The sequence below is a fragment of the Agelaius phoeniceus genome, chromosome 10 (genome assembly GCF_051311805.1).
Source record: "Agelaius phoeniceus isolate bAgePho1 chromosome 10, bAgePho1.hap1, whole genome shotgun sequence".
NCBI classification, from domain to species: Eukaryota; Metazoa; Chordata; class Aves; order Passeriformes; family Icteridae; genus Agelaius; species Agelaius phoeniceus.
Window position 1 is genome coordinate 11,905,430 of NC_135274.1, and position 72,089 is coordinate 11,977,518.

Consider the following 72,089-nt stretch of genomic DNA (forward strand, 5'->3'; position numbering starts at 1 on the left):
TATGTCTGGCAATCAAGCCTCTTGGTGGTGTCGTTCTCATGACAGACTAGAGTATGCACACTTTCAGGGAAAAAGGGAAGGTAGGATTAAGGAAAAAACAATGAGGCCAAACCCATGCTGATTGTATATAATATTTGCAGTGAAACAAAGAAACAAACAAAAAAAAGGTACTAGTCATCTTCCTCAACCTACTGTTAGATTTAAAATAGTATCATCTAGGTAGTTTTGCAATTTTGATAAAGCAAATAGCTTTATCAACTAATAGCTGTTTTCAACTAAGCTGAATTTATTTGAAAACTAGGATTTTTTTCAGATTTCTCCTACAACACTCCAACTCATTTCTGGAGAGTGTGAAAATTACCCAAGACACATCTTAAAACTTGCATTAACCCCCTGTGCTATAGGTTACATTGCTGTACAGAAAACTCAATTTTTTTCTTTGAAAATTAGTATGATTAGCTAAGATAACTGGCTGGGAAGCTCCAAGGACAAAGTGATCTCCAAAATCTAACGTAGAAAATGGGAATCATAAGGATGATCCCGAATGGAGAGAGGATGTGAGAAGGCAGAAAAGTAGAAAGGTAGCTGTTGATAAACAAATCTGAGATGAGACCCTTACTTAGATAAAAGGTCTGAACTTTGAGGACAAAGACAGCTCAGGTGAACAAAGAAGTTGTAATTACAGAAGTGAGTGTATAGAGTAATTAACAAGGGATGAAGGAAGCCCAACCAAAATGGACTTAGTCTCAAAAGCTGCAGTTGTTTCAGTATTTATGGATACTTTTTCAGGCTTATGGTGTGCTTTTTTCCTAATGATGAATAAAAATAATCTCACATTTTTCTGCTGAATATTGAAAAACTTCCAGCTGTGGACACACTCAAAGCTCAATGGTTCTGGACAGATGGTGGTTGGAAAGTTTTATAACGATGAATTATTTTCAGTTCAGTAGTTTTCTTGGTAGAGCACACTTTTTACCCTTAAAAATTCATTGTCATTGGAGATCTTAGTGACTTCCAGTGATAACATGGGGGTCTGCTTCAGAACATATCTTTTCTCTGTGGTCCTTATAATAAGCAGCCATCTGCTCCTTGCTGCAAAAGTCTTTTCATGGAGTAATTAGCACTGGCTAGACATGTATATCCTGCAAATAAATATGTGTTCTTATCTTGAGTCCTCATGATTTCAGAAGATCAGCATGAGCAGCAGGGTTAGATCCTTGAAGAATGAACTTGTTTCATATTTTAAGTAAGTTCTAATCTTTTTCCTTCAGCCAAAAATCTCTTCAATTTTAAGCTGTGCTGGATGGTTTTTGATTCAAAGAATCTTAGGAAATGTGGACATCAAAAGGAAAAGCAAACCAAAATATAACATACAAATAGAGCAGTGTTGCTTGATTAACATTTTGAAATCTTCTGTATTTTGCAGTTTTAGAAAATCCTAACCAATGGCAACTCTGAAGACTTTCTGAAGAATTTTCCTGACTAGTAGTGCCCAAATTTGTCTTCACTGTCTAGCAGGCATCAGTGCTGACCAAAGATTCTTTGAGTGTAAAGAAAGAAAATGTCAACTTACAAAAACAATTAAAAAAAAAATTAAATTCTTCATCAGAAAAGCCAAACTCCCACTCAGAAGAGCATGGTTAATTTTAAAGAAAGTAAAAAAACCGGAATTGGTTTCTCTGAACTAGAATTGCTATACAAAAAAGTTTCCTCTCTCAGGGATTTTCCTTTCCTATTAAGGACACTGGCAGTTTGTCTCCCAGTGAATGCATTAGGCCTCATGTTCCTGTGCCTCTCTTTCTTATTTTGGTGTGCAGTGAAGCTGGTGCCAGTACAGCCTGGAACTCATCCCACGGTGACTGTGCACGGATGGCAGCAGGATCAGGCACACTCTTTCCCCACACACACACACAATCCAGGCTCATCTTGGTGACTCACTCAACAAGAGATACTACCAGCTCATCTCAGGGATGGAAGATTGTAATTATGTTAAAATTTATTAAATCAAGCTCTGAAGATCCTAGAAGAGCAGCTGAACTGCATCAAGGGCTTTGGTTGAATAGTGTTCATCACGGAGTCACTGAGCTCCTCTAGCCTTGGAGTACTTGGAGCATCTGGCTCGTGTACTCAAGAACCACCTTCCATGTCTCTCCCATAAGGATCTTTACTGAGGTCTTGTGTACCTCTTTTGGCCCAGTTCAGACATGCTGCTACTGATTTATACCAGATTTATCTGACGTATAAGTGCAGCCAGGATGGAAGGAGCACTGCTGTGTGTCATATCATAGTTTTCTCTAAGGAAGGAAGTTTGTCATCTGTGTCACTGCTGTGTGTCATTTGTGTTCAAAATGTATTTTATAATGTGCTGAGATACTCAGGTGTATTTCTGAGGGTTTTCTTCCCACTAGGTTTGATGGGGCTTTTCATGTTAGGAAAGATCTCTACAGAACTGACTCTGCAGCAGCTATTAATTTTCCATCAAGGCTCCTCCTATGGCATTATCCTATCATTTTTTGGACTGGTTGTATAATTGATTGTGTTCCCCTTTGCTTACATTAAGTGCAATCTTCCCAGAAAATCTGTTACATAGGAGGCATTATCATTGGGAAATACTTGGAGATTTTATTTAGTACAGTCAAAAGTGTCAAAACAGCTAATTGAACACTTTCATCTCCATGACTAATGAAAGATTAGGTTATTGCAAAAATATGTCACAGTAATCTACAAATTTTAATGAAAAATAGCAACCTCATTAAATCTGAAGGCAGTTAAATGCTTCTGTGGGAAGTGTCTCACTGCAGAGACCTTTGCAAATGCATAAGGAGAGCACCATCACTGTACATTTTGGTGCCTTGAAATCATACACATTGTTCCTAGGTAAATTCCTCAGGGACCTGGGACCTCAGCCTGTTTGTCTGCAGGTATCCAGGTGGATTTCTGGTAGGAACAAAGAAGTGGTTAGAGAGTAAGAGGTTTTATCCAAGAAAGACAATTTAGTGCATGTCAGTGGTAGCGCAATGGTAGTGAGTGCTGTTTAAGAGGTAGCATCTACTCTGCTGTTCTACATTTCTATGTCCCTAGTATTTCTTTCTCAGAGCCCACAAGGTTTAATAAAACTCAAGCCAGACTCTGGATGTTGTAGGACTCCTTGGAGAAATTGTGCACTAATTACAAATCTGTGGTGCATTGGCAGCTATGTAAGCAAGGAAATAATCAGCCTTGCAAGCAAGCTCATTTCTTTCATCCTGTCTGGAAATCTGTCCCCTTACTACTAGTAAATCTCATCACCTTACCCTATTACACTGCTGAGCTCTTCTCTCTTTCATGTTCCTCTTTGTCTTCATTTTGCCAGCTCTTTTCCTTTGTTTCCTTTCCTATCTGTGGTGCCCAAAATTTGTAAACCCTATGTGATTCTTTCCTAGAAACATATCTCTGTCATCTTTTCTTCTTTTCCTAGTGTGTCTTGTTAAAATGCTGAAGAACCTTGATTTTTGTATCAGAACTGAGTTCCCATCCTTTACCACCAAATCACAGAATAATGAAGGTTTTTATCTTTCTTGTTTATATGGGAAAAACTGATGTGGATTGTAACATTGTTTAGCTAGGTTCAGCTTTCATGAGAATGAGTGGTGGGTTTGGAGGCAGAAGATGGTTTAGAGTTTCAAAGAGAGAATGAAACTGGTACAGATAGTGCTATGTGTACTCCTTCCAGACTGACAGAAAACACATAATTCATCCAAATGCTGTAGAAACAGAGTGGAAATTTTGAGCTTTTGAAAGAAGTGTGCCCATACATGTGATCCAAATAGAAAATCTATGGCATAAGCCTATTTTCTCTGCTTAGCTGCTGCCTTAGTCTGTGATCCTAAGCCATGCTTGAATAGAGCAATTTCCCATGGCAAGATGAAATTTGGTAAGCTGTTTATTCTTTTTAGCTGCCTCTTGGAAAGTCACATTGTGATAATCAAGACATTGGCATGGATTTTAAGTGGAATTCCATTGTTTTCAGTAGGCTTTAAATCAAGACCATTTTGAGAGGAAAACTTGAATGACATGGAAGATACAGAAAAGGGTCAGAGGTAGAGATAAAAGGGAACTTTTCTCCATTTTAAAGCTATATAACTTTTCATAAATTACAGAGGGTAGAGACTTCTGATAGATTTCCTTTGTGCTGCTCTTCCTTAGAAAAGATAAAGGGTGAAAAGTTTGAAAACAATTGTCTAAAAGTAACTCTTCTAGCTACTGTTTGCTTGCAATAAGGGTATGAGCTAAATTTTCATTTCTCAGATGTTATTTACTTAATTCTTCTTACTTTTCATCCAGGTCATTTGTTCAGCTACTGTGGGATGTATGACAAATACTTTTAATTCTTTTATCTTACAAAAATATTTTTCCCCCATGAAGTCACCTCTAATTTTAGATGTATGTTTGATTCCTTTTTATTTGTCATTCTGTGTCTAATTTAGTTGCCTGCCAGCTCAGATGTGACATTTCTGGATTATGCTAATGTATACTGATTTTCTCAAATCCACCCACAGCCAGTTTTGCTTCCTCTGATTGACAAAGATGCCTTCAGATCTGCTGATCTGGCAGAACTGAACTCAGGTCATCAAGCAGTTTGGGACCAATGTTATTCGGTCCCCACCTTACAGCAGAGATGAGTTGCAGAATGGCAATGCTGTAACTTCACCAGGTTACAAAATGGGAAGAAGAAATAAGATTAATAGTTGATCTGAGGTAACAAAAGCTTTTTGATAACCTCATTGCCTACTTGTCTAAGGACATGAGTACAATGCACTTACTCTTGTAAATGTGACTCTGAGAAGAAAATGGAAACAAGTATTTTCAGTCTTCTGTGGAGTGAGATATTTACCATCATTCATTCCAAAGTTCCTTCCTTTTTCTTAGAAGATATCTTATTTGCCAGAGTAAATTATTAAAAATATAACATATTTGTTGCCATGTAGGAAGAAACTGTTAATTTTATTCCTATATAAAACTGCAATGTGTTGGTATAATCTCTGAGAACAGATTGATAGGAATTTCTTGTGGGAATTGCTTTAATTTCTGAGTAGAAATCAGAGGTGTGATCTGTGTGCGTGCACACAAATGTGTGTGTATATATATTTCCAAAAAGCAGGTTGCTTCCTAATTTTAAATGAGCTCTGGGTTTTGGTTTGATGGGTTTTAAAGATTTAATAGATCAAAGTGTTCAGTGTTTGCTGTAAGGAAATAATCATATTTAGGTCACAGATAATAGAGGAGGGCTGTTAGATGTCCTAAAAGCCAGCAGATTTCCTGCTCCAGCGACAGCAGATCCACTGGCAGGAGCAGCAATGTGACAGCTGATGGCAGGAAAGCCTGAGAGTGAGAGGTGTCCTCCTTTCCCAGGCTCTTACATCTCTGGCCTGTGGTTTGCTAACACAGAGTTTATAAGCTGCTCTTGAAAATTAGATTTATTTCTAATTCAAGAAGAAAATCTACAGGAAATTATTGAGCGCACTTTAGATGAAATTTTGCTCAGATTTAGTTGTTTTGCAGACAAGCTTCTAAAAATCTATAATATTGTCTGTAGTCAGGAATAAATTTTGCCCTTCATAATCTCACTTGAACCAGTAGCCCATCAGCATGGCAAATTCTCCACATAGCTGTACCCTAAGGTAGAAATTAGATTTGTGCTTTCATTTGAACTAATTAGGAGTAAAGAATTTTGCTTTTGCAGAATGCAATTTTGCTTACTGCCCTGAGGTCCAAGCAAAATAAGAGCATTTGTATTAGTGCCCTTTTAATGGTATCTTACATAATACTGATTTATTTGGTCTGAACATCACTGTGCAGACAATTGACAAAAAATCATCCCTTTTTAAAATAATTTGTAATCTATGGAGAATAAGAATGAGGTCTTGAATATCACATTAAACATTTAAATGAAGAATAATCAAGAAAGAAGATTCCAAAACATAGTCTTGATGGTAGCTAGATATTTTTTGCTTCATTACTTCCATGCTGGGTTCTTATTAAACCCAAATCTCTGAGATTTCTGAGATTTTTCAGAAAATTATAATTACTGTTAATATGAGTAACTTCTTCTTCACCTATACCTTCTTCACCTAGACATAGTAGCCAAACCCGCTTGTGAGTGGCCCAAGGTTGCAAGGAATGTTGCAGTATTCCTGAAAGCCATGTGCCAGTGATACAGATCTAAGCCATCAAACAAATGGATAATGGATTAGAAAACCATGATTCCTTCTGGAAACCTTGATAATGTTTTATTTTCTTGCACTTCATTCATGCAGTCTTGTTCTACTTCTTTAATTGAGAATCACTTCTCGGTTTCCCTAGAGTTTTTGTGATGGGTATGATCAAGATTAAATTCCTCTCAAATTCTCTAGTTAAATATAAACAAGCTAATGAAAAATGGTTTAAAAACCTGATGGTTGAATTTCTGTCTTCAGGCTCTGAGTGAGGCTCTTGGGACCCTCTGTGAGTGATACAAATGTGGCTGTCCTCAGAAATGGCTTTATGGGTTTTTCTGTGTCTGCCCAGCTTCACAGGCTTCACAATGAGGTACAGAACAACATTTAGTCCAGGGGCTAACATCAGAGTAACACAAGATCTATCTGACAACTAATACCAGAATTTATTGTTTTGCTTAAAGTTTTAATTTCATTTTTAGTAGGTATTATTTTTTTTTTGTCATCTTGATATAGTAGTATCTCTGAATGGCATCCACTGAAAAAAATCATCTGCTGTTCCCAGCTGTAATCATTTGCTATAATGTAGGTGGCTTTCAGACTCACATGCCACCTCTAGCCCTCACCCAAATTTTATATACTTCTTCTACTTAAATGAAATAAAAGAAGTTACTTGAAATGTTGTCTGTTGCTGTAACCTCCTCTGTGTTGGTCCACTTTGAGCAGTGGGTCAGTCCAGACTTTTGACCCATTTTATGGTGGTTTTGTGACTTCAAGGTAACCAGTGCTCCTAAAACCCCATTTTACCATGCAACTGATTGAATTATGTTTAATTTCGCTTATTCTGACCTGTTAGTTAATTACACTCTGCTAAAAGCCCACCACATGCTACCATGAGACTCAGTTCAGCCTTGAGAAGTCCACAAAACCAGGTGTTATAGACTATGTATTTATTCTTTTATTTTATTATGTGGTTCAGAAAAGAGAGGTCAGTAGTCAAACTGCTTCTGGATCCCAATAAAAGGCATTAAAACTATTGCACAATGAAACGTTCCCACCAATAATAATTCCAACTGGAAACAGCTGCTCTCTTGCTTGCCCTCCAATTTGCTTTTTGCACCTACTAGGCACATCATTTGTTCAGTGCTTAGGGTAAATGGAAAAAATTCCAATCAATATGGTTCTGACAAGTGCTTGTGCTTTGTTAATAGAGGAGCTCTTGTGTGTGTTCTAAATGGAAATAACTTTTTATTGAAATTATAATGCATGAAATTTTCTCTGAGTGAGAAACACCCTTTAGTTTTTTCAATGCTCATCCCAATAATATAGTTTATTTCATTTGCTGTGAATGATACTTTGGGCATATGTAAGCAGTGGAACAGTACAGGCCCAAGGGAATACCATATTTCCCATCATTATGTATGGCTTGCACTTGGGCTGAACTCTGTATTTTGCTAGTTGCAAACTCCTAAGGATATAGAGATGCAAATTTTAAGATGTTTTTCTAGTATTTTATGTCAACAATCAACTCTGGGTGTGCATGCCTGTTAGGAGACTGGAATTTGTGTCTCTTGGGACTTTTGATTGTTATTTTTGGCAGTCTCCCTGGCTTGTTTTCCTTCTGCTTCTGAGACAACAGGGATTTGCACCTGCTATTGAAAGAGCATATTTATATCTTTCAGTCTGAGCTGACTACAGACCCCGTGACACCTTTGTCAGCTACCTAATGGAGCAATTCTCTTTGCAGTTTGTTCTCAGTTCAGGATACAGAGTGGTTCTCTTTGATGTCTTCACTCAGATGCTCTGGGTATTTTTGAACAGTTGTGCACTGCAGGACAAATGTGCTGAGAACACAGTGAGTGCTGTGGGAGGGGAAAGTGACTTTATTTGTATTTTTCCTGTCATTCACTCTTCTGCAGCTCTAATGTTAGACCAGTGGCAGGTAGGCCATTTGCAGACCTGGTTTCTTCCAGGGTTAATCAGGATATCCAATGGCTGCACATAAAGTTAACAGTGAACCCAAGCCATGTCTTAATCTTTCCATAAACCACTGATCAGAGGCTCTTAAAAAAGACTGTAGCATGCTGGAGAGACCATGCCTTGGGTAACATGATATAGTATCCTGATGGTGGAAGCAATGATATTTTAATTGCTAGTCTGTCACAAAGTCAATGAAAATTATCTTGGAAGCTAAGAAAAAAACCTGCTTGATGCTAACATTTTATCCAGAAAGGGTGAAAGGGGGGAGCTCCTTTACATTCATTCCTCAAAGGAGCAGTCTAAATTAAGGGCAAACACCCTGAACACCCAAAACTAGAATGTCATTGAGACTGCACACTTGGGCAGGTGCTCTTTGCTGGGCAGAGGTGAGCATCCAAGTGGAAATTGGTGAAACTGGAACAAGGTGAATGGCAGTTTGAAATAGCAGCCAGGTGGAAACAAGGCTGTGGACCTTACCAACACAGCTGCCTTGGTGAGCTCTTTGTTGTACAGAGGAGCAACCCATTTTCCAGGAGCAGCAGAGGCAGATATCATTCCAGGATGCTTAGGAGCAGAATTTTTAACATGATGAGTGTCTGTTTTGCATATGTTGTAGTTGTCAGAAGATTAGCTTATAGAGGATGGGGTCCTTAATACTTTTAACCCACATAGTTTTAAGTGTTTCTCTAATTTAAAAAAGTATTTGGATACCAATTCAATGCTATTCCCCAGGCTACAGAGAGGAAAGGACTAAGGTACTATGCTAAACACTTCCTAAAAATTAAATATGATTTAAGTGCTTTGCTCTTCTTGACTAAGGATAGATTATTCAGAAAAGCCTGCCTATATCTCAATGTCTCATAAGCTGCTTTTGCTATGAAATATTTGATAACTCTATCCATTAATGGTATGTGATTTCTGGTTGGGAGTTGTCTTGCTGTAAGAGGTTAGGATAATAATTCAGTTCATCCTTAAAAGCCATTGTTGATACCCAAGTTTGCCCTGCTTTTTGTCCTCTGGACTATTTTTACCTGAAGGGCCTAGAGGCCCAGCAGGAGCAGGATGTATTGGAAAGCTGTTGAACCTGAGGTACCTGCTCTGCAGACCCAAAGGAGGACTCATTTCCTATTGACTACTGCTAACATCTCTCTTTTTTAAGTTACAACTCTTGCTGTTATGCCTTATATTTCATGAGGCATTAAATATGCCTCGTTCTTACAAGAGGAAGTATATCTGAAATTCTAGAACAATGTAAAAAATTGAAAAAAATATATTTGAACATCACATTGTTTGCTGTATTTGAAAAAGTAAACTTCTTATATAGCACATCTTCCTGCAATGTGCTACTATTCCCTTTCCTGTTTTCCAGAAAAATTCAGAGAGAGCTCTTGAAATAAATTCAAGAGAAATGTCACAAGCATGCTTTTCACATTTCTGCTTTGTAGTTCCTGGATGTTTGTCTGGCTTTTAAATTTCCCATGGAAAAAATAATCCACCTCTTCTATAAGCACCATTTTTCTATTAATAATTAATTGGAGTTCAGGGAGGTTCACTCAGAATTTTCAATGGGATGTCTAGTCAGAGCTATAAAATCTTATAGCCAGGGGATGTAAAGCAAGCATACAATGAGAGTGGAAGATCAGAGTGACGTGATTTATTCTGATAATTTTCTTTTTTTCTGTTAAGACCTGTTAGCCTGCCATATAGGTTTACTCTAGATCTCTGTCTCTCTATATAATACTATTTAAAATACATATATATGAGGTCAGCTGATAAAAAATACTAAAACTGATGAAAGGTTTTTGTAAAGATTTTTATGGAGTTACCTTTGAAGATTGTAACCCACAGCTGCTTTTTCTTGTGTGTGCTGTTTTATATTGCTATGATTTTGGACTTTGATGACTAATGTAATGTGTGTCTTGAAAATACAGGTTTATTCTTTAAGAACATACTGCACCTCAAGCCTGAGAAGGGGTGTAAATTACCATATTTAGAAGCATTGCCATCAGCATGCAGAAGTTTTACATCTCCAAAGTAATAGCAGCCCTTTCTCCCCAGAAAGCTTTCACCTTTTTCAGAAAGAGCATTGCCATGGTGTAGTCATATAAGATGTAAGCAAAAAAACAGGGCTCTGTGGTGAGATAGATAGTATCCTCTATTATATGCAGTTGGAAAAATGAAAAAAATACAAGATTTTTGACACAATAAGTACCAAAAACATCAGAGAAATGTCTTCTATGTGATAAACAAGCTGTTTCTGAATTTCATAGATTGTCAAGTGCTTGGCTCTTTCATGATGGAAATTTTCTTCAGCACTTAATTAAAACTTTTTTCCAGACAGTTTTGAATAATAATATATTTGGGGAAGGAGTTCCAAGAACCTAATTTTTAATTCTTGCCAACCTGTAGATTGGCTGGTGACACAAGAGATCAAAATCAACTACTCAGGATCAGGGGAATGCATGAAAAGTCCCTGTCTGTAGCAGGGACCAGATGGATGGTACCAGGTGGACAAGAAAGCCAGAAAGGCACATCTGGCAATCAGTTGACTTAGAGGGCAGCTGCTAGAGCAGTTTGATGAGACATTTCCCTGGATAGGACCTTTTGTGTTCCTGCAGTCGTGTTTGAGACTCAGCATGCGTGGTGGGGCCAAGGTTTCTAATTTGAACAGAGGAGCAGACGGCACAAGTAGAAGGCAGAGTTTTTGTGTTGCTGAGTTTGTGATGTTTCATGCATTCCTCACCAAGCTTTAGCCTTTCCTCCTGCAGCATCCCAGAGCAGTAATTATTGTTCTGAAGTTGAGTTCTCAGCTCTATTTTAAATTTCTCACTGTAAACCGTTGCTAAAGGCAGGAGAAATAGCTTGGAAAAGATCCTTCTCCTACTTTTAGAAGTCTTCATGTGAGAGCATTCCCCAGCCTGTTCACTCAGGTGTTTTCTCCCTATTGCTTTGCTTTAATCTCTGCCAGCACCTTGGCTGTCAGTGAGTCACCAGAGGCCACACTGTTTACCAGGTGTCTAAATGAGTGCTTCTGACTGCCCAGAGAGTGGACCCACAGCTGTAGGCTGAAAGCACTTCCTCTTCTGTGCCAAATAAATGCAACAGGCTTTGATAAAACATGTAGGCACCTCCTTCCCATCCCCACACACTGGAGGAAACTTTGCCAAGCATCGTGCACAAAAGGCAAAGTGGAGAAATTGGTTACCAGCTAAAGAGCCCTGTATAAGGGGGTAATCTTGGTTGTGAAAAAGCTTTGGGATGAAGCAGAAATAATGGTTTCTTAGGGGCTCACTTTTCATTTGTTTCTTTGGAAAAATGAAAAGATTTTGTTCACAAAATTGTGGTTTTCTAATCCACTGGTTTTAAAATTATTCATAGGTCTTGAGTATATAGAAATCACTGAATCCAATAGCGCCTCTATCCTGATATTTGTATTAGGTTATCTGAAAATGGGCAGCAAAATGACTTGTCTAATTACAGTTAAGAATATTGTAATAAAAAGAAATGGGACCTTTTAGACAGTTGGAAATGTATCTCATTTTTCCTTTTTTTCACCAAGACAATCAGAGATATATTCAAATAATCCAGATTTCTTCTTATTAAATTTATCAGCCTTCATTTTCCTGTGCAAAACTAATTTTTTATTCTGATTAGATAACTTTCAGTTTTATGCTTGGTGTGCCAGAGCAGAGGAGCATCAATGACCAGTAATATTACAAGAACTGTGTCTCTCCCAACCAATGAAAGTCCCTGATTTCCTGCAGCTGGAAGGGATCTGCTCCTGGGACAATGCTGCACTTCTCAATAGGTTTTATTTGGTGTACTTTTCAAAGAGAACTTTGGGGATGAGTCATGCATAGATTGTGCACCGTTTATCCTTCACTAACTCATCTGGAATGCCACAGGGAGTAATTGGGATTTTAAGAGGTTTATGATACTGATATTCAGTGCAATGTGAAAAAGCTTAATTGTTTTTAATTGAGCAGTAGTATAATAACCATTTTCTTTCAATTAAAAATACTTTTGGGGCAAAGGCACTCACAAATCCAAAATGCTCTTTTATGGCTCATTTTCCTCAGTTTATTTCAGTTTTGACAGTTGTGCCTTTCTCTGATGATAGGTTCCAAACCAAAGAATTTTGTTGGTTCTCCTGTGATTTATATTTGTGAACTCAAAGAGGACCTATGGTTCTGTCATGCTGTCATGATATTTACAGAACTAAATAACTGAGGCAATACTTTCTAATATATCATTTTAAGCACATGTTGTTAAAGCTTTGCACAGTCAAATGAGCTAGCAGAAAAATCAATACAAACAGTGTAAAACCTTTTTTGCCTGTATTACAATGTTGGGTAACAGGTAAACAGCTTATAGCTCTTGTAGGAACACCAGCATAAAATCCTGAGAAGCAGAAGAGCAGTTTTATTTTTAGCAAGGTAGCCTGTGCATCAAAGACAAGTCTATATCAATCCTGAAGCTTCTGTAAAGAGCTTGCTAAAGGTGGGAAAGAGCATCAGCTTCAAAACCAAATAGTTTGCAGGTTGCCCATACAAGAACAGGATGCTGGTATTTCACATTTAAGAAGTGTACTTCTGTCTTAAGGGTCAATTTTCAAAATGAATGTTTTCTGTCTTGATTTCTATGCCTTTAGTTTCTTCTTTTAAGGAGCTTCCCCTTTATAAGTGAGAATTATCAACTTCTCTTTACACATTTCTCTTAGAAACTGAGTTTCTCTTCAGAGAAGTGCAATTGCTATCTGGTTTCAATCTAGCCATTGAAAGTGAAAAATTTATTACTAAATTGTAGTGAAAGCTGTTTGAAAAAGGAACACTGACTCAGTTGTCATTTGAACATAGCATTCAGGAGAACTTCTCATTCCTTCAATCATGTCTGACAGTTGATGTTATTTTAATACAATTACTCCTCTTTAAAGTTTGCTCATATAATGAAGACTGCTTCCAGTTTTATTGTGATGTAAATATTCCAGGACTTATACTTGGGTTTTTGAAGTCAGGTCTGTTTTGATGACTTTTTTATGCTATTCAAGAGATGTGCAGATCTGAACAATAATTCATTTTACATTTCAACACATGACAGTCATTTGAGTTAAGCCTTTTCCCATGAGCAAGGAAGGTGTTTTGTATTTTAAACTCATTTTTTTTAGAAAATGTTAATGGGTCTGACAGCAGAGAAAAATAAAAACTGCAACCAAATTAAATTTGTTTTACACTGAAGAGGAAGATGGAAGTTGTTACCATGGACACAGGTGGAGCACATGAGACAAAAGGTGGTTGTGTGCAAAAATACCTGCAAAAATATTCAGCTCTGTTCTTGGGCTTAGCATTGGGATGTCAAGGAACTGAATTAAGACAAAAACACAAGGAAGCAGAGCAAATGTCAAAGAGGCATGAGGCTGTGGACATGAACTGATCCAGCTGGAGGCTGATGGGGTGAAGAAGTTGATCTCCCCTTGGTGCCTGGTTGCTGGAGATACAGGCTCTCAGGGCATCATGCTCCCTTGTAATCCATTTTAAACAAAACTGTGGGTCTAATTCAAGCAGGCTGATTAAATTGTTTATATTGTTACACTAATTTATACTATTACACTAATTGCTGCTGGCTGCTTTGCCCGAGAGGCGCCAGGAGAGAGCACACAGCTGCTCATCTGGGCAGGCTGGTGACCTCTCACTGGAGCAGCACAGACCCATCACAGGCAGAAATGTCTCATCTCATGCCAGCACACAGCTTTAGGCAACAGGAAAAGAATCAATCACTAATATAAAATTATTAATCATTATTGTTGTAGGACGCAAAGGTGTTTTGGAAGGAGCTCCCTCTCCACTGGCCACTGATCCAAACAGAGAAGTAGCCAATTGCTCCCGTAACCTGGAAGCCTCAGAGGAAGCATGGGTACAAACAGGTATAATGAACTGCAAATAAGATATTTATCTGTAATCCTTGTTTCAGAGAGTTGTAGGTGTCTGCAGAGATCAATCTGTGTAACACACTTGCATGAGCAAGATAAGGGGCTGGGCAATTTATAAAGGGTGGTTTCTTTATGTTGATTATTGAACCTACTTCTAGTTTAATGAGGAGAACTTTGACTTTACGGGAGGTATAAAAGAGTTTATTTATGAAAATAAAAGTTACTGGTTAGGATCAGATCAAAGATTTTTGACTCCAGATAGCTTCCTCAGCATAAGCATTTTGTTCCAGGACATCCATCACATCCATCCAATGCAAAACATCCAGATATGGACCAAATGAGTGGAAGGATATACTGGCACAGACAGCTTAATGGTAGTTCTCAGTTCAGAGGGAAGACACAAAAATATTGCTTGCATTACAGTATAAATCAAATTTGCCATATTTGAAAACCAGGAAGATTAGGTATTATTTTGGATGAAGGTTATATCATTTGACAATGAAATCAGTTGGTATTAGAGGATCAGAGAAATTATAAAGGACACTATTTATGTGAACTTGTCATGGACAGTGCCATCTCCCTGGGCAAGACAGGATGATGAGGCATCAGGTGTTGTGGAGCACTTTGGCAGATGGGGTCTTCTTTCACAGCTACAAGCAGCTTTATGTTCCTTCAGTTTCTCAGCCTAAGAAGGATTGTGAGATGTGAGGTTTCCACCATGGCTTTCTCAGACTTTTTCATACCTTTGAGAGATTGTCTCAGATCTCTTATTTGTCAGACATTATCTTCACGTGCTATTGCAGTTGCCCTGGTGAAGTAGCTTCTGTAGTCAGTTTTGCTGGGCCAGACAATATGGCTTAAATTTTTTTGTCTCTTTTTCAAATAACCAAGTAAGCAAACTGTAACAGATGAGTTCATTGCTGTGTCTGAATGTTAAAGAGGACGGTGACTTTGGAAAATCCTGTTCATGGAATGTATTGGCAGGGATTTCAGAGGCAGAATATTTGGGTTTGTTGCTTCCCAGACCTTGCTATGCTCCCAGTGTTAAGAAGGCTTCAGGCTTAGGCTTTTGTGGGTTTCTGTGCAAAGGAACATGGAATAAATCAATTTAATACGATCAAATTCAAAGACAAATTTTTCAGGACAGTCTCAACCTTCTGAGTAGCTCTGATGGGCACAAACCTGGGAAGGACATTTAGGATTTCAGGTGAGAAAGTCATGCCACAGTTTCTCATAAAGTCCCTGCTGCTGCAGAGTCCCCCTTTACTGAAGGGAACCTGCCAAATCCTTTGTCTGCCCATACAGGACACAGAAAACAGAGCAGTGTTTCCTTCCCAGGTTGTTTTTGTTCATATTCTGTTTATTGTGATGGCCAAATCACAACATTTGTCCTGACAGAGTGATGTTGCTGTGCAAGCCAAGTGCCAATCCATGTTTTCAGCTTTCTCTGAAGACTAACAACAGAATGCTGTCAGGAGGGCACAGTGGGGCAGGGGGTGGCACAGGGCAATTTCATTTCATACTGCTTGTTTCTCTGAAAAACATATTTCAGCTAGAAAATGGATATATTTGATGCTCTGAGAACCATCAGAAAGGAGAAAATAGTTCGTTTTGTAAGAAAATGAGCAAAAACTGTTCTGTGCCCCATTTGTTATGGGCAGAAGTTGATGTAATATCCAATATCATCAACAACAGTGCTGTACATGCTCACAAACTGGCAATGATCAGTACTAAGCAAATAGAAAAAAATTTTGCAGGGAAAAGAAGCACAAGGAAAAAACCTTCTATTTTAACTATGCAAAATTAGTTTGAAAAATTCATCTATTTTTTAGGAGAAGCTAAATAATTTCTACACCATATAGTAGATGTCTTTCTTCCTAAAACTTGGGGAATAAAGCTTTTTTTTTTTCTCTTGAACAAATTAGCTTACCCAAGTTTCTGCATATTTTCTTCAACTGCCTTAGAACTGTATATTTTATTCACAGGAAGGACTAGAGCAGGATCTCAGGTAATTTCCTCACTAATGTAGTTAAAAGATGCTTCAGAGTTATAATAAGGAAAAGCAGGACAGAAATCTCAGGAGTCTGGCACAATCTTACACCAGCTAGGATGCAAGATTTTTCAAAAGTCAGATGCCTCATTTATTCTTCATTAATTATTCCTTCTGTTGGTAGAACCCAGAGAACTGTAGCAGGTTCTGTGCACTATTACATAAAAGCTCCACAAATGCAAATGTGTAGATGAGGAGTGAGGGAAGGCCCATGTGGGTTGATATCCATACTGGAACACAGTACAGAAGGCACTGCCTGGGCCATGTCATATATTTGCATAGAAATATCCATGGAAGAAAACAAGTAGAAGAAAAACAGTCCCAGAAAATTAATTTTCCTTTTTTCTCTCTCTCTCACTTTAGGAAGAGAGAAAGTTATAGGGCTGCAGAGAAGTTTTGGTCCAATTTCTCTACCCAGAGGTCTCTGGGTTTCCAGAAACACAGTCACTCACCTCTGTCACTTTTCCTCCAAAAGTTCCATGTTCACTTCAGCAGGATTCATATGTCAGTATGTCCATGGGTCTCCCTTTTCTCATAGAGAGGAAGGAATATATATGGATTTTAAGGCCCATATAAATTACATTACATTATTAGTGTACTAAACCCAAGTTCCCCAAAGTCAAGCCATCTGCATGAAACTGAATTGTTGCTCCTTTGTGTATAATGCATTATATTATTCATTATTATAATCAAGAAAAATTGCACTATGCTTTATAGGTCTCCTGCTTCATTAAGTCATAAAATCAACAAAGCTATTAGTACTTTATCTCTTCATTTTTCAATTTGTGGCCCATTTACAAGAAATGATTCCAATCCTAATGTGAAGGAAAAATTGCTACTAATTATCAGTCCTTCTGTAGTGCTGCTACTAGTTCTGGATACAGATTCCTTTTCAGAAACTTGGGTAACGAAGTGTTGCATGAACTTTTACAAATACAGAACCTATACAAAGAATGAGTAAAGGAAATGTGTGCTTCCATGAAATCTGAGATTTACAGGGCTCATTGCTGATTTAGGCTTTCAAATGAGTGAACTGCAGAGTACACTGATACCAGTCAGACAAGGAGGTTCAGACTTAGACAACACAAAAAACAAGATAAACTCCCTCTGTTTCAAATCAGACTTTCTGTGCCATAATGAGAAACACACAGTTAATGACTAATTAGGAAAAGAAAGTGGTTTCAGTGACTTAGCAAGTGGAATTGACCCTGTTATGAGATATGGCAGCTGCAAGACCAGTGCCCAGGGTTTTATCCACAGCAGTGGACAAAAAAACCAAATGTATAAAAGGCTCAGGGGAGCAGAGAAGGAGCTGAGATTTGTGATCCTGAGGAAGCTCTGAACCACTTCCAGATATTAATTTTGTAAGCAAGAATCATTTACATCTTATTGTCACAAAGGGTTAGAGGAGGGACTCAGACCAAGGGTAAACACTCTGGAGATGGGCCTGGGGCAGCAGTCCCCTGAAGTAACATAAGGCAGGCTGGAAAAACAGCACCCAGATAAGTACTAAAGTGCACATAACCAACAGTTTACCCTTAGATTTAAAAGGAGTGTGTTTAAAAACTGTCTTCTCTTCCTATATTTTATCATGACACCAGGCTTGCTGGACTAAGCAAGAACTCCTTTTTCCTTTCTTTGTCACAGATGACTTGGTGTGGCTGAAATGCTGTAGCGTTGCATGCAGCATCCTAACAGACTATACTGACTTGCAAAAAAAGACATATACTGTTTTTATCCTTAAGAAATTAAATTAATTAAATCTACACTCTTTGAATTTTGCTACTGAGTGTATTATTAGATTACTTTCAAATATTGAGGCTGAAACAAGCATAGAAGTCTTGAAAGATTTCAGGGTGTGTCCAGAATTTCAGGGAATTTTTCAGTCAGATTAAAGGCAACAGCTTGGTGTTTACCATTGTGAACACAATATTAATCCTTTGCCTTTTTGTGATTGTCTCTGAACTCAGTGTGTTTGAACTGTAGCAGCTCAACACTGTAATTCATGCCATTGAACAAAAAAATATGTAGTTCTTTTTTGAAAAAGAACAGTTCTCCCATCACCGGTTTTCTGGTGATGAAGTGTCTCTATTCTTTATTCTCCTTTATGTGAACTCAGCTAGAAGGTAACAGTTTTATGACTTCAGATTTATTCTCCCTTTACTTTTAGTAGTGAGACAAGGGAAGTGACTGTCTGAGTCATAACATACGAAAAGGAAGTGTAAGGGGAATTCAAAAATCCAAGATTTTTCTGTGCTGTGAATTTAATGATTTAAGTGTGAAAAAAATTGCAGCTTTTTATCAAAAAGAAATTATACTTTCCTTATGATTTTTCTTCCTATTCACCCACATTTTACTGTTCAAGTATAGACATTCTTAATTAATTATGGATTATTGTATTTACATGTTAAATTTATTGTATTACTTAAGTCTGTAGCAGTTTGCTATTAAATCGAACATGAAGTGATAAATGGACAAGCAATTCCATTAAATTTCTCCAGTGGAGATGTTATATTATGAAATGGAAATTGTTTCTTCAGTTGATGACATTAAGTCTGGTGGTACAGATGAACATAATAGACATTTCTTCATTTTCCAGATATATCTAAACTTAAATGTAAAAAAGTAATCTTATCCATGAAGAAAAACAGCAACTATACAGCATAAGGCAGCAGCAAGAAGCTAGGGAGCTGATAGGGGTATCTGGAGAAGATGAGAAGGTAGCAATATGTGCAGGATTGCATTTCCTCTAGAGAACAGTGCAGAACAGCCTCTGCTGGGCAGTGCTTTCCCAGGTGGGGCTGAGCCTGCCTTCTGCTGCAGTGAAGGAAAACTTCAGCAGCAGGTGGGTCCAGCCTCGTGTAATTCCCAGCTCCACTGATACTGCTCTTTCTTCCCTCTGCTGGTGGGTCTGGCCCCCAGAGACGGAGCTTTTCCTGGATGCACACTTGTGTAAAACCTCCGTGTGGCTCCTTTTTCAGGGTAAGTAACCCTGAACTGGTGTGGAGACAGAGGTGAGTCCCAGCAGCCTTGGCTTTGCCTGCTGCTTGATGGACACAGTTTGTATCAATATTCTGCCATACACTGGAATAATGAACTCTCTTCAGCAAACTAAATTTTAACAAAGATTTTTAAAGTTCAGTTGTTGTTTCCCAATCTTTAAAGGCACAAATATTAGTAAAGCTATTACCTAGTTTCTTGGCACCATCTTCCCTGATGATTAATGTATGCAACATTTCTGCCACAGGCCCAGCACAGCTTTCCAAGTAGCAGCAGGAGGTTGAAGCGAGATGCTAAAGAACATTTATGCATGCAGCATTTAGTGACTATTTAGAAAAAAATCCATTTTTTTTTAATGCAGCAAGTCCACTAAGGAGGAGACCAGGAAATAAATGAAAGTAAAGATCGATCAATCTTTGATTGAGCTGGAGTACAATTATTCATTCCTCTGACAGGATCTCTACTGTGCATTTACAGGACTGTGTTTTAGGATGGTAGGCATGCATTAAACATGAAAAAAACCCCACCTACTTAATTCTTTCTATAAAGCATTCCATTCAGGAAACTATTAACTGCAATGTATTTTTTTAACAAAAGAGAGGCTGCAATGTGAATGTGAGAGGGAGTGAGAGAGTTGGGAAGCAAGATGCGGCCTATAGCTGGGAAAGGGGAGACAGAAGGTCAGGGCAGCAGTTTGGGAAGAGGTAGAAAAACCCTGCTACAGCCTCAGGACAGGAGCTGGGGACTGGTCTAATCACCTAATCTCTGCTGGACTCCTCATGTTTGCATTCTTCTTGCTGAGCAAGCAGTGAACAGTAAATAAGGAGGGACTGCAGGCAGCTGCTTGTGGCAAATCCTCACTGATACAGGCATTGAGGGAGTACAGTGTGAATTTAGAACAATACACTGAAAATACTAACAGTGCATTAACAGTATTTTTTTCTGTTTCTAGACACACTACTGAAGAAATATGTGTACTCTAAAACATGGTAACAAAAAGAGCTTTCATACACAAGTACACGTGCTCCAAAACAAGGCTCTGTAATAGGTGCCTGGCTAGGTAATATAAAGGCACTCAAAGATATATTTTACTCAAGCCTTAAATGTGACATTGCAGAGGAGCAAGAGCTTCATGATGTACACAGGCCTGAGGAAATTCATTGCTATAGAACACCAACCCATAACATCACCATTTTATTTATTTGTTATTATTTACCTCCTTTCAACCTAAAAATGCAGCTCAAAAAAAACCTGCCAACAATGTGGTGGTAACAAAAACAAAAGGAATTCATAAAAATAAATCTTTAACCACATCAGGCACAGGAAGCCTGCCAGTCTGTATGACCAAGAGATGATCAAGGCAGAAAGGTCTGAGTCTCCCTGAACTCCTCCCCCCAAAATAACCCTACAGAAATGTAACCACTGAGGGTTGCTTAGTAAGAAAGGCACTGCAAGTGTAAAGCATCCTGCAGAAAAAATTAAGCTGGGAGGAGCTTTACCATAAATGTACAGTTCCTGTACTCTGGGTTAAGCATGTGTTCATAACATGCTTACAACCACACAAAAAGATTCTCATGGACAGGACCATGCTGTGGCCCAGTTTAACTGATCATAAAAGCTGTGTTAATACAAACATGCTAGGAATTAACACATCAGCTTTTTCCCTGTATGTGCATGAGTTACCAATGTAATCAAATGTTACTCAGTGGCTACCTGAACTAGCTTGGTGTCATGGTCTAAGTGTCAGGTACACAAAGTTTGCTGTTTGTGTTGTTTTTCACCTGTGATCCCTCTTCTTTCTGTGCACCCTGTTTGCAGGCTGACCTGGGGTAGAAGCCACACTCCACCTGCAAGGTGCATCCCTTGAACACATCTGCAGCACATGAGGGGCTTCAGACAGAACTGGAGATTTCTGTTAGCGTTTCATGCTTGGAGGCTTCTCTGTGCAGGTTTCTTACTTCCCTTCTAAAGCAGGAGTGTTACATTTGGGGTCAGACAGTACAAAATGAGCTGGAAGTGTTTGAAGTGAGTCAGGTCCTTGTTGGCATGTTTGGATAGCTGTGTCTCCTGCTGGAAGTGGTTTCAGCTAGGCTTGGACTAGGAAAAACGTAAAACTGCTTCAACCACTGATGAAAGCTATTCATCAGTAATTCTATGATATTTTCTCTCCAAATGGCTTCTGCTTCAGGTCAGATAAGAGTGGAGCTACAGTTCTGTGCCCCAGGAGGAGAGGGTGGTTGTGGGAGCAGTATTTTCGTGCAGGCCAGAGGCTGAGGGGTGTCCAAGGCTGCTGTCCAGCTCTGTAGGAACCTGCATTTATTGAGTGAAGAGCTGCAAGCTCCAAGCCTCCAGCACACCCATGATACAAACAAAGGGGTTTTAGCTGCCGTCACGGGGAGCTATGAGGGCATTCCACACCAACAGCGCTTTGGTTTTTATTTCTGTTTGTTCACAGCCTGTTAGAAGTGCCTGTGCTGGCAGACCTTTGGCTGCAGAGCCTTAGGGAGCTGTGAAGTGTGGCAGCAGTGCCAGCACCATGGCTCTGCCCTTGGCAGCACTGCTGCCCTGCAGCTGCCAGGACACCTGTAAAGCCCAAGGCAGCTGTGTCCAGAGGAGATGGTGCTGAAGGCTTTTGGCTCCTCTCAGTGCCACATAACAAAGAATGTGCTGGATAGAATCAGGCAGAGCTTGTTTATGTCTTCACAAGGAAAAGACAACAACGTGTCTGAAATTCAGTGCAGCTAATGCACATTTGTGGGAGAAGTTTTAAAATCATGATTCTGAGCAGTATAAAATTAAATGTATTACAATGAAATAACATATTTTACTCTTCAAATTATAGTGTTTGCCCTTAATAAGCATTTCATTAAAAGCATGTTTAAAATGAGTATTTTCATGTAAATTGCTCTGCTCCTTTAGAATTAGTCAATTGAAAATGAGTTAATAGCAGATTTTTAGTCATAAAAAATTCAGGTTTGTAAAAAGACTTGATGAATGACAAATTTGTAGATCCCCTTTCTGTTACTCTACACTGTTTGAGAGCATTGAGTTGAAGTTAGCAAATTCATTTCAAATTGGAGATAAGCCTTGCCATACCCTTTCATTCCTCCTTAATGATTAAGCTTGTGCAGTATTATTAAAGGATTTCTCACTGATATGAGCATTTCTTTTATGTTAAGTTGGTGTTACCTTTGATGTGCATTAATGCTTCTTTACCTCACTCATACCCATATCAAGATTATTTTAGTAGCTAAAGGTCATTCATCAATGTGTAGATGTGAATAAATGATGAATTTTTAATAGCAAGAAAAAAATCCCATAAATTCAATGGCATTCAATATCCTTCTGTGGGTCCTTGTAAAAACACCATCCTCAGCAAACATCTCATATTAGAAATTTTTTTTGCTCAGAGATATTTGGGGTTCCTTTGGCAGAAAAGTTTTCCATTAATATTTAAAAATCTGATAGCAGAGAGAGATTGTGTTTTGCAGAGCTAATACAAACTTTTCTATAAGCTTTTTATGGCATTATCTTCAATATAAAATAGCACTATAAAATCAGCAATGAAGGAGCTTTTTTGCTTTACCAGTCAGACTGTTTCAAGAAGATGACACAAAGGAACTGAATATCAATTCTAAATGTTTTCATATGATGGAGGATCCAGTTTGCTTTCTTGTCTAGAACTATTGTGACTGATTCAGGTCATGCCTTCAGTTTTTCTCATTTTAAATAATGAAAACAGCAGTATTTTCAACCTAGCTCAAAATTTAACTCTTTCCAAAAATCTGTTTAAAAGGTCAATGCTGGGACTTTCTGAACTCTCACAGTAAAAACAATTGAAAAGTTTCAGGAGAGTAAAGTGGACCATGAAGGTACTGCACAAATGGAAACCACTGTTACAGGGCCTCCAGGACAAACATCTTGGCTTTGTTCTTACACACATAGATAAGTCCAACATTTGGCTTTACTCAGACTCTCAAAATGAACTGAGCAGCTAAATTTGATTGTATTTTATTTTCAGCCTAAATTGTACAATGCCATTAGAAAAGGGATTTCTACCTATATGAAAAAAACCCAAGCCTAAAATAAATTACTTGAAGTGAGACCAGAAAATGGATATATTTAAGAACTTTAGCAAAATGAGTCAGAGATGAATCAGCCACAATTCACTGATGTAGTTGTAAGAAAGATCTGCTGTTCCAGCTATGACACAGAAACACAAAAGTGCCACACTAAAACTAAGCTATTAAAAGTGAAAATTATAAGGATTTAAAAAGTGGAATGAAAAGTACTTTCCATAGAAAATTATACTAGAATTTATTTCCAGAAGCAGTTTCCAAATGCAGCTACTGAATTCTTGAGACAATTTTGTATCCTAAAATAAAGTTTAAATTCATACAGTTTCAGATGGCCACAGTAAAGCTGAAGATATAGGACAAACCTATTCTTTGTGTAGTCTGGGATGCTGGGATGGCAGCTCCACTTTCTGTATCTGTGCCATTTCAGATGTGCAAGAGCAAGGCCTGAATGCTTCACATCCAAAGAAAAGTATGGAAATAACTCTTATCATTGGCACACACATACTTGCTTGAGCACAACTGTCTTGTGGAAACATATTATTGCTGGAGGCTGTTTATTATTTCTTAATAAAATTGAAATGCCAGTACATTCCAGAGGCTCTCTTGCAGAATCATCTTGATTTATCATCAATCTTTTCAAATTTTCTTGTCTGAGGTTGAAAATAATCTAGGTCTGGTCATTGATTCTCTTTCTATGATGTTGGTTGACATCAGCAGTTGGGTAGTCAAAACAATGCCATAAATAAACTTGAATTATTTTTAGATATGAAAATAACAGTAGTTAGGGCTGATGCTGCAAATGAACTTGAGTTATTTTAATGCACACTGGAAATAGATACAGAAAATGGAAACAGAGCTAGGGAGGATGCTGTGACAAGAGCCCTGCTCTCAGCAGCAGCTCTGGTTTATATCTGAGCTGTAAAGTACAGAGGGAAAATAAACACAGCTCATCTGAATAATAACCAAGCCATTTGGTGTGAGCCTGCCTCTCTCATTTCCCTTTCTGGATTCAGAGGTTCCCATGTGTCTGATGCTCACTAAGAATGAAACACAGCTAATGGGTTTGGTCCAGGGGGCTGTGAGCTTATTCTAGTTAGGGAGCTCATACAGAGATTTGTGATAGCAACCCACTGTTCCAACTTGTCTGCTCCTCTTCCATTGAAATAAAATACTTCTATCTGTCATTTCTCTAGGATTTTTTATTTTTTAAGTCTTTAGTGTATCTTGCTTAACAGTTTCTACTGGATTTTAAACTACTGGAGCAGGATGGGCAGCAATCACTCATGCTCTGGGACAGAAGGGTTTTTCACTCAACCCAGCCAACTGGTCAGCTGCTCACCATGTCAGTACATGTCTGCAGAGCCTATCTCATTTATCTCAATAGCTGTGGAAGTCAGTGGCCTTTAATGTTGTGGTTACTATTTCACTGCTGGCTATATTTGAAATTACACCTTTGGCTAGGTTGTTCCTCATGCTCTGGAACTGAGGAGGTGGATAAGTGGGGACATCAGGGACATTAGTGGCAACAGGCCATGAGCTCCAGGCTGCCACACAGCTGACCCTGACAGCTCTGCAGCTGCACAACCTGGCACCAGGGCTTGGGTCTGCTGGCTGCAGAGCTGGGGGCAGCCCTGGGCCCAGGGCAGCCCTGGAAGAGCTCCCAACAGAAGCTCAGTCCCAGGTTATAAAGTAGCTTTCATACAGGTATTTCTCTAACTCTGCTGGCAGTCTAGATTTTCCAATAATGTTAGTATATTTAGCATAACCTTCTGATTTATTTCATTAAGCACAGGCTGTATGATATTAGACTCTTTAAAATATAACGATACTGTTTATTTAGGAAATGCTGATAAATAGCTCCAATTATGCCAGTGCAAGTCATGAAAACCCTTCTGGGAATGAAATCTCTGTAAACACATGCAGCAGTGTATGGCTCTTGTCTCAGTGTTGGCTTCAAAAGATTTAATAAAAGGTAGGTGCTGAACCTCATGTCCTCATAGGAAAAGTTTGGTGATACTTTACTTTGAAAAGACAGATAATAGGAAGGAACAAAGATACAGTTTATTTTGGTGATATCTAAAGGAAGATTGTTCATACTAAATACTTTTTGCAGAGCATTGTGTATTTTTACCACAATTATGTGAATTCCTAAAATTAAACCCCTGCTTTGAGTATTGTCTGTTCTAAATGGTTTGAAACCTTTTCTGTTTCCATAGGAAATAGAAGTCTTTTCTACTTACTTTAATTTTCAAGCCATAAAGAAAATTACTAAAATGCCTTTTGATTTGTAAAATTTGTAATGGCTCACATTGACATTTTACAGCAAAATGCCAAGAGAGTACCCAGCTATTAGCCTTTGTTTTGGATTTTATTTTGGGCTTGGTTTTTTTTACACTAGGTGAACAGAGATAAGTAAGCAAAAGGGAGAAGTAAGGATTACATTCTTTCCTACTGAGAAGCAAGCTTGCAATATTGGGAACCACAGCAGATGCTAATTTCAAAATACTGTCATACCTCCCAGTAGTTGTGGCAAATTCACATTTAATGATCTCATTACAGTCTTGCTCACTGAGGCAAGGGAACTTCAAAACCCAGAATTTTTTCTTGTCTTTAAATATCAGATCAGTTTATTTCTTTTTTACATATAGCTATTGAAGGAAAAGCTAAAACTAAATTTGCAATAAAACTTAAGTTTTAGAAGCTGGCCACTCTCATTGTCTTATTTCTGTGAGGTTCATATTTAGTTACAGTTTTTGTTGTCTTTTTTCTTTCCCATTTCATCTGGGGATGAAAAGTCAGAGAATTTGTTCAGTTTTGATGACCATTATTGGTGATGAAAATAAAATATTATAAAAGGTAGGAACATTGGTGACTGGACAGATGTACTGAACTGTAATATTCGATATTCTAGGGATTTTTCTGTCAGCTTTCTCTGAAGGTAAAATGATCAAGTTAAAAGAGATGTAATCTCCAGTAATAAGGAAAAAAGTCTTCAGAGCTTGTGGCGCTGCTGCTTTTCATATAAGGACTTTTCTTAAATTAAGTTATGGTTTTAAACATTTTTACTATGTTTGTAGCTATCTACTCATCTCATACCTGTAAATTGTAGATAAATTCTGAAAAGGTTGGACCACAACATAGTTCCACTCTTACTTTCAGTGAGTGGAAAATGTTTTCTTTAAAGTGGCAGTTGATTGTGTAGGAGACGTGTGGAATATAATAAGTGTTCTCTGAAGATTTACAATCCAACACTGCCTCACTCAAGTTTCTCATTATACAAATTTTTCCTGTATAAAAATAGTTTCACTAAAAAAAAAATAGGAGAAATCACTGGGTGGTTTTGGGTGTGTGTTTGAACTGGAACCCATGAAAGGTTTTTGTAAGACCCACTCAGCATATAACAGCAGGTGCCAGGAGGGAATGGAAGGGAAGGGAGTGTGGAAGTGAGCTGGTCTGGATGGAGCTGTTTAATAGCAAGAGAGGTTTAGCTGATACTATTTTTAAAATGCCTGTGTATGTTGAAGGCTGGAGGAAAGGTGATGGGCATGTCATGCAAATCTTTGAATTTCACAAGAAAGAAATGTTACTCATTGTATTTGAACTCAATCCCACCTGTCTGAGAGCTGAAATAAATGGAGAGTCCATTTCTGGTTTTGGTTTGATTTATGTTATCCATGGTAATGCTAAGGATGGGGATGAAGTGAAAATTGTGAATTGTCACATAAAAGCTGATTGTGTAGTAACTCTGGCACAACTAAAAGACAGAAAAGCTAGAGGATGAGGTTTTAAAAATTGTCCCCCCCATCTTTTCAGAACATAATTTGTCTCTTATTCCACTGCAGTTTAGTCCCACAGTTTAGCACATAATGCCACCTTCCCAAGCAGCAGGTCAGGCTGAGGGGGCTGAGGCACTGTCAGAAGGATTGTACTAAAATAAAAGGTCTACTTAAAAAATGGAAAAATAAATAAAATAAATCTCTAACATTTCTCCAAGTTTCTGTATGATAGCAGTAAGACAGATTGTTTAATTGAGACGTCCTAGATAGTTTTCTCCCCAAAGGGCTTTTGATACAGAGCTTCTGGATGAGAAATGGAATAAATAAATGGCCGAATTTTATCCATCACTCTCTGCAGAAGTTTTAATGTGCAACAGTCACTGGTGAAGTACTTGCTGAATCCCAGTAACTGTTTAATCAAGAGTTTTATAACTGGACCTGGAGGTTAATTTTATTTTGCGATTTTATTTTTGATTAGAGTTTCAGTCATCCAAACTTTGATCTGTTCAGGTTAACTGTTGGGTAGAAAGTCAAGGAAGGGAATGGTTCCCTATGAGCTCATTGCCTGAGACTTCTTCAAATAAATAGCTTGGTGATTATTTATGAGTTAGTTATTCATTTCCAAGAAAGGTCAAAATCACCAACACTTTATTTGAGAGTCTAAAGTGAACAGGAATCATATTTAGGAATCTAAAGAAGAAAGAAAGTATGTGCAGTTACAGGGAATGATCATTTAATTTCTGTCTTGGTGTTTCGACAAGCATGGACCTTCAATTCTTCATTCCTATGAACATTAAAGATAAGATCTTTTTCTAAGAGCTTAAAGTGAATGTCTAAAACTTTTAAAAATGTATAATGATCTCCAAAGTATTTATATTCATTATTAGCAAAGGAACGTGCTTCATGCCTTTGTGATTGCAAGTAGGGATTTGAATATAAAATTTTTCTGAGTTTCCAGGCTTCTTTTATACCATAATATGTTTAGTAATTTTGGCTAATTCTTTAATTCCCTTGAAATTAGCTTCTTAAATGAGGATATTTTCCAGATTCTTAACTTCTAGTTTACAGTACTAAAAGACAATGGAAAATTTGACTTTTATCGCTTTGACACACAAAAACTTCATTGACAGAGTGTTTTAGACCGTTCAAAATTTATTAAGGAGATTAAATTATTGCCTCCAGTAACTGCTGAGGATAACAATACTCTTTTGACCCAGCAGTTCCAAAAGCACATATTCAAGTCTCCTTGGGCACTGTGAAAGTGCTCAGGACTGTCTTTTAATTGTATTTTTGGAATAATTACACTATAGGGTGATCATTCTGTGCAATTTTACTTGTCTACTAGGAATCTTTAAATCTTCCAAAGCTCTCATTTCACTTCAATAAACCTTTTCTCATTATATTATTACAGGAAAAGAAGGATAATGTACAAAATTTAGCAAACCAGCATTTTTACTTTTAACACTGAAATAATTCATTTTTAGTTGTGAAATACTATCTGCATTATTGATGCTTCAGGCAAAGCATGTAACAATTGTATATGTTTTATAAACAAAAAAGGAGTATTAAATTTGTAACAGACTTCAATTACACTGACCCCATTGCTAATCCCAGTGGGTTGTAGTGGGATCTGACAGAGACTGGGTATTAGATGAGTAAAAGGTGGGCAGAAGGCTCACTGAATGTGCTCTCCTAGTCATTCTTTGTAAATTAATTTCTAATGCTTATTCTCTGGCAACACTCTTTTGCAGAATGGAACAGTTGAAGATAGGAGACAATTCTGTGAAAAATGTTTCTGACCTAATCCAAAACATGAAGTAACCAGTTTTATATCCCAAAAGTTATATTAATAATTTATTTAAAACTAAAAATTGGGGGGGGGGGTGTATTGAGTTGAAAAAAAAAAAATGATTTGATGGAAGCCAAGGAGCAGAAAAAGTTTAGAGCCTGCATTTGGTTCATATAAAACGTGACAGCACTAATGCCAGTGCAAACTACTGCAGTTTGCAGGTGAGTCATTTGAGGTCTTACAGCAGTTACTGGGTAGAAGGTAATATTTACACCTAACTGAATGCTCTGCTTCCATTTCCCTATCTGTAAGGTGAAGCTTCCTACAAAAGTTTTTTTTTTAACTTCTGAAATTGGCAGAATCTTTTTGTTGGTCTTTCTTTGCCTGCTTTTCTGTTGTTCTGTTGTCTCTGTCTCAGAAATTTGTGCCATTGGCCAACTGATCAGGAGTATGATAGAAACACGTGGCTGTAGTTGGTAAAAGCAGAGGTCCCAGAGTCACAAAGGCACAGACTAGCTCCAAAGGGAGCTCTGCAGCTCTAGTCCAGTCCCCTGCTAAAGCAGGTTCAGCTAGAGCAGTTTACCCAGAACCACATCTGGGCAGGTTTGGAGTATCTCCAGAGAAGGAGACTCCACAGTCCCTCTGGGCACCTGTTCTAGTGCTCTGCCACCCACTAAGTAAAGAGGTTTTTCCTCATATTCAGATGGAACTTCCTGTGTTCAGTTTGTGTCCATTGCCCCTCCTTTCTGTTGCTGGGATGCTTTAACCCTACTTGGTCACTCTCAGAAAAAAGTAATTCATAGTGACTCTCAGAGAATAATTTTTTTTCTGCAGATAAAAGATTTCATTTCCCCCATTATGTCATTTGTCTGTAATCATTAGAGATTGGCTTATGGGTGAGAAATAGAACTTAATATCCCTATCAAAGTTGCTATTATTCATTATATTTTTTTTCTATGACATCCAGACTGAGAGGCAAGAAAGACACAGCGTGGAAACAGATCTTACTCTGAAAAAAGAAATCTCAAGGCAACTGAAGAATGATACTGCTATATATATATACATCAGGCTAGAAAACAAGGTGAGCTAGAAGAGTTTAAAGTTTCCTTGCCTTTCTGCAACAAGATTAGTATTTCTTATAACCAATCTTTCCTTAATTTACAGCTGCCCTCTGCAGAAAATGAGATGTGGATTTATTTCGACATATTGATCCTGTTTAGTTTACTACAGTAAATAAGAGAAAAAGCATATGATGAATTCTGATAATAATGGAGATTTAGGTAAAAAAAAACTACTTACATTAACACCAACACAATATTCCAGTAGAGTATTACATTCTATTTTTCCATTAAAAAGGGACACTTTCTTCATATCAAGACATTTACAGCATGCTTTGTCATTTCCAAATGCTACAGTTTGTGTAGCTGAATTCCTTGGTGTGCCATTACTGCACCCCTACCATCTTCTTTTTCAGCCATAGCCTCCTGTGACAGATTTTAATAGAGATTTCATCTGTGCCTCCATCAACAGACATAAATATTTACCTTTAATATCAAGTCTAAATTAAGAATACATATCTCCTTTCACTCTGAATTCAGCAGGGTAAAAATAACAGGCTGATATTTCCTCTAGAATTTGTTGGTTTTTAACACCTTTCCTCAGAGGTTTGGTGGCCCTTCTCGACACAGTTTTTGCCTACCTGTGTGCCAGGCTCCTGCTGTGATAAGGACCTTGCAGATTTTGAAGAAAAGCAGCCACCATGGCCCAAAACATCTGATAAGCAATTGCAGTGCTGAGAGAGACCAGCTAACTCCCCCAAAATGCCAAAAAAATGAGTGAGGAGTAACCCAGCTGCTTTTAAAGAGTGGCTGGGGATTTTCAGTGTGCTTCTGCCGCATGGGCATTAAATTTACAGCATGAAAGGGGGAGTCTGGGGGAGCCTTTCAGTGGTGTCAGCAGGGTCTGATGGGGCTGGGATGACACTCTCAAGCACTTAGACCTCTCTGCTTGATGGTTTCTGTCTAAGGAGCAGTGAGAAATGGCCCCAAATCTTTGAAGAATATGTTTGAAGAGAAGTAGCAGCAAGTGGCATGTGAGGGTCCCTGCTGTTGGGGAAGTGGATGAAGCAAGGGGGGAAAGGTCCCTGTTATACTCCTTGCCAGCTCCTGTCTTTTCTGCTCAAACTTCTTTTATAGAGAGAGGATGCTGGGACATTACACACAGCAAATTTTGCAGGGCTATTGAAAATATCAGTCCACTAAATTCTCCTGCTTGTCAGTGGGGAAAAATGGGTAAATGAGAAGAAAAGTTCTTTCTCTCAAGTAATAAATGTTTGATAAAAGCTGGGGCAATGATCAAATACTTCCAACCCAGTCAAACATTTCTAGTAAGTGCTACTCATTCCAAAATCTTTAAGGGAGAAAGCATGTCTCTGGTATTTTATCTGAAGTATTTCTCAAAGGCTTGCAGGTCTCAAAGACAACTTTTGCCTTTCTCTTGCACTGGTTGTTATTAATAACAAAATTTCCTTTGACTCCAGTGGTGTAAAATTAGTTATTAAAATTCCCTTCATCAAAACTTTCAAGATTCATATATTACAAATTGCTGCAGTGATTCCTCAGCAAATTGATAAAAAAAAAATTCACAGCACTGAAGAAAAAGAAAAGCAGGTAACAAATAAGGGTAAATATTGCAGTCTTTAGTACATAGCCTTCTCATTGAGATAAACACAAATTCATAATTCAAAACAGCAGAATTTGGCCTAGTGAGACAAACTGTTTTCTGACTCTTCTGAGAGAGCAGTGAAACGAGAAATCCAGTTTATAGCTGCTATCTGCCGTTTTTGCCAATCTTGGGAGCACAAACCATTTTTTAAAGTGGACTGCAATTGCCCTTGGCTATACAGATTAGTGCTCAAAACCAGAAAAAAGGCCTGTGTCCCACTTTCAAATTGTTGACATCTTGTACTGGCAAAGAAAAAAGGTCTGAAAGGAGACCCAAAATAAAGTAGAGGCTTGGAGGAAGAGGCAAGGCCAGGAAATATGTACCAGTTGAAAGGGGTGGCAGGCTGAAAGTTTGTGTGAGGCTAGAAAAAGTAGAGATTAAAGGGTTTGGTAGACCCAAAGGTCATTGGAGTCCCAGAATAAAATTGAGTTTAAACGGAGGTGGGGGACAATAATGGACCAGAGACAGGAATAAAAGTAGAGGGCAAAAGTGGCCTCAAAAGGTCAGGATGCTGGAAATAAACCAGTGATCCAAAAGTTGGAGGGTGTCAGTAGAGGCTAAAGGGGGTAGAAGGACAAAAAATGGGGGTTCCTGTGATTGCACAAATCTGTGTGTGCAAAATCTTTCCCCCAGAAGTGTCCTGCTGTGGGATAGCAGCTTGTCTTCTTTATTTCATTTTTTTTTAATTAAAAACTGCAGGAAACTAATCTACATTAGTTCATCCAGCTGCAACTATTGCTAACTTTATCCTTCACACTCATGCTGTGGAAGATGTTCTGGGGAAGCCTCTGCTTATAAACTATTAATATTTTTATGTCCCTAGAGAAAATTAACTCCACTTACTCTTTAGCTTTGAAATTGAGCAATAGCAGTGGTCTGGATTTATTGAAAATAATATACATACATATATATATATATATATAGCAATAGCAGAAGAAGTGATTCTGACCTTCCTCTAAATAGAGAAATGGCTGAGCAGCCCTTATAAAAACCACACAGCTTGAGTGTACTGAGAGTGGTTGGGGTCGAGTTCTTTCTCCATTATGGCCTGTGATGGTTCTGGATTTGTCATTAGAAGTGGTGACAAAAGCCCAATGTTTTGTGTAGAACAGGGCTAGCACAGTGTCAAGGCTTTTTCTACACCAGCTGGGATATCACTGTAGAGATTTGCATGCAGTGCCTCAGAACAAGAGGATTCTAGGTAGAGCATTTGACAACTGTGACACTTAGCACATGTTGATGGTGGCAGTGCCTTGGGCAGAGGCTGCAGCAGCACTAACCAGCACTCAGTGCAGTACCTCTGAGTTATTTCACATCCAGGTTTTAGATTTTGTGGATAACCACTTTTCTGTGCAGCAGGAGGGGAAGGGATGGGAATGAGGATGATTCAAGGCCCTGAATCTTGCAGCAGATGTACAGAAATGGACATTGCCCCTGCAGAAATGACATGCCCAGCATTTAGCAGTGAAGGACATCACACTGTTAATTCCACCCAAAGAATGAATATTTTTACTAATCTGCTGTTGCTGCCATTTCAAAGCCCAGTGATCCCTGTCTATTAAATGAGTAATAGGCTCTTGAGAGTCCAGAGGAGATGGAATGCCAGACAAACATGAGGGTTTCTCAGGTAGGTGGGGGATTAGAATGCCCCAAGTATGTGTGAAGAGGATGAGAGAACGGGTTGTTTCAGGAGAGCATGCAGAGTTGTCACGATACCTTCCTCTCTGAATTAGTAAAACTCAGAGCCCTGTGCTGTGCTGAAGGAAGGATGCAGATTTTCCAAATTTAGACGTCTGTATAGAGCACATTTTCTACTTGATGCTTTCCTGTGACAGTCAATTCTAGCTGACAGCAGGAAGAAAAGATGTGTGCTGAATAAACCTTTTTATATTAGAAGTTTTATCTTTTAATGTGCAATGCCTGCATTCCTGGGTAAAAAAACCCAAATAGCAAAGATCCAAGAAACCAAATTAACCAAGTTTATAATAAACTGTAAAATTGTAATGTTTTGCAAGAAATAATGTCATACAAAAGCATTCAGAACCTTCTGTGTTACAAATAAAAGTGCAGGAATTTATTTTATTTTAGAGAATTAAAGATGGAATAATCAGCTTCTGGTTATATTACACTGCTTTTGTTTTTAAATTCTTATTTTCCACTATTGATAGGACACACAAAATGGGGGTTTTTTTTATATTTTAAAGGAATGTGTACTGAGCCCCTCAACTTGACCAGAACTGCCACTTATACTTAAAAAAAATACAGCTGAAAAAGGGAATAAAAGAATAATAGTGACAATTTAAAATCATTTCCAAACCATCTTGTGTGTCAAATCAAAAGTGGATCAGTATTTCTGTGTTTAAAATGTGTTAATAATATGGCAGACTGCAAGTAAAAATAGTCCTTATCCTGTGCCCAATGTCTATTTGTATCCTATTAACCTATTTCCTTAGCCTCAGGAAACCAAGGGATAGCAATGTAGCTCATTGTCTGCTTTAAACACATAAGCTGTCCACTTGGGCAAAAATAGCTGTACATCCACCTAAGCCCATGAAAGTGACAACACAGGCCACTTAGCCAACCATCTGAAGAGTGGCTGGACAAACACTCAGCAAACTGAAAACTCCTTAAATTATTTTTCTGGGGCAATTGTGAACAACAATTGCATTTATGGAGACTTTTAAGCAATTTGAAAAAAGAATAAAGGATCAAGTTTTCAACACAGGTCAGTGCTGAGCTGTTTTGACTGGCCCAGTCCTTGAAGTGCTAGCCAGACAGGTGCAGAGAAAGCTGCTGTGAGGTATGCAAAGCAACCTTGAAATGCAGGAGTGAATAGAGGGTTGAGGCATATTCCTTCACATCCTGGAAGCACATCTCTAATGTTTCTGATGTTGAAGGATTTCTTTTCATGACAGCAATTTCACTTGACTAGTCAAGAGGCTTGAGTACTGAGGGGCACGGGGGCACTTTGAAAACTGGCTGTGTTTTATAAAAAACTTGAGGACTATAAACAACTTTTCAAATAGTGTCATGGTTATTGAACTCACAGTCAGGGGCTGTGCTCATTATTGTCTTAATAAATCTCAGCTGTGCAGAGCTCAGATCGAGATTGAGTACCATGTTTCCATGTATTTTAACTGGAATAGGAAAGCAGTGAAGGGGAAAAAAGACTCATTGGAACCATCAGATTTCTCTTTAATATATGCTGTCTTGGCACTATTCTATAAAAAGCTCACAGAGGGCTGACTGGCTGTAAACCACCTTGGATTAGCAGTATATCTTTACAAGCTTCTCTACTCTTCAAACTTAGAGGTTCTCCTCCTGAAGCTGTTACTTCTCCAGTCAAATTTTATTGCAGCTAAAGAAAAGATTGCAGTGCTTTTTTATTGCAAAAGTATTCTTCATTACACACATGGCTGCCAACTGCTACTGGAAATTATTGCCCCAACAGTAAATATTTAGCTCTATTTTATTTCACTTAGATTTTACTCATTAAGATTCCACACCAATGTTAGCAAAAGTCAACAATTGCTTATGTTTGGTAGTTTACATAATTGTAGGGAATAGAGATGGATGGAGCTTATTTTTATTTGTTTTTTCTTTTCCACTATTTTGAAGAGATCAAGTTTCAATGTGCTGCTGTAGATCCATTGTTCCTGAGTTGTGATAAAATACAACTGCCTCAAATGGAACATTTTCATGAGAAATTGATGAAAACCATGCAGCAGATGTACCAATAACAAAATCAAATTATTAGAATACTGCAGGTATTGGAGGTACCTTTGGAGATACAAAATTATAGTAGTTTTGTTTGTTAGCATGAATTTCTCTTTACCACCAGTTTACCTTGAGTGATGTTTCAGAGCCTCCTAAGGGAGGTCTTTCTGGCTCAAAAGCCATTCATATGAGTGCTTTGGTGACATTTTCCATGTGAACTGGCTGCTGTGGGGAAGCTGGATCCTGAATCAGCACCATCAGCTGTTCCCATGACCAGCCAGAGACAGACACTGACTGAATGACTTTAACCCTCCCCTGTCTCCTACAGCTCCTCTTCTATCCTTTCTGTAAAGCACTGGCCATTCCTCTCATGATTAAATGGTATGTAATAGCAATTTTACTAGAGGATAAAGAGAGATGTAGCAGCTGAATTGTCACAAGAGGCATAAATAACTGCCATGAGACCACTGACCTTCATGTTACTTTACTGTATGGCCTTTGACTGAAGTTAACCTTACTGAAGAGAAATAACATGAGTACCTGGCTTCAGTTAATGTCTAGTGAAAAGAAGTGCTAATCAATTGTCCGGTTTCAAAGGCCAGGCATTGCAAGGAAATCTTGAAATGTTCAGTTAGCAGAAGTGTTGTCCTTGACCTTAAACAGATATCCTGCCTTAGAAAATTGTGCTAAAAAACATATGTAATGGCAAAGCTTGCAAACAAGGAAAGATGGATTACATTGGACCTTATTTTAATAGAATACCTTATTTTGGTAGCTGTCTTTCCCTTGAATTCAGTCAAAAGATGTTGATCATATTAAATAGCTGTAATTACATCCTTGATGCTCTATTCAACTCTATGCCAGATGTATATTTCTATGCAGCTCAAAGATCTGTAATAGTTTGCAGACCTGAATGTAGTTCTGCAGTTCATTTCTTTATGAGTTTTCTTCTTTTGGGAAAATGAAACCCAGTAGGAGATAGCATACCAAAAATAATTAGCTTTTCCCATTTTGGTCCTAAGACATGGATTTTATTTCATAGCAATTTTAAATGCTGCAGTTCGAACCATTCATTTGCTTCTCCTACTATTTTGACTCTCTTAAAATAAGTCTAATAGAGATGAGCCTAAAACACAACTACACAATATATTAAAGCCAAGAATAATGGAAACTGAAGCTGAAGCACATTTCTAGCTATCATTCTTCAGTCAAATATTAATATGGCAATCTATAATTTGATAATGCAGGTCTTTTTTTTTTTTTTAAAGTAACTGGTCTTTTTCTGAATTAATTCATTCAAAAACATTAATATTCCACCTGCAGAGATACTATTAAGCCATACAGCTTCAGAAAAGTATTCAGGGTTCTGTTACAGATTTCTGAATAAGAATTTCTAAATTCTTGCCTATATATTTAACACATTCTCTACTGAAAAGTAGCGCTAAGAAAATACAGAGCAAGAAACACATGGAGCTATACACAGAAGGAATATATAATGTTGTGGTGTAATCTTCAGGCATTCACTATAAACAATTTCTTTTGAAGATGTGTATATGTCTCTCTATTGTCCAGCTGTTATATTTCCATGCAATTCAATGAAAATCAGATGAGGAATAGGAATTTCCAGCAGGATCTATCTCATTTTAATGAAGTATCATTGCTGCTATTGGTTTGTTGGTTTGGGGGTTTTTTTAGCAGGTAACACTGTTAGAACTCTGCACTGGAGAGAGTGGGGTAAATCTGGATCTTTGTGAAACATCGTGCTGAACTCACCTCATTTAATTCCTGCAGCAGGAAATAGTCCAAGGTTGGTGCTGTGTTCTCTGTGTCTGCTCCTGAGCCTTATTATCCAAGTGACTTCCCCAGCAAAGTCAGGTTAATTTGGGGTGAGCAGTTTCCATTGCAGAGCTGACAGAAATGGCACCTGGGAGCTCTGCCTTTATCCAGACACAGGGCGTGCTCAGGGCCTGGATTGCAGCAATGCATTTGTGCCCTTCTGCACACAGGGAAAATATATCATTTACTGAGCATCTAGACACTCTGATAAGGACATGACACCAAAACCAAAGGAAACCTTTGAGTTCAGATGTAAACACCGCTTCCTTGCCTCTTACTCTGCTAAGTTATTAAAAAATAAAATAATAATAATAAATTATTCCAGGTTTCAAAACTCAGTGATGATAAGAAAACTGTGAAATTTATAAACAGGACTTAAGTGAACCTGTAATGTTCATGGAGTTTTGACAAGCCCAAGAGTAAATTCCTTTGATTTAGAACAACTTTTTTCAGCTTTTAGGGAGTAAAGGAAATTGAGTTTCTTCAGCTACAATATGTGTAATAATTGTCACAGTTTCTTTTCAAGGGACTGAAATAAGGGGGACTATGTAAAGCTGAACAAAAACATGACTATGTTCTCACTCTTTCTTGGGCCAAGGCTCTTTTAAAATGGAACAATTTTTATAAAACTAAACTGTCCTCACTGAGATCAGATAAAAATTATTCTAGGACTTCCATGAATAACTTTTTGTCCCATACTACAGACAGATGAAATGTATAGCTTCCAGATTAACAATGTAGCCAAACCCTGCAATTCATGGCAGGCTGCAGACAATGAAGTCTAAAAAAAAAATTTAAAAAAAATGCTAAAAGTCTGCACAATGTCTGCTTGCACACTGACAAAGGTCTTTTGTAAACAGTGTCAGTTCATTAAAACTAATTTTTTCTGGTGATGTAAAATGCTGCAAAATTATTTATGCAGATATCAGTTTCAAATTTACAGGAACATTAAAGATGCCTAAGATTATATTGATAAATAATATTTTAGCACTCTTATTCCAGCTTACTATCATATTTGCAGTTTAAATTAACTTCTGTTGCTCTATGAAGCTCTGTTTTTCACAGGTTTTAAGCTGGGGGTATTATTGACATTGAGTTAACTCAAATACTTCCACAAGATATAATAGTAGAAGTCCTGAGAGTTTCCTTATACATAATGCAATTTGTTTAATATGGGCAGATTAAGGAGCTGATTCATCCAGGGATTTAAACACAGGAGTAGACTCATTTGAAGCCAGCAAGACTATCTAAATTGAGAAAACAAAGCAAAGTACTTTATATCTGGCATTGAGACCTAAAATAGGAATCCAGAAATAGATCTGTAACTGCAGTTCTCTAAAACTGTCAGCTAGATCATCAAAATTTGTCTTAATTAGGAACTAACATGTTCTTTGAAGCTGAGGATTTGCCTTTTTTTTCTTTTTTTGTAGTTTGTGGAGTTTTTGATATACATATTTTAAAAAGCAAATCAAAATCAAGTTTTAGGTAGAGGAAATGCCAGCTCAGCATCTGTGTCCCTGTGCCAACTGCCCAGAGCCCAGGGTAAGGGCAAAGTGAAGACCACAGAGAAGAATCTGAGCAGCAGAATGTACATTTATTTCCTTTTTATACAAAATTACAGATTACATTCAGGGGTAAATTATTTATATATTATTCATTCTTTTTCTTCAGATTCCCTAGAATTGACAAGCTATCAAACAAGAAGGATCACGCTTGCTAAAAAATGGTATATTTGTAAAAACAGATGCCATAATAGTAGAATAGATTTAGAGCATTTAATGTCTTGATTTTATTCTGATAAAATTTAAAAAAAACAAACAAACATTTTCCCCACCCCACAAGTCTACCTGAAGCACTACTAGAGTGAGTTAAGTAACAAGGCAGAGTTACTTTTAAGCTTTCCTTTTTTCACAGCCTCACTGGGAGTGTGTCTGTCCTGGGGAATCAGGGAGCAGCAGCACGGACCCCCAGTGTTTGCACAATGCAGCTCAAGCTCTCATGGACATGGATGAACCCCTTTGGACACCAGGGAGCCTTCATGAAAGACAAATGAAGCTGCTCATGGGATCCATGCAGCATACCTGGTGTGTGGTTTTTATTCAATTCACAGTTTATTTACATTTCTTATCCTTTATCACAATGCTTGTCTGTGTGCATCAACAGTTCCCATGATGGTACGGTGGGAGGCATAATTCCCATCTGTTTGAGTTGTGGATTTCTTTTCAGAAAATCACAAACACAGGACAATGAAAAAGAGCTACTCCTTCCAGCACATCATGAGGGAATAGAGCAGAATCTGATGGAATATTCAACACAGCAGTGTGAATGCCCAGTGAACGTATGCAGCTCTCAAAACCCCTTGAAAACAAGTTCCACACTGGAGGAATATTTTTTGTGGCTGGAGAGGCTCAGCATGTGGTAAGTCACTCAAGCTGGTTTTCCTTGGTCAAGTTCCTATGTTGCAACTATTTTTCCCTTTCCCAAAATGTCTCATGTAAGGACCAGATTTTGGTGGATAAGTCAATGTTCTTTTAATCATTATTAGAGTCACTCTAAGGGTGCAGCTGTCAGGATGCATTGATACTAATTTTCTAGGGCTTTAAAACTTTATTGTCATTGATACAGCACCAAAGCAACGTGCAAATTCACTAAGTGCCAGAGTTTATCAGTAAAGCCACATGAAGGCTTTCAACATCTTCTCTGCATCCTCCAATTTCTTCCAAGGCTCTCTGTTAATTTCAATTATTGCTGTGTCTTCCTCTGCCTTGAGGAAGCAGTTCTGGAATTGTCATTGACTTTCTAGAGAAAGCTGGTTGTTTCCAAGACACAGTATCTCTTTTAAAACTGTGAACCACCCTCTGATACAATGAGTGTTAGTAAAATTTCATAGAATTTTTACTGTATTAAATGCTAAACAACTGCACAGATAGTTCAAAGTCAAATAGAGATCACAGAGGAACTGAACAAACATTTAAAGTCTCTCAGGCATTCAGGAACCATCAAGTGAATATTCTATTTCTGTGACACCTGTGAATTCCTTTTTAGGTATATTTGAATATTTGTAAGTACACTGAAATTCAGTGATCTCAGATGTATACGGTTGTGCAAATACTGCTATTTTATTCTTTAGATTTACTGGTAGATTTGGAAGAAAATTATCCAGGAGCTGAAAATAGCAGGGAGGCAAATCAGCCAACCCACTGATCAAATCTGTAGATATAGCAAAGTATCCCTTTAATTTTTCATGAAATTACTAAGGAAATTTACGAGCAGTATTAAAGCCTGTGGTAGAACATGTGGCCATCAGGCCCCACCATATGGCTCAGTTGCCCTATTAGCCATCTATGCAGAGGTTAACTCAGGGCTGGAGGAACTCACCCTGCTCCCTGTTGGGGGTTTCCAGGCCAGACCAGAACTCTGCTTAAGTTTCTCTCCTGCCCCAGATGTGCTGCAATTATCAGCTGTTCTAGGAGGGAGCACTGCTGGTTAGGGGAGAAACAGAACTCTGTCTATCCTCATGTGTAGAGGTTGCCAGGAAACAGAATTTCTTCTGAAATTTCTGAAAGAAACATAGTTTTGGTTTCTAGAGATTACTTAGGGAAGATATTTGAACTTTTCTGACGCAAATGAGAGGGTTGAATCAGCTTAGGTTTAAAAACAGTTGAAACTCATGAACACGTAAACAAAGGTAATGGTTCTGGTTAATTTGCACAACTGTTCTTGTAAAAGTTAAATGTGCACAGACTGATCCTCCCCAAAAACAAATAGGCTGGAGCTGAGACATTTATCTTCAACCCAGCTGATTTATCTCATCTATGTGTAAATGAAAAATAGTTGTTGGGGCATCTTTAAAAAGCAGTATATTCACTTATCTCAAACTCATCAGGTGGGTCTTAGACATTGAAGGCATTTGCAAGGGAGAGTAATTGCTCACAGCTGAGGAATCTAGACTTTTTTCTGCAGTCATAATATTCCACAATATGTGTGCTCAGGGTACTGATTTGTCCTGGTTAAAGAAGAAAGTGAACCTATTCAAACATTACTACTACTGTAACAAGAAAGAGAACAGCCACCATTCCTATCCCAAGTGTTAAATCCTCATTCTGTATTTCCTAAAAACCTTTTCTGTTCATATACAGAGGGAAACAGGATAGAAAATTAAGTGGAAACTTTTTTATTTGGTGAATATATAACAAGAACTAAAAAAGGAAGTATAAGTGAAGCAAAAGAAAAGAAAGCATTCCTTGAGTTCAGGCTGTTAAACACCTTTTGTTGGCTTGTAAATGAAAGCTTATTCAGCTATTTTTTCTCCAATTAAATATTTGAGGTCTCCATAGTAACAGCCATTTTGCAAGATGCTTGTACTTCACGATCTGGATATTGAGCCACTGAATAAAGTGGAACGGGAAATGCTATATCCATAACACTTTTTAGAATACTTTCTAGGGAAAGAAGCAGTACCTGCTGCCACAGAGCAACAGTTTTCTGGACATAATGCTAATTTTAAAAGTTTGGATTTTTTTCTAAAGAAATTATGCATTTCCTTTTCTGTTCTTGTTGTCTTGTGTTGTGTGACATGTGCATTTAAAAAATAGTTTTACATAAAAATTAAAATAAAACTTAATTTTAGATTTTAAGTCATGATGTTACAAATCAGCTTTTCAGCAGGTCAAAGTGCTTTACAAATCACTGAGGTCACTGCAGAGATTATAGGGGCTGAGGCTCTGCAGTCAATCTGTTAGACACATTGGTAAAAGAAATTTAAAAATACTGTTTCTCTAGCATGGCTACTGGTCACAGCTCAGTAGGTGCTGTGCAGTGGTGCTGGTACCACTATTTCTCTGTGGGTGAAATTGCCTTACAAGTGAATAGTCCAATGTCCACACCCTTGGGATAAGGAGCAGTGCTCAGACACTGTTGGACACTTTCTCCCTAAGGGGTCTGCAAACAAGGACTTTACTCTGAGCTGAATTTCTCCTCCTCTTTTTTATTCCTACAGAATCAACCATGAGGTCCTGCATACTCTTTTCCCCCCAATACTATTAAATTTTCTCAGAGGTCTCTCAGGTAGCAGCCTTGAATGCTCAGTTGGAATAGCTGATGGCTCAGCATGTTTGTGAGCTATATGGTTGATATTTGTATCAGATCTGTGGTACATTGTGTCCTCCATAACAGCATTACCTCCTATTCTTTCTCCTGTGTGAACAACTGGTCATCTTCTGCCTTATTTTGACTACAATGTAAACAACAAATTGGAGCCAGGGGCAGAGCTGTTAAGCCCTGATAAGATAACTGAAGCATGACTTAGATATGAAGCAAATGTTTCTACCCTAGAGGAGATCTGTTATTTTATTTTTCCTTAAGCTAACTGGAGGTTTGTTTTGCATTGTCTCAGCATGGCAGTTTAGGCACTAATCCTGACACACAGGTCCCACAGACTTTAACAGGAGCATACCACACCTGAAAATGCTCAGTTCTGCGAGTGATGTTCCTGTTGGAATTCATGCTTACCACAGCCAACTAGCTAAATACAGGGGATTCAAGGAGAGGATTAAAATGTCCTGTCTGGCAGGAATTGCTACAGGCACTTGTATTAACTGGATTATTAATCTCCATAAAGTACTTAATAGATAAATAGTGTTTTTTATATTTTCAGAGATAGTATTCTTAAATATGTCTGATTTTCCAAAGGGAACAAAAAACATCACTGAAGCATTTCCATTAGGGAGAAGATAGGATCCCCGGGGTGTTAATCCAGCTCTTTGAGAGGCTGAAAATCTCAGGAAGCAAGCAGAGCACAAGCCATTGTCCAAGTTCCGGCAATTAATTTTCTTTGCTCTCCCTCACTGCGTTTTATTAACTAGGCTATTGATGATATATATGTTATTTTAATGGTCATGTCCAACACAACAAAACAACCATTAACTATATTGGAGTTAGTATTTCCTATGTATGAGTAAGTTCTACAAGTCTTACCTTTAAAAAATATAAGATCTTTGGGCTACCCTGATTTTGGGCAGCTACATCTGTTTCTGTAATATAAAAAAAGAGTGGCACCAGCTGATGAATTGACATGTAGACAAGGACAGCTTTTTATGAAGAGTTGCTACAGGGTTCATCATCATGAAGGACCCCTCAGTTCTGAGCTGTTTGACCTACCTCTGCAATGCTTTTTATGAAGAGTTGCTACAGTGTTCATCATCATGAAGGACCCCTCAGTGCCGAGCTGTTTGACCTACCTCTGCAATGCTTCCTCAGCCAGGTTTTCTTATGGAATGTGTTTACTCATTGATTATAAAGATTTGGCTGAATAAGGATTGTATAATCTATATATTTAACCATAGAAACTGCCTTATTTATAATATTGTTGCTTATTCAGATTGTCAGAAGTGTAGGTAACATTACAAATATTCCCACTCTGTAACTATTAACACTTGGGTTAAAGAAAGCATCTTGCAAAAACACCTGTACAGGAGCTGTTGAGATAAACTGAAGCCTAGATCAGCAGAATGTTGCTACAGGTAATGTCAGCTTTAATGTGAATGTGATTTGGAGAGATCTGCGCAGTGTGGCCAGCATTTGACCGAATTTCCAGTTACAGAGCAGCATCTACCTGGTAATCTCAGTGCCTTACAGCACACAGGCAGTTTTCTGCTCCTGGAGGTCACAACAGTAGAGTGACTTGTGTGGGAGATCAGAGCTCCCAAAGTCAGGACAGCAGAACCTTTTTTTATAAATAAAAGGCAATACATTTTCATTGATTTTACTTTATCAGCAATTATTTTGGAGCAAGTACATGATCCTCTATCCCAGTGCTTTAGTTCTGCTCAGACACTATGAAAAAGAACAAGGGAACATTATCAAGCTGATACTTTAAGCAGAAAGTAAACAATGGCAGTGACAGGCAAAGAAAAGTGCAGCAGTGGAGTTGCAGCTTCACTTCCAAGGGCATGGCAAGCAAGGTAATTGAGAGTATGAATGGACATAGAACAGCTCAGTCAAATTAGATTAGAGCAAAACCTGTCAATAAACAAGATCTTAATACAGGAAAATGAGAATTAACAAAAGAAAACAAAATATTCTTTTAAAAACCCAAAAATGTATGATATTGTGAGCAAAATGAAACAATAATCAAGTCAATGTTTTTTGAAAAAGTTCTAGTGCTTTTTAGCTATGCAGCACAGATCCCATATGAGAGCACGTCTGGACCTACAATCTCTGCTACAACTTCTCATTAGTATCATCTTAGATTCTTTATTTCCCCAGTAATATTATTAGAAATAACCATAAAAGCAATAACATGTGTGCTCAGGGTTGGTACAGGCTTCAGACATTCAACAATATACTTTTTTGGAGCATTTTTAATTCCTATCCTAGTATTCACAATCCTTTTAGGTAATCAAAGCTATGAGAATATTGCTTTTTCTTTTCTAGGTAAGGTTTGGTCATCTCCTGACAGATCCAGTGTCTAGTAGACAATGTAAAGAAGTTTTGATCACTCCATCTCCTGCTCCATCATTCCACCTTTCTGGGCTAAAACTCCAAGCATTGCATGCCTTATAAAAGAGATGACTCTGCCTATATGTTACCTCCCTGCTGCTTTTCCTTGTTTATAACTTGCCAGATTCCAAGTTGTCCATTACAACTCCAATTTGTCAGTACAAATGCACTCAGGAAGCTGCATCAATGTGAAGCCAGCTTGATACCATATTTAAGTCTAGGCATAATTAATATCTAGGCAAATCCTATAGCAGGATTTTAATGCAACACATTGGGAGTATGAACGTCCAGGACTCTGACTTAATTAAGGAAAAGAAAATAAAAGGTTATCTATTGTTTCACTATCTTGAATCTCTGCAGGACAGACCTCCTACAGAGCTACTGGTGACTGGCTCTGGGTCAGCTCTTAGTTCCACCCAAGGAATGTCCCAGAGATCAGTGCAGCCAGGACTATCAAAGCCAGGAAACCAGAAGGAAACAGTTCAGACTGCTGTGTTTGTCCTCAACATTTTGTGACTGCAGTCTCATGTTTTGTCACTAAATTTTATTTTTGCGTAAACATTCCCCTTGGGCACCTGGACTTCACAGCAATGGGATCTTTTCAAAGTAAATCATCCAAAGATGTCATGCTTGCTTCAAACTGCTTGTAGATGAAACAACAGCTGGATGAGAAGTACAATGAACAGGTAAACAGAATAATGGGTAGATTGTCTTTCATGCAATAAACAGCAGCCACAGTAAAGCAAGTGCTTTGTTAAAGGAAGGGTAGCAGTACTTTACAATAAATTATTCTTTATTTTAAAAACTCCAGCCACTCCTCTGTGTCAACAAATCCTATTTGCCCTTCTCAAGGTGCCTGGGGACAGAATATGAATGACATGTGGGCTAGAAGATAAATGGGATAAGCCATGGTTCTCTCTTTTATTTTGCTCTGACTTTGATTTTAAGCAATATTTTTGCCTGAGTCAGTGCATATATTCTCTAATATATTGTTGAACCTCAATGCTTTCTCTTCTGCAGTAAGTTGCAGTTGGACCTGTTAGCTTCTCCTTTCAATAGATGTTTATGTGAAAACCTCAAAACATCAGCTGCACAGCACTCCAAGATAAAATATCCCTTGATGAGAGAGACATGTAGCAATTATGCCTCATAAAGTATATGTTTCAATCCCTGAAACATCAGCATGTGTATACATTCTATTCTCTGTGAGGCCATCTCCTCATCTAGGTTTTGCTATCTGCTTGCAGACTGATCTCATTTTGGTTTTGAAGTGTAAAGAAGGAAAAGGGAGTAAAGTATTTGTGACAGTGATAATTTGCAACCCATGCAGCATAAGCCAGTCCTCTGTTGCTTTTGTGGTAGGTGAGGGAGAAGGCTGTAGGTGATGAAGCAGGGTTTCTGCTCCTGTAGGTTTTTGTTCATTTGGTGCCAGTTGAATGTTGGTCCCTTCATGCCATCAGTCTCTCTACACCCTGTCTGTTCGAGTGGGGAACAATGACAGTGCAAAACCCTGAGTCTATATATCTCTATTTTGTAATTCATTAAAGGTGAGAAATGAGGCTTCAGTGAATTGAATTACTCTGATGCAGAATGCTTTCCAGCAGTTTATAAACCTGTACCCCTGGGTATCAGTGTTAGCCAAAAGAGGACATGCAGTTTTTTTTATCTTGGTTTTCTAGATCCCAGAAAATAAAACCAACAAATATATTCTTTTTTTCTGCACCATGGCATTTCAACAAAATATTCATGTCATTTGCATCGACGTATAGAATGTTATCTGCTTGCCTGTTGAGGTGGGATGATATTTTGTCTCCATGCTGCTGAGTAATTAAAATTATCTTTCTTTATGGATGGATCATGTGAAGGCCTAAGAAAAATACCACTGTGCTGCACCTGAATTTTTTATAAATAAATAACAGAAATTGGGTTGATGATATTGTTTCTTACAGTAATTGCATCAATTAAAATAATGAAACACTGTAGGAGCTTCATTTCTAAAGTTCTTATTTAAAACCTAAAGAAATTCACTGTGGGCCTAGGGCTCTCTCCCATGTGGTATACATAAATTTGGAACATGGGAGGGTTTCAAAGCACTTATGCAACAGCAATTAGCTATTTAATTACTCCCTTCTCTTAGATCCTGTTGTTAAACCCAGTTCATAATGCATGAACATTCTGGGCTATCAAGGCAGGAGCTTCAAACCATGCCAGACCAAACAACTTGCTGAGGCAGTGGTCATTAGCTGGAGTAGTAACCCTTGTGGTATTTCCATATATGTAATATATAAACTCCAGTAATGGTGTGCTGAGGGCAGATGGGGTGTTGGTGGCTCTGCAGTCCTAGGAGCAGTTCCAGCCCCACCAGGCCCTGCAGCTGATCAGTTCTTACATGCACTGAGCTTTGAGTCCATGACAGTCAGGCAAGTGGCACTCCCAGGCTCACAGAAAGGGCTGCATAAATGGACTGTGCAACCTCTCATAAAAAAAACCTCTGGCTTTGCAGAGTGCACCCCAAACACATCACCTTTCCTTCTGTGAGATAAAATACTCATCTTTAGCAAGCTCTAACATAGTTTTCACCCGAGGCCACTAACAACATAGGACTCAGAAGTCGATATACTGACCAGTACCACAAACTAAATTTTTAACTGAGTATTAACTGGAACACGGTAAGCTCTTTTCAGTAAATTAGGTTTGTATTGAATAAAATGGCTGGCATGGAAGTAGCATGAATTTCTTAGTGAGTTTGCTTTAAATGTGCTTTATGAGCTCAGTAACATAAATCATAGGACTTCCATTATTTAATTTTTAATCTCAGCTTTTAATAGCTTCATAATTCACTGTTGTTTTTAATTACCATTCATATCTTCACCAACAACAAAAAAATGGGCTCAAAGAAAAAGAAATCAAGCATCAGAACATGGTTTTGATTTAGAAACATTCACAGTATTAAAATAGAATTGTTGCTCCTAGCTAAACTGTTTGAATTATACATTAATTCATTTCATCTGGTTTCTCTGGTACTATTTTGGAATATTTTTTCAACCACTGATTTACATTTTATGTTAAAGCTAAAGTTCCACTTTTATATTCGTAGATATTAGGTCAGCTATATAATTTATTAATTCATCAAAGTAAATACCATATTCTACCACAAGTGTCTGATGTTGGCTGCTCACCAACCAGCAAGTGCCACAGGGACAGTGAATCAGAACATTTCTGGGGCATCTGCAGAAATCTAAGATTCAGGAAAGCAAATGTAAACCCCAGTGTGGTGTGGGTGAGAGCCAGCCAGGAGGCATGTCAAATTCCAAATGGCATCCTGAGGCACATATGCATGCTGCTAACTGTGCCACTTTGGTTTATGGGAAGAAGTAAGCTCATGATAACAACGCTTTGTCAGTCATTCATTTTTCCAAATCTAAACTGCAGCTGATGTAACTTACAGTGCTATGGAAGCTAAAATGCAGTGGAAAAATTCCTGATCCACTTCAGTGTGAGTACAGCCAAGACAAACTGTACACTGCAAAAGAATAACTTGATTTAAATTTTGCATTTCCTTGAGTCCAGTAGTGCTACACCTGCTTTCAGCTCACACGTTTATATTTTACAAGTAGCAAGATGCAAAGAGAAGTCTCCTTTTAATTGTTTGTCCCGGCCAGATTTCCCTTTAGCCTATCTCCCTGCTTTCCTGCTATGGAGCTGGGCAGAAACCAGCATGGAGAAGGGTGAGGGCAGGTGCCACCCTGCACATCTAGAGGAGTCCCCACTGCCAAAACACTGGGACCCCATCTCCACTGGAGCACCCAGTTTGGGTCATTCTCCCTTGCAACACTGACTGTGGCTGTCTTTGGATCAGACACTCAACAGAGACTAAATGCAACTGCTGCAATGTCAGGTGTTAATCACGATGGATTAATTGATTAGAAATTAAACTGCTGTCATCCCTCTTTGCTCCTTCTCATGAGGACACCTTCCTCCTTCATCTGCATCAGAGTTCAGCTGAGGCAGAGCAGAATGCAGACATGGAGCTTGCACAGCTACAGTGGGAAGTAGATGTGGGTACATCTATGTATATACATAAAGACATATGTTTTAAATAGATGTACATACATAGATATATATATACACACACACTGAATGGTTGTCACTATAAATAAATAGTGTAAAGAAATGCAATATTTACAGATAAATTTAAATCATAAGCTCTCACTGCCCAGAATCTAAGCAGCTTTTCTCTCAAATTCAGAGATTAAAAAAAAAAAAGGGGGGGGGAAAATATGGCTGTATTGCCACCTGGAGGATCTGTGTGTCCTTACCCGTGTGTCATGACTGGCTCCCCAGGACAGGATGCGTGTGGTGTCTCTGAGCACAGGGGTTTAACTGTAGAGGGAAGAAGTTCCTGGCATTGAGGTTATCATTAGGGGTAATTTGAATCAGCTAATTGTGTAGTTACACCTCTTATCAGTATTTGTACCAGAATAAATAGCTTGGACACTCAATTTATTTTTGTGCTCTTGAGATGACGTGTCTGTGCTTTCAAAATAAACTCCTGGGTGTCTCCTCTTGCTTAAAGGAAGAGGCAGGAGGGACGATGTTGGCAATGGTCAGAATTCAATGCTTCCTTTCAGCTTTTTTTCCTTTGATTTTGACTTGCAGTTTTAGGTCCCTTCTAAATTTTAAAGTTAGTAAAATGTGAAGAAAGCTCTCTTTTAAAACCCAAGATTAATTCTAAAGTTGAACCTATTTCATTCATGCCAAGGAGATCTAAAAGCCTGAAATAAAATCCTGCCAAAGGCATTAAGTATTCTTGTGCAGACTCTTCGCCCTTCTCCTGCTGCCTGGCACTGCCAAAGGGAAGAAATGGCTCCTTTAGTGAAAATGATCCAAGTATGAGGCATAAAATCCCTTGGAGTGCAGAAAACATGATCATCCCAGCACAGGCTGCACCAAGTGGACTCATCTTCCATTTATATATTTATAGGGACCTGGCCAGTGCTGTCCTGAGCTCACTGAGGGTTCTGCAGCCACAGCATTGCTGCAGTCTCCAGGGTGTCAGGCAGGGACAGAGCCCTCATCACACCGTCCTCCTCACCTGACTGAAACACCTTGGCCATTTCTTTGACACCCCATGAAGATCTGCCCCGAGGATGGTTTCAGTGTGTACCAAGGATGAGTAGTGGGGACCTGTGGATATCTTCTCCCTACCAGGTGTGGAATGTGTGTTCTGACTCCAGGATCCTGACTAATGGAGGGAGGCTGTACCCACAGAGCTGGTAAATGGGGCACTGAGCCTTTTCCGGGCAGGGAAAGAGATGGCTGCCATTTCCCAGGGCAGGCACGAGGCTTTGCAGGCCTGCCAGAGCAGTCCCAGAGCGCCACCAACGCAGCAGGGAACGCCTCAGCAGAAGCACCCGGCCAGGGAACCCGGCCCTGCCCTGCGCTGCGCTGCTCGGCCGGGGCTCGGCAGCCGGGGCAGAGTGTGCCACAAGCAGTGCAGCCTTCCAGCTCCGCGCACAGGGACCGGAGCAGAGACAGGGAGCGCAGCGCTTTGCCCCCCTCTGCTCCTGCCCCTGTCCCTGCCCTGTCGCTGCCGCTGGCGGCGCGCCCCGCTCCGTGGGGCAGGGACAGGGACAGGGACAGGGACAGGGACAGGGACAGTCTCCGCGGGCTGCCGTGTCACCCCCCCGGCCTCTCGGGCACCTGGCACTCACCTGTCCGCCTGCCAGCCTCGCACCTGAGCAGTTCCTGCCTCTCACTCACCCCGTTCTGCAGATTCCTGGTCTCCTGTGCCGCTGCATGGCCGCACGCAGAAATGCAGCTCTGGGGAGGAACTTCAGTGCTCTTTCCCTGTGATAAGAACGAGGAGAAAAAGAAATAAAGTTAAGAAGACTGTAACAGTGACAGCAAAATGATGAGCAGGCACCACTTGGAATTTAAAAAATTCCTGAAGCCATACATAGACAAATGTGCTCATGTGTCGGTTTTTCCATCATATTTTTTGTTGTATTTTATGTTCTTGCTTAGGGCAATTAGCCTTTTAACAACCTCTCTTTCAGAAGAAGAAGTAACTTTAGTTCCTGATCATTAGTGAAACACATATTTTCTGTATTGTTATGTCTGGACAGATGGCAGCCATTCCTAAATATGTCTTTATAGGACTAAATATTTTAAAAATAATGTTAGCTAAAGATAATGCTAAGTAAAGCAATATCACCTACCATTATATTCTAATTCCCCAGAAAAGAGTTGCCAGCAGCTGCAGCACAGTAGCTGAAGCTTAGCATTTCTCCTTGTGTTAACCTAGACATTGTGAGGGGGCAGCCAGCCACAAAAGATGCTTCCCTCCAATTATTGTACTTATGTAGGAAATAATCTGAAAAGGGCCATCTGACAGGCAGGATGCCATCTTTCTATTGCTAAGCAACCCCTGATATCTCTTTTCAGGAGGAGTGATCCGCTTCCTGAAGAGTACACAGCTGAATTTAAAGAAGCATTTTTTCCTTCTATATTTCTTTTATTCTCTCTCTCATTTTTTTCCATTTTTTTTAACTACACAAAATGACTACTGATGATCCTATAATGACAAAAAAAAAAAAAAAGGACTGGGAAGAGCTTACTAGGCAAAAGACAAGCAAAATCTGAGCTGCACACTGCAGTCAGTAAGACAAAGTTGATAATGATGGCACAAATAACCCTCCACCATAGCTGACAAAGATGCTAAAGAAAATTAAATACACCACTCTATGCAGAAAATTTGGCTTGGAGAGAAAAAGTGAGAGAACAGTGGGAGGTAGACTGCATCTTTTTTTTATGCTTTCCTGTTCCTTCCATTTGGTTCTACTTTCTTTCTTCCAGCTTTTATTTGGCAACAATTCAGCAGCATATGTGTTGAGATGGAACACGTACTTTTACCCACTTTTGTTGCTTGCTAATGCCTTTAGTGCTACCTTTTTGCTGGTTCCCTGTTTTCCTTTCTCCTTGTCTCTGGGGTCACAGGTTTCTGCCATTTACTGCTCTTCCAGCAGCTCTTACTTAACTAAACAAGTATATTTCCAGCTGACAGTATATCTATAGTGGTGTCTTGAAGCCAGTTGTTTACACAGTGGTGCTTTTAGTGGGATAAACATACCCACAAGTGCTCTGTCTCATGTTGGCTGTTTTCTCCTTGAACCTTTGTGTTACAACATGCAGAAAGTGGTTTCTTGTGCATGCAGGTGTTGCTTTATTCTTTTTTTTTTCCTAACCAGAGAGAAATTATGAGTGCCCACACTGTTTCAGTTGATGCAGATAGCAAAGGACTCGGTCAAAATTTTCTCCAGACAGGTCCAGATCTTAGATCAAGTTCTCCCACCAGTGAACACAGGGCATAGCACAAGATCTTCCTTTTCCAGCTTGCCCTCTGCCTTCTCTGTCTGGATACTCTGAGGTCAATCCATGATCAAGAAGCTCAGTTTAACCTCTTAAACTCAATGGCCACTCAGCAGACATCATGCTATAAATAAGGATATTCTTTCCCAATCTGCCAAACTCAAGCATGTACTGAAGATACAATCCAGCTTGAACATACTAGTGCTCTATTAAATCCATTGTCTCACATTTATCAGTAGCAATACAGAAATTTTCAGATACCCATACAGATGCTGAGTAGAAACAATATCACTGAACAAGGTCAGAGCTGGAATGATAAAATGCCCACGCAGGATGTATTTGCAGTTATTTTTCCAGTTGCAATGAGTACCTGGAGTGACTATGGCTTGAGTTTTACTGCTCTTTTTTTATGAATGATGGTAGCAAAAGCACCCATCAGTATAAGGGTGAATACCAGTGTGGTGGGCAAAGCAACTGCTGAAATTATGTTCAGTTTAAGGACAGTTTGAAAGTATGTAACTGAGATAAATTCGTCAGGTCAATTAGGCAAAGAAATAATTAACACATCAGAGAATGATTCAAGGGAAAATTCCTGGTGGGGAAGAATTTGTAAGGAACCAGAGAGTTTTGTGGTGCAGGGTTATCCCCTGTAGTGAATTGCCTTTATGGGACCACAATTTTTTCAACAAGGATCTCCCACAGGGGATAAAGAAATCTTCCTTTTGTAAAAGACCTCAAAATAATTCAAGCTGTCTGCCAGTAATTAAATCCATTAAACTAGTAACAGGTGGTAAAGCTGTATTTTTTTCACATCTGTTATCATTTTCATGAATCAGTATGTATTCATTGCAAGAGCTGGGTAAACCACAGAGCAGAGAGGGCTGGGTTGATGGCTGTCATCCAGGCAGCTGCTGTGCTCACTCCTGTAGTTATCTGAAGAGCAAAGCAGAGGGAATGTGAGAATATCTGGTAGGCAGGAGGGGGTTTTGGCAGGATTCCAAAGGATAGGAAGGCAGGGATTTAAAAGGTAGTGAAAATATTTCATAGGCTCTTTATAGAGAAGAGTAAAAAAGAAAAAGGGAACCTTGGTTGTGTTTAGAGCATTACCTTGATATACCTTCCCTAACACAGATTTTCTGTGTGGCCTGGAGTATATTCCTTGGTTGGTCTAGCTCAGTAAATTTAAAAACGAAAATCCCTGGGAAATTTCATAGTTGGTGAGGACAACAGGCATAGGACAGCTCCCAGGTATGTAAGTGAATTGACCTTAGTCTCCAAATCTCAATGCATTTGTGCAAACTGGCTGCTGGGAATAGTGTGCCATGATGAAGAGGTCTGGGTATGTTGCAAGAAGAATTCTATTGAAGAGCTTACTAAGACTGAAAACTGCTTTTAATGCAAAGAACTCATGGAATGGCCACAGCTCTGGGTTGCTCTGTAATGCAGCAGGGTGTACAGGTCACTCCTATATAAGAGCAGGAGATGTGCAGTGTCCTCACTGCTCTGGAGAGCAGCTGCAGCTTTTTGCTGTACTTTTGGATTCTTGACTTCCCAAGAACATTTTCCATGTCTGGTGGCCTTTTCCACCTTCCTCCAAACAACACTCCTTCTTTAACTCAGAGGGGAAAGGCTCTGTAATTTCAGCTGTTTTTTCCTTTACTGAATACTGGCAATAAGTATTTATGGAGAGGTGAGAGAAGTTCACAATCAATTTACATCCAACAACAGTGACACAAAGTTTCAGGTTTTGTTTAGGACATGCTGCCTTTACACTTCTCCTCAAAGACTGTTTTCTTCTCCAGTAGTGCTTTGCATGGCAGTATTAAGGATACTTATTATTGCATTGAGCTACAGTTTTGTAGTGAGTAAATAATTGTCCACTTAAAGAAACTTTTAAGAGCCAGTTTAGAACAAAAATATATGTAATTGAGTTATTGCTGTAGGAATTTCTTTAATTATATCTTGTTCCATGGCAATGAGTAGATTACTGTAATTCTTTTTAAAGAATCATCATTTAAACTCTACTGGAATTTGAACAAATTTTGCAGGTTGTTTAATGTTAATAGCTATCCTTAAGCTGAGGCTACTTGGCTGAGATCCATGGCAAGAGACAGGGTTTATCCAGCAGATATTTGCTTTTCTGGAAGCTCTCCCATGGGCAGAGCCACAGATGACTCAATTCCTAACCACATCCTCATGGAACTGTGTTACTGTGAACTCCCATGTGGCCAAAAGACCATCAGGGACCACATATTTTCTTAATTAATAAAATTAGACACAGGAAATTAATAACCCTTAAACTGTCTAAACCTCAAAATAAGTATTGTGGAGTTCTGGATAGAGATAGAAATGGGTGCAGACCAAGTCAGTCCAGGCATCCTTCCCACCCTCTTCTTCCTCCCTTTTATATCCTTGACTTTGGAACTGCACTTGCTGTCAGTGCAGGCTGCTCCCCAGCTCAGCCATTCTTGCCCAAAGGCATCCCAGAAGTGTTCAAGGTCCACAGACACCAGAGCATCACCACAGATCCTGGTGTCAGTGCCCTTTCCAGCTGTGGGTGCCTGACACCTCTGCCAAGGCAGCAGCAGGGCCTCCAAGCAGCCTCTTCTCATTATTCCAAGAGGAAAATAAGCAGCAGAAAGGAGGGACTCCCTGATGCCCAGTTCCCCCATTCTCAAAACCTGGATAACTAACCCTTATTTTGTAGAAGAGTATTTGCCCACAGAACAACAAAATCATGATTCAAGTGTGATTCTTCACTGAAACAATTAACTTCAGCTTCATGTGATGGCACTGATTGATACAGGAAGTCTCCAGGTTTGTAAAGGAATGAACCAAAGCAGATTTAACGGGTTTTGGGGAAGGGTACGCTCATATGATGGATTTAGTCTTCCTGAGAAATCATTGAATGTTGCTCAGTGATTCACTGACTGTTGGCCAGAGCACTCTTTGTAAGTGATTTATCTGAATCCTTTTCAAATCCTTCCCTTCATTAACATTTCAGCAGTTCCTTTCCTATGTGAATTCATGGCAGTTCTGTGTTTTTCAGGAAGATTGCAGGAAAATGGTTTCAAGCAGGATGATTACATATTGAGCAGATGAGCTGTCTCAGGTTTATGTCAGAGCCCATCTGCCTGTTTGAAGCAGGCTTCCTGCACTGTGCCATTTCCTCTCCAGCGGGCAGGCAGGGAAAAAGACTGCTCATGCTGCATCTTCATTCTGTTTGACCTTTCTAGAGTGTTATTTCACACACACACTCTAGAAAGTTTGCATTTCCTTCTGTAAATGTAATTTTAATCTCATTCTATTTTGGCAGCAGATACGATTGCTACAAAATCTGTTCATTCTTTATCCCACTATCATCATTGTGGAAGCTGAAATACAACATGTCAGCTTTAGAAGGGCAGTCTGAGGGAAGCTTGGGGCACATACTTCAAGACTGGATCCCACAAAGATCTGAATTGTACTGAAAATCAGAAATGTATAAGTCTTGGTTCAGCACTGAAGAACATACATACTTGCATTTGGGCTGGGATCAGGCTGAGATTTAAGGTGGAGCTTGATCAATCCCCTTCATCAGGCTCCCATTCACTGTGAGTATTCAAAATTAAAATATTTTCCCCACAGGTTTTACATTTTACTCACTCTTATTCCTGCTAGTCTGGGTGAATACTTTGCATTATGATGAATCAGCCACAAGATGTCAATGTAGTGTAGCAGATTATCAGTAAGGGTTTGTTACTACAGCATCCTTTGACTTTCAATGCAATTAAAATCTGCCTTCTGAGAGGATATTTGTATCACTAATTGCAAAAATTCTGGTCAGATCACATTTTCTGTACCTCATTCATTTAATCAGTGAAGTCTTCTCATGTTATGATTGCCGGGGTGTGAGGAGAAAAATCAGTATAAATGACTGAAGTTAATAATGTGATAAGTCACCAACTGCTGCAGCACTGTGTTTTAGAAGGAAAGGCTGACAAAGTGAGATGTAGACTGGTAGAGATGAATTAATTCTTGTCAAAATATCAGAAGTGACTATAAGCAAAAAAACACAATATAGGAATTCACTTTTCCCAGTAAGGAGTCAAAATATCTGGGTGAACTAGTGTGTATTTATAAAGCCCCAGTTACACCCATTATAAGAGGTGTAATGACAGATGAGACCAGATAGTGATGGAAAAGCAATATCGCAGAATCCCATTTTGTGTCTTCTAGACACAAACTATTGTGTGTCATTAAATATAAAAACAAATGCCTCAAAAGAACCAGAGCTAAAGCTGAGGTCTGAATTACAAGGGACATGGAAGCAATTTGGTTTTGTACCTCAACGGGGGGCTTGGATCTAGGGAGGAAGGGCCTGTCAGAAATGAGAATAAAAGGCTGTTAGGAAAATTACTCCTGGAATTGTGAATATTATCTCTTTGAAGTATGCTTAATGGATTTGGACTAAGAATTTTCAAAGAGGTTAAGGACTTAGCTCCCATTGAATGTCAGTGGCTTTTGGACACTTTACTGCCATAGTCTGCTTTGAAAACCCCAGCTTAGAATATTAATTTTAATGTACCCTTTTCACTACAGTAGGAGGGAGCAGATCCATGACAGAGAAAAGAACAGAGAAACTACAAAAGAAAGTAAGTTTCTTTGTATAAAATTCTTTCTTTATAAATTATTGTACTTTACCTAATCTATTCAGACAAGTAGAAAGGTACATAAAATAGGTAGCTGAGCAGAGGATATTACATTACGTGATGCCCTTCACTTGTGTCAATGACCCTCTGATTGTGCTTTGCACAAAGTGGAGGGCACTGCTTAGCAGATAATACCATGAAAATATATCCTTGGGTACATTTCCTAAAAGGACAAAGGGAAGATGGAGCCTGTTTATGCAAAGAGCTGGTTTTCTCAGGTTCTAAACCAGCTGTGACACCATGCTGTCCTTTGAGAGATATTTTATTGGGCAACAGTTCAGTGTCAGAGGACAAAAGAGCAGCAGCAATAGATGCATCATATTCCCTGGAGCTCCCTGGGGGCAGGCTGGGACAATGGTTAGAAAAACTGCAAAGTCTGTGGGAATAGAACTCTTGCTGTTCTTGTGCTTTTCTCTTTTGCATTTTCTTTTCATATCATATATCTTAATGAGAGGAAAGACCCCCTCACAATACTGGTGTGATGGTAAATAAAATGCTACAGGGAAGCTTTAAGTTTTTCAGAATGAAAGTATGTTGAAAAGATGGGTTTGCATATTAAGGGTGGCAACTAAATATGATGAAAAAGCCAGCAGAGAAATCCCTGCTAGCCCCACTTTACTGTCAAAGACTTGATATTCAAGTGGAGACAAGAGAATATCCTGGCTCCCCTTTGGTGGTATAGTGACAGCAGCTGAAAGAATCAGAAAAAACTAGGTCTGCAATCCATGAGGGGTGTTTGTGCATTGCTGCCTCAGGACTCAGGTCTGCAGCATCTTGAAAGAACAGACTTTCCATTGAAATGACATGAAGTGGAGAATTTCCCAACTTGCATTTCCTCTGCTACTTCACACACTAGCTTTGTGCCTTTTAGCATTTAACAGGAGTCAGCAATTATTTAACTTCCACTTTGGAAGTGGAAATTATTTAACTTCCACTTTAGCTACCTACTCCAGACTTTGAGTTGTCCTAGGCTTCCCCCAGCTTGGAGTGTTTGGTCTAAGAACAGCTCTCTCAAAGCAGGACACCCACTTTAAATTCAGCAGGATGCTTTCTTCACAGATTTTAATGTTTTGGCAGTTCAGCCAAACACAGATCAGATGTGGGTGGCACTATTCACTGTCTGAATCATCTAAGGAGGTTTAGGAGCACATTGTCTTCTGCTGAATAGTGTTACTCAAATTGTGACCTTAAGATCTCAGAGATCTCCTTGCAGCATTCAGCATCTGTAGACAAAGTTCACAAGAAAGGGGCTGTTTACAATTTCTTTCTATTCATATTCTTTCAGACATTTTCTACAATACCTGACTTACAGCATCTTTTATAGTTTTAATGTGGAGTAGTCCTTAGAGAGACCAGGAAATCATTCCTGTGGTTATGTTGTAAAGATAACTAAATATGCAACGAAAACTAGGAAATGAGTACTTGCTGTTTGTTGGATCTCAGCACAGCCTTTGATACCTCTGGGTATAGCCTAATTCCTCTCAAATTGGCAAAAGGGCTGTGAAGATAACTCAAAGACTTCTTTAATTTTGCTATATTATGAATAGTTAGTTCACTTTCTTCCTCTTCACTTCAGTTTCCTCCAAGGCATATTCTGAGTAAGCACAGTTGCAGCTGATTATTCTTCAATCTCCTTCCTTAAAAATGCCATTTTTCTTGGTTTTCATTTCTTCTTCCTGTTAGAAAAACCAGCTTTAAGAAGCTTGGATCCCCAGTGGCTCATGCTAGTGCAGCCACTGCTAGCTGTGCAGCACACATCTGAGACATTGCCATTTGGCCTCTCTTGCACTTCCTGCCAGGCACACAGTCCTGGAGCATGTAGGGATATAGGCCAGCCTAGCAAGGAATGATACCTACACCAGGATGCTGGTGCTAACATTTGGGGAGTCTAAGTGGTGCCTCTCTGCTGATATGAACCCTGAGAAGCAGAGGAGACAGAGGGATAAAAAGAATTTTTACTGTTACATGCAACAATATATACAGAGTAGCACACATGCCATATTTTGAGGGTACCTCATTTTGAAATTCTTGCTATAGTGTGGAACTACTACTGAGAGTTCGGGTGAATAGCTCTTTGCAAGTGCTTTGGAAACACAGCCCTTCCTTGGCAACACACTGGTTGTCTGCAGCAACAGAGCTCTGTGACCCAGTGCACGCCATCTTCACCCCCTGACCACAAGAAAAATGATCAAAAACTGTTGTTCCTGAAGGCATCATTCAGAACCCTGCCAGACTCGGTGTCATTAACCATGAGTCACAAAATCTGATAATGCAATTTAAGATATTGAATCATATCCTCAACTTGTGATTCATTACGGGATTTAAATGCCAGAAGTGGCATCTTGGACTCTATTCCAATATATATGAGTTCAGATATCCTTCCAAAATAAGCAAGTGACTATGAGCCACAAATTCAGTCCACCTCAACCGCTAATAGTGCCCAGAAAGGTTATCCTGTAGCTTTTCTGGCAAGGACAAGGTAATAAACATTCCCCAAGCTCTCCCCCTGCCCTTCCCCCACCTCCCCTACCCCATTTCACTCCCTATTTCACTTCAAGGATGCCAAAATTAAATTTTCAGCATCTCCAGGAGTGTTAATTCTTTTTCAGACAAAGAGAAGTAAAGTGACCTTACAGATTTCATTACCCAGTGTTGTAAGACTCCATGTCTGGAGGCAAAACCTGTGGATAATAATGGCAAAGGATGTGGGAGCATGGAAGTGATCTGCCCCTCATCTGCTCTGGAGGGAACATGAGCACTGAGGAAAGGGCTTTTCCAGAGCAGATCTGACAGAGCACAGTGTATGTGCATGGTCAAAGTACTTCCTTCATCTTAGGGATAAAATACTATTTGCTGGAAAGCAACCATTGCCCATTGGATGCAATGTCTCCTTCAGAGCGATATTCCTGAGTTTTGTTTATTGGTAAACACCAACACACTCTTGTCCCTCAGAAAGAAAAGTCATCCATCCTTTGGAACTGGTCCTTTGGTGCTGTTTTGAATGGATGGTCTGTTACCACAGCTACAGCATACTACAACAGTGTTTGGGCCTGTGTTCAACAATAGATAAACTAAAAATCACACTCCTTGTGTCTGAGTTGATATAGAGCCAAATAACCAAATCCACTGGATGTCAATATGATTAAAGACTCAACCTTGAAGCTGCAGTTACTCTTTCTCTTACAACTCAGTGTAACTAAAGTCCCATTGGCTTTACAGCAGTTACTCTGAATTTACACATGTGAATGTGAACAGACAGTAAAGCATAGCAAGTGTTGCACACAACTTAAATAAAACTAAATAAACCTAACAGACTTTTCCAAAACACCATATGAAATTAACAGGGAGAACTGTTTGAATCAAAGCAAAATTTCATTTCTGCCCAGCTGACACCCTTCATGTTATCAAACTGCAAATAGCTTCTGATTATTATAAAGCAAGAAGTAAAGATAAAATGCAAGTTCATAGGATGTATTAACAAGAAGAAAGCAAATTCATAGTGTCAGCATCAAAGCAGCATAGAAAGACTAACTTGAATACCTCTGCCTTTGCACTACTTCAGACAGAACAGTGAAGCTGTTCTGAAATGCCCTGGTTTGGTGTTCAGCAGGTGTTGGGGCTCAGACCCAATACTGTGTTTGTGGAACACTGCAGAGGGAAGGGAATTGCCAGATCTGGGTGACAAGAGGCTTCAGCACAAAGGGGGAGGATTAATTGCCACATCATTTGAAGGACCTGGATGGATCATAATCCACTCTCAAGAAGTTAGCATCAGTACCAAGAGGAATTTGTGGAATAGAGAAGGTATTGCTAATGAGCTTGCATTAACTGAGCTTAGCCCCAGAGGGCACAGCCATGTCAGGTAAATGTGCCATTCAGGGTCTGACTGGTGTAAAATAGGTGAGCCTGTGTAAGGTGTCAATGCTCATAGGAAAACTCCCTGAAAAGGAAGGGAGATTAAGGCACTTCTATTTTGGAATAAAGTTTTGAAAGCACAGCAGGAGGATAGTAATATCACCCCCAATTTAATGAGAGATGGAGACATTCACCAAGAGTTCTGACAAAGCAGCCCTTCCCCCAAGCCAAGTGCAGCAGTGCTGGTTCAAAATGTCCAAGAGTAGCACATTAATGAGATTTGGTAATTCACAAAATCATTTCTCCTCACAGCATGTGCAATAACTGTTTAGTTACCTTTCCAGGGGTCCTGCCTGCAATTAGCTCACCCAAATGTTGACCTATAAATAACTGCCAGAAGGAGCTTTCTGACAAAGGATCTCAAAGCACTGGCCAGCAGGTGAGTGAAGCCTGGTTTAGACAGGCACTGCTGACAGGTGACAGACTGCAGAAGGACAAAGATTATGCACTGAGATGGAGGCTCCTAAAGGCTTGAGCTAGAGTTACACCCATTAATCAGGTTATTTATACAATGTTATCAGCTCTTAAAATACAGAGCCCATACATCAGATAAAAACAGTAAAATTAACCAAGTGAGTGACCTGGAAGAGCAGTGGCTTGTGACTTGCCTCCCACTGCTCTCCCCTTTTTCCATGAAGTACATGGCCCAGGTGTGCTGCTTATTGCTTTCCACTAATGGCAGCTGGCACCCAGCAGTGCCCTGCACACTGTGGGGTTCCTTTCCCTTTCTTCGTAATTAATTTCCTTTTCTACCTAGTTAACGTCTTTTTTTTTTTTCTGATAGGAAAGTCTAGGGAAAATGCCTTGTGCAAAATTGCATATTTTCTTAGATTTCACCCAAATTTTGTATCAGCATACCAAAGGTATTTCTTTTTCCTTGCAACTCTCAGTGAGAATTCCCTGTTTTCAGTGAGTGCAACAGGATTTCAGTCTGTTTGCATTCCATCTAGAAACTTTTCTGTGCTTTCCCGAAACTATTGGGAATAGAGCAGAAACTCCAGATCACTATTTTCAATATTTACAAGGTGTTTTGGTGTAAAGCATGTATATAAAGCCTAGCTAAGCTTTGTCCTCTGGCAAATGCCCAGTTTTAAACAGAGAATTCAGCTCAGGCTCTTGAGTCAAGCAAACACCAACATTTGGCTCAGGTGGATTGGAGAAATACCAGTGTGCAAAAGGGAAAAGTGAACTGCAAAATTCCATACACAAACCTGGGCCACACTCTCATGGCTTTTGAAGTTAGAAGCTAGCAGGATATCACTTATCTCTTGTACTTCTAAACATTTCACTTAGCTTACTTTCAGATCAGCAATTTCATTTTGAAAGGATACACGGCTTCAATTACAAATTAGATTTTCCTGCGCCTCTAACTTGACAGAGAAATTCTTAGTTTCAGCACTGACAAGCTTTTCTGCCTAACAAAACACTTCATTGCAAATTACTTAATATGACCTGAGGAAAGTTGTAAGTAAGTAAAAATACTGCATTAAAAAATACAGTATAGCATTCTCTCTCCCAAAAGATTACAACAGGATGTGTTTGACAGCTTTGGTTTATAAAATCATTCTGGTAACACTTACATGTACAAGAATTGTCAAACTTGGTGTTACTAGAGGTCAATTGTCACATTCTCACTTAATACAAGTGTAAAATAGAGGTGACAAATTTCATTGTAGCCTGACAGTTTTAGATGTGCAGTAGATATAATATCAAAAGTATGTCTTACATCAGAAGTGGCATTTTTAACATTTCTCAACTGAATACACATCCTTCACAATGTTTTGATCTTTTTGTAGCAGGACATGAAAAATGCACATGAGAAAGCTGCCTCCTGCTCTAGCAAGCTATTTCCTATGAGCCAAATATTTTAAAAGTGTTGCATTCGTTGTTATTTTGGATCAGTGCAGTGGCAGGAACAAGCCTCAGGAGAGTTCTGGCAGATTCTAGGACAAAGAAATTTTCAAGAAACTATCAAAGTACATGGTTTCCTAGTTAGTATCACTCCTTTTTTCTATTTTTTCCCTCTTGCATTATGCTGTAGACCTATTCAATGGTCACATGGTTCCAATTTCTTATTCTGATCCTAACAGCTGGCAAGGATGAGCTCAACTCTACCTGTATTCATTTTCATTTTCATTTTGATGGTGCTCTAGTTACCTAAAGAATCATGAAATCCAATAAATTCTCAGACAAGAGTGATCTGAATAGTTGGCCAAGTGGAGTCCTTGCATGCCATATCTGCATAAGCTCCCCAAGAACTGTGACAATACCAATGATAAATAGATATCTTCCTTTTGAGGTTTTTTCAAGGCAACACCATTCTGTGAGTCTAAGGGAAACTGCAGAGCTGGTAGCAGTGCCTTACAGATAAGATTCTGTAACTTAATTTCTACTGTATATTAGATAAGATGCACATGTGTGTCTATATGTATATATACATATTTATATATATTTACACACATTAAAGATTCTAGAGTTATTGACACAATTAATTACTTGTTGTATTCTGAGTGATTATGCCTTGGACAATAATGTTGTTTCTCAGAAACTTAATACAGGAATGAGCAATGTATTTCCAGGAATAGTTAAAGAAAAAGGTTTGATATTTCACCTCATGGATACATGGAATTCATGCTGGTGCCAAATCTCAAAATCTTTTAAAAGTTATAAAGGGACAGAAATGTAAAATACATTGTACAGCAGCATGATATTCTGTTTTATCTCACATATTTTATTTTTACTAGCAAACTGTGAATTTGCTAGTGAATCTTGTCTAGATTATTGCTGGATATCAAGAAAGCATCACTCAGGATGAATCATTTCAGTCTAGAATCCAGGAAGGATTATTTTTTAAAACTACAGGTTTTTTAGCTAATGTTGCCCATTAAAATTTCCAGCGTTGGTATTAATTACAGTAAGTCTTTGCTGCTAATTGCAGCATGTGGCAGCAATTTACACTGTGGTACATATATTTTTCAGAGAGGAAAAGAAGCCAGATGATCCAGCAGAGCAGTGCAGTCACGTCCCCAGCAAGCACCACTGCCTCCAGATCATCTGCCTTGATGAGTGTAAGGGACCATCATTCAAGAGTGAGACAGTGGCTAAGAAAAATCTTTTAAGCTTGTAAAACCAAAGCAAACTTTTCAAGCTAATATTTGAAATGACTTAACAGATAAGGAAGAGGATTCAACAAGAACATATTAGCATTTATTTGATATATATTTGCCAAATGAATGATTTATCTTCATGTTTCTTTAAAAAGGACAGTGATTACCACATCCCATTTTCACATTCAAAAAAAGTGAAGCATAGAAACTTCCCTTTGGAGCACTGAAATGATCCACTAATACTTACAAGACTGTTTTCCTCATTTTCTGGAAAATTATTTATAATACTTAGCAGTTTTTCTCAAAAGAAAAGAAGTTCCTTGGCCATTCACTGAGAAATAATCACACCAAGGAGAGTCTTTTTGCAAGCAAACTTTCCCCCTCAGCCACTGAAGCAGCTAAAACCTGCACCCCTTTTCAGCAGCCCAGCTCTCTGGTTCCTCCCAGCTGAGGAAAGCTGTGTGCACTGGACAAAGCAGTTCCATGTATTTTTCAGTGTGAGCATTTATTTTCTGGTCTGTGCAGTTCTAACCTGTCTGCTCTCACGAACATTATGGGACTCTGACAATTTCTAATGATGACAAAGTAATTCAGCACTGTCTGTGTTTATTCCTCCAGGAATACACTGCTTTAGCAGAAGCATATTTGCAATGTGCATGACCCCTGCTCTCCTTCATAAATCTTTCTGACAAAACAAAGAGATGTGGTAGCATTTGGAATGGGAGCTGTATTAACTGCTGCATCTTCCTGCTCTAGAAACTGGTAAAAAAAAAAAGTCTCAGATATATTTAATTCAGTATAAAAGACATTACTTCTATTTTTAAAAAATAGACGTATTATTTAATACAGTCTAAAATGCATTATTTTATAAAGCTACCAAGCAAATCAGAAAAGCCCAAGAGAGCCAGTTCGTTCAGGAGGAGAAAGCTAAAGACAGAGCTGATTTCAGATGGAATTCTGGGTCTGAGGGGGTCTCAGAAGGAACACAATCACTGGTACAAAACTGATACTTCCAGAAGCATTCACTCAGGTCCATGGGGCCACTGTGTCTGCAGCAGGAGGGGAGGAAAAGTTTCCTTACCATTATATGTCTTTCTTTCAGAACTTCTGGGGTGGGGCATTTCATTACTGAATGAAATGAAATGTAGAAGGGCCCCAGGACAGTTCTGCCTCTCCATGGTCCTTTTAGACTTTATGAGCAGCCAAGAACAGCTGAGGGACTGAATAACAATCAGTAGTAACAGCAAAATAAAGTTGGATAATGTAGGTAAAAACTTTATACTAGTGAGTGGTACATGCCAGGAAATAATGATTTTTAATAATGGCCCCCTGCCATGAAGATCCAGTCTGGGTCAACTTTTACACACCCACCTCTGCCACAGCAGGACAGGGATTCAGCTGCTGCCAAGAATGCTGCAGGCAGCTTCTGTGATCTCCTGCATAGAACTTCAGCACCATTCCCTGAAGGTTTCTGACTTCATTCTAAAAAATTTCTTTAGTATTTTCCTATTAAAAAACTGAAAGGCTGAAATGAAAATGTACTTTTTTTCTTATTTCTGCATTTCTGAATTTTGTGAGCATGTCTTTTCCCTGCTCCTGATGGAGCATGGGCTGGAAGTCCTTTCATCTGTTTATTCATCTGAGCAGAAGCAGCTTTCATTCTTGGAGCACGAACCCAGCCTCCTGCACTAAAGCAATACAATTGCTTTTCTTTGCATCACAGAGAGATTAATATTTATTCAAATTCATACTTATTTATTTGGCTGGCAGAATTAAACTGAGAGAATAAAATACAAACACAAATCTAGAGCCTGCAAAACACCTCTTATCTGAGGAGAACCTCCATTTGTGTTTACACAGCATTTTAAAAAATATTTGTTATTGGTTTTAAAAAGTGCTATTGATAAAAATTGCAAACTAAAAAAATTAGACCTGAGCGCATTTCTGATTTTAGGGAAGCTTTGACTGATAATGCAAGATGTTGTAGCCTGTCAGACCCTGTTTCCTTAAAACATTCTGAGAAGACTGAAGTATAAAAGCACTATCAAGTTTGGAGTCTTACATATTGAATTCTGAGCTGAATTTTCTAGTCTGGATTTATCACTAATTACTATCCTGGTGGGAGGTTTTGGGGAAAAAAGGGGGGAAAATCCCCATACATATTCTGAAAAGCCAAATGCTTTTGTGTAGAAAAAGAGCTGCAGTTTTTTAGCAACTCCTGCTCTTACAGAAGTATGGGCTAATAGTGGAAATAATGTCTACACTGTGGTTACAAAACCAAGCTATTTTAATTGTTGCTATTAAGAGACAAGTATCAGCATACTGCGTCTTAAATCATCTGGAAAAATGTATTTCTTGGCTATTTTTCCATTGAATGAAATGTTGTTTAAAACAGAGAAAACAGTTCTACTTCCTGATATGTTTTTAGTGTGTCTTCAGGGCATTGCTATTTATTTTGCAAGGTCAGAGTAACTGAATGCTTTTCATTTCCCTGAATTTTTGAAATAGGGCCTAGCATCTATCAATTAAAGTGACAGATGGACTTTTGTCTATTGTAAGCTACCATCACTGATATTTCAGAACTATTTGCTTCGACATCAGTTCTCTGGCTATTTTTCTTAATTATGGCTTTAGAGATAGAAACTTGTTTAACAAATTTTAAAATTAAAAAAAAAAAAAAAAGGAAAGGTCCACATTAAAGAGTAACAGTTGAGTAAGAATAATTATAAAAATAAATAATGAAAATGAGTAAAAGCTAAAAAGCAACATTCTGGTTCACTCTAACAGCCAAATAGCACTAAGAAAAGTGGATTTCTCAGTTAAAACATCTCCAGGTTTTTGATGCCTGAGCAAAGTCTTGATGGCTGCCCATTGAAAAATGTATTTAGTTTGTTTTCTGCCCAGGTTGTGTGCATATTGGAGAATTACTGAGCAAATGTTTGATGGACAAAGGCTGAGAAGTTCATGAAATCTTCATTGCATTTTTTTAACCTTTGCTCTTGCTATGATTGCCATCGCAGATATATTCAAATTGTTCATCCAAACCTGCATCCCAGTTACTATATTCAGGTTCCCTCTCTCAGAGTTATGACTAAGAGAGGACAAGTCAGAAGACAGTAACTTGCTGGGGCATTTCTGGGAAAGCAGACTCAGCAGAATTGCACTGTGCACATTTGGAGGATGTGGTCACTGCCTGCCCTGTGGCAAGTTCCCCTTTCACATCCTCTGATGTGCATAGTTTGAACCATTTTTGTCAGGCCTGTTTCAACGTCTCTTCCCCATCCCCAGTGCCAAGAGCCTCCCCAGTCTTTAGTGTCTGACAAGTCCATGCCATTCTGTGTCCTGTGTGAGTGTGTGCAAATCTGCACAGGAGCAGAGGTGTGGGGGGGTCTCATGGTCAGCACTGCTGTGCTGTGCTTCCTCTGGGTAACAGCAGCCACAGCTCTGCCCTAGAGCCAAGAGCAGGGGATTCCAGTGGCCCTGGAGTGCTCTGATCACAGCCCATATCACCACCCCAAGAGGGGTAGGGCTGCACATTGCTGGGCCTTCCGGGCCATGTGTACCACCCATAAAACTGGATGATGTGTGACACCCTCACTGCTGCCTCAGTTAGCACTGCCCTGAACAACAGATGCAATGGCCCAGGTCTGCACTTCCAGCTCCTCCTCTGTACAGACACTGTGTTTTCAAGCTTAACTCTGGGAAAAGATGAAACAGAGCACATTTGGAATAACACTTCTATCAAAAAAATGAAATTTCTTTATTAGCACAACAAACTCTGTCCAATATCTGGAAACTCCCTTTCCTGCAGTGTGGTGAAGGACAGCAGGGAGTGTTAACTGGATGAAATGGGAGGCTAGGCTCATACAGATTAAAGATTCTTGAATTGTGAAGCCTTGCACAAGTTCTGCCTTCTCCTGAGAACTTCAGCCCAGTTAGGATCTTTGAAAGTTATATCTAGTGTAAAGATAATTTTAGAATGGTTTAACCACCTGTGGTTTAAGCTCTGCTAGCCAGTCTAATAACTAATAGTGCTATCACTGATCCTGAACATTTAATTAAGAGCAATTTCCAATTACTTACTAAAGTATTTGGGACCAAGAAGGAGGAATGTGCCTGTATTCCAACACAATACTTTTGGCTGTTTGGAAGCTGTGGGACACATCTTCCAATTACACAAAGCAGGCAGGGTGTGAGAGCACAATCCCCAAACTTGGCTTACATAGATCATGGGTAAAGGATTGCCAAACAATCAAATAGATAAAGAGACAGAAGAGACAGCAGGAGAGCTGGAAACATCCAGGAGCAGACAGATGCTGCAAAATCCATATTTTAGTGTGAATAATAAATGGAGAAAGAGACACACTGTTAGGAATAGAGCAATATAAGGAAGATGGTACCAAGCAAATAAGGCAATAAAAATCCATACCAAAAACCAAACTAAGTCCTTCTAAAAGATGCTCTGTATCTGACAGCTACTTAAATGCCACATGATATGGGAAGCATCTATGTGCAACTGTTGGGATTAATCCCTGCATCTAATGTTAAAAAAGATTTTTTGAGTGTGCATTGCTTTTGTACCAAGGTTGCCACTGCATGACTAAATAAGTATTCACATGTTATTTAAAAATAATTCTCTCTTGGGTAGTTCTATTCTGCATTACCATATGAATGTAAACCAGCTGACATTGTGATGGGTTGGAAGAGGTTTCATAGACATTTATTAGGTATTTAGTTACACTTCCTCTTTGAAAATATTTTCAGTGTTGTGTTGGGTTTCTAGATAGCCAAATAGGTAGCAAACAAGTCTGAAAAACCCAGTCCACAATAACCTGCAGAATCTAAATTACTGCAACCTATCAAAAAACCCTACAGAATTCAGATGCAAAAGAAAGTAATTTTTTTTGATGCTCAGGCTTTCACAAAACCAGCCACTTTAGCCTGCCTAGGGAGGAAATGATGCCCTTAATGACATTAACATTTCATAAATGGTATCAGTGGACTCTGCAAGGGAGGCAGGACATTTGTAATACTTTTCCTTAGCGCAATATTGAAATTGAGAATTACTACAAAAAACACTGCTGGACTGGCAATTGTGCAGTGTTTTGATGGATTTAGATGAGATTTAGATTTAGACAGAGCAAACTGGGAAAAGATGCCTGTGTAATTTAAACTGTGTTTGCTAAGCAGAACAACATCCCAGCTATAAAGCTCTAAAAGGAAAAACAAAGATTCGAGTTTTTGCCTCACTAGAAATATGAGTAGCGTGGGACTGAGGCAAGGAAAGAAACTAAACAATCAATTCAATATTTACACAAAGAACAAACAAAAAGTATTCTTTTCATGACACTGAGCAAAATTTCATGGCAAACATGCTTTTATCATCTTGAAGTGATTTGAAGTCATAAGATTGATGTAGATGAAGATGAAAGACAGCAATAAAATCAGTTATCACTAAGAAACTCTGCCCAGAGCAGGGAATGACTTGTGCTGTCCTCCCTCCCAGCTCCAGTCTAGCACAACCAGCCTGGCCAGAGTGCCTGCATGCAAAGGTGGGAAGAACAAAAGCCAGCTCAGAATGAGGAATTTTGCAGGTTACAGGGATGTGTCAGCAGCCTAAGCACACAACAACTGTTGTTGCTCGCTGTCCTGAGAACAATAAATCACTGTCTAGCTCCACACTCCTTCCTCAACACTATACAAGGCCATTGCTAGCCTTGATTATCAGATCCACCAGCAGTTCCCATGAGGAGCATCCTCTGTTCCAGCAGAGGTGAACACACATGCCTGAGCTGGTGTTCCAGCAACAGTGGAGGTGGTGGTACAGCAATACAGAGCAGGCTGAAGAACAATAAAATGCTCTTTATTTCAGCCCCATGCAGTGCCCCAGGCTCTGATCCACAGCAGTCACCCTTTGCAGCAGGGCTCATAAAAGAGCACACATTTTTGGCCTGTGTACTGTACACTTGCAGTCTCAGTTAGACTTTTTTTTCTCTGATTGCACCCAGATAAAACATCCAAGATGCAAACCACCTCCACAACAGCAAAATTTCCCTAACTCAGCAAATGGTATCATAACATGGCCAGAAAAAATAAAGAAATAAAGTGAATTACTGCAAACCTTCCTTGCCCAAAGACTGGGGTAAAAGTGCAGCTTACCAGTCTGCCATGGATCCCAAGTTTTCCCTTGGTAAATTGGAAAGAGGCTTGCTGGCACACGTGCCATGCCAGGGACTGGCTATATGCAGGCACCCAAGCTATTAAAGGAAATTCTCATACACAAAAATCAACAGCCCCAAGCAGTTGGGAGTAGTCACATTTTGAGTGTGTGCTGCTGGACAATGAGAGCTGTGCAACAGCGAATTCTACCTCCATGTCTCTTTCATTAAATAACTTATTTTGTCATTATTTCTAGCAAGCAAAGTAAGGCAAGATCAAGTTAAATGACTTCTGAGGCAAAAATTTGAACGAAATTGGGGTTTTTTGTTAACTCTGGAAATGTCCACTGAAAAATAACTGTTTGTCTGTCCAGCACCTTCTGAAGAAGACCCACTTTCCTGCACATGCCAAACCAGCTAAGACAGTGAGGAATCTGATGAACCCTAAAAGAACAGAATGTCTTGTTCATTTACATACAGTAAACACATGTTTCATCCAAACACAATTGTGAAATAGTTTTGAAATCCTTCTTTCATTGCCGTTTGGAGACTGTTGGCTAACAAGACTCCCAGAAGGTTTTATTGTCTCTTGTTTACATGAGAGGATCAAATTACAATAAAAAATGTTTTGGAAATATAATTTGTGTTTTGTTTCCTGAGTGCTTTATTTCCGTTGAGCTAGTATTTCTAAGATTAAGCATCAGGCACCTCCAGGATCCTTCCAGCATAAACTTATGCTTTAAAGAAAGACATGCATAAAATCTGGCACACATAATGATAGTCTGTCTTTATCACCACAGTTGAGATAAAATTTAGAAGCTGGAAACACGGCTGTCTAGCAGTCATAATTCTGTCTGCATTTATCTGGCACCAGCTTCCCTTACTCTTTATTATGATTCATTCTGTATTTTATTCTCCAAATATTTTCTTAGATTGAGTACCTTTAGTACATGCTGAGTAATTCTAATTCTGGCCACTTATGAGAGTAGGTGTGGAGGCTGTGCAAGACTTCACGGAATCAAATCCAAATGACAAAACTGGCACGGATTGTAAAGTCATCATGGCAGCAGCAAAATGAATTTCCATGAAAAGATGTCTTGGAGAAAAGTCTGTGTACATCAGGAAACAAAATCTCAAAGTTTTCCACCAATGGATGCTGCAGAGCATTCAAGGAATCAAGGCATGCCCAAAGGAAAACCAAAATAAACCAAAACTAATCAGGCTAGATAGTAAGCTTTTACTTAAAATACAGAGTTTATTTTGAAATAGATGTAAGTGTAACAAACTTGGTGGTCTCTCCTGGATGCCTGAGAGTCAGGGAAACCCACACCATCAGGACCTGGTCTGACAGAGGCCAACCCTCGTATACTCTGCTGAGAGTATTTCAGCACAAAGAGAGTGAAACTGGGAAGGAGGCAGGAGAGGAAAACAGCAGGAGATGCAGCAAGGCACAACATTTTTCATCTTCAGAAGTAATGCTTTGTAATTCCTGTAATGAGTTTCACTGATGAGCTTGAAGAGATCTGTTAATGAATTCCTTAACTCACATAATGTCCTTCTGTCATAGCTGTATTAAATTGATGCACAAACAAGTAAACTGAGAAGCTGAGGAAACCCATTCCTGGCCAAACATCAACAGCCCAACAGGATGAGGGAAGAAGCAGCACCTCCCATCCCACAGCACAACCTCAGGAATCTGCACAACAGTGCCACCAGGAGAAAGACAGCTGGGCCAATGCTCCCCTTTCTCCTTCCATACCTCTCCTGCTCCTCTGTTCCCTTCAGATCCTGCAAATTCCAGCTTTTGCTTTTGGTTGGCTGTAAACCAGAGTAGGTCAGAGCACCCACAATACAGTTTAGTGAGCATGGCACCAAACTATAGTAGAGGAAATGTATGTGAATATCTGTATAGAGGCTTTGCCCCAGAGGTCCCGGTTGCCCTTGATGGGCTGCAGCTGCGATGTCCTTAATTGGGCTGCAGCTGTAACCAATGAAGATGACTGGGGTAAAAGGGGGCAGGTTAGCCAGTCAGGGAGAGCCTTGGAGGAGCTCTGACCTGGGAGGGTACAGCATGCAGAAGAAGGAGTCCATGCAGCGAAGATCTGCAGCCATGAGAATACATCAGAGAGGTATGGACTTTAGAAATCTAATAACAACAATATGGGACTCTAGAAATAATAGAAGAACAACGCCAAACCTTTGAGCATCAATGGTCCCTGAAGTATGTGTGTGACTGGGAGAAAATCTACCCCAGTCTAGCTCATGTCCACACCAGC

General features: G+C 39.0%; 1 long non-coding RNA gene across 1 annotated transcript; it reads right to left on the reverse strand.

Annotated features, from left to right (window-relative positions):
• Positions 1–14,546: 14,546 nt before the first annotated feature.
• Positions 14,547–51,038, reverse strand: LOC143694851 (uncharacterized). Its single transcript, XR_013183576.1, has 5 exons — positions 50,793–51,038; positions 50,286–50,421; positions 19,341–19,443; positions 16,603–16,676; positions 14,547–15,179 (listed from the first exon to the last, which is right to left on the reverse strand). It is a non-coding gene; the product is annotated as an uncharacterized LOC143694851 (long non-coding RNA).
• Positions 51,039–72,089: the final 21,051 nt, after the last annotated feature.